Raw genomic sequence first — 71,705 nt, 5'->3', positions numbered from 1 at the left:
TCTCCGGCGAAGGTAGAAGCCATCTCCGCGATGAAGCCCGACTGCAGCTCGGTCACGGAAGTACGGAGATTCCTGGGGGCATGCGCGTTCTACCACATATGGATCCCGCATTACGCACACGTCGCGGAGCCACTGTACGGGTTGCTGAAAAAGGGGCGAAGGTTCGAATGGCTAGACAAGCACGCGGAATCGGTCCGGAAGCTGAAAGAGGCCCTTGCAGCGGCACCGGCACTCCGGAAGGCGGTTTACGGGAAGGGTACCCCGGTATTCATAACGGTGGATACCAGTCCGACCGGGATCGGATGGGTCGTGAACCAGGAAGACGAGGACGGCAATCGGTTTCCGATCCGATTCGGCGCGAAAGTCCTCAGTGAACGGCAGCGAGGGTACGCCCAGGTTAAACGCGAACTCTGGGGTATTGTTTCGGCGGTTAAGGCCGACAAAGACTACCTGATAGGGACGGAAGTGATCATCGAGACGGATTGCCTGCCGATTCTCGGTATGGTTTCCGGATGCGCGACTCCGGACCTGGCGATGCTCAGGTGGATAGCGTACATCAAGTCCCTGGACCCGGAAATACGACACATTTCCGGGAAAGACAACGCCATGGCCGACATGCTTTCGAGGGCGAGGTACGACGACGAGGGCGGCATGGTTTCGGAAGACGAAGAAGTCGGCGTGGATTTCTTCGAGGCGGCATACATAACGACCGACGGGATGAGCACTCCGGCGCTTAACGAGTTCGACGCGAGCAAGTACGACGGGGAATGGCTGCAGATCGGCGGGTTTTTGAAGACGATGACGCCCGATGCGTCATGGACGAAGGACGAGGCCAACCGGATCCGGAAGAAAGCATATCGATTCTTTCTCCGAGATGGGCATCTATGGAAGCACCCGAAGAAGAGGGACGGCGTCCCGCTCCGAGTGGTGGCGATGAAGGAAGAGCAGGAGGAGCTACTGGCGGCCTACCACGACAGCCCTTGGGCTGGACACCGTGGAACGTGGGCGACGTTTGAGAAGCTGAAGGGAAAGTACTGGTGGCCGGGATTGTACCGGGACGTGCATCGGTTCGTGTCAACTTGCGAGAGTTGTCAGATGCACTCGATAGTCCGACACCGGGACGGGCTTCACCCTACGTACCCTCCGACTATCCACTTCAAATGGATGGTAGATCTGGTGACGATGCCGATGGGGGTAGGACAGATGCGGTATCTGGTCCTAGCGCGGGAAGACCTGACGAACCAGGTGGAAGGCCGAGCCCTTCAGAACAAGACGACCGCGGCCGTGTGTCGGTTCCTAGTCGAGGACGTGATATGCCGGTACGGGTGCGTCGGGAAGATCGTGGCTGACCGAGGGGAGTTGGACGCCGAAGAGGCCGCGGAGCTGTTCGACCGGCTTGGAGTCAAGCTCTCGCTCACCACTGCGTACAATCCGGAGGCGAATGGAAAGGTGGAGCGCGGACACGGACCGATCGTCAAGGCGTTGATTCGGGCATGCGGAGGCCAAGTCGGTAACTGGCCGCGGCTGCTACCTTATGCTTTGTGGGCAGACCGGACCACGCACAGTTCGGTAACCGGGTACATGCCGACGGAGCTCATGTTCGGCCAGAAGCCGATCATGCCGGTTGAACGGACGATCTCCTCGTGGGCAGCGGTCGACTGGAGGGACGAGATGAGCCGGGAGGAGTTGTTGGTCGCACGTATACGACAGCTCGAGCGGAGGCCGGAGGACGTGGCACTGGCTACGGAGAAGCTCCGGGTGGCGAGGACAAAGAACAAAGCCCGGTTCGACCGAACGCACCGGCTACGACCGAAGAAAATCGAAGAAGGTGACTGGGTGCTCGTCTACGACAGCAGCCTCGACAACCAGCACCGAGCCACACGGAAGTTCGCACGAAGGTGGTTCGGGCCTTACGTGGTACGGAGTGCCAATGACAACGGGACATATCACCTGGCGGAACTTGACGGCACGAGAATGGCGATACCGGTTGCAGGGAAGCGGATCAAAGCGTTCAAGAAGCGACACGACGACGAGCCAGACCCGGCTCTCCTGGTCGGCAATGACGAACGATCCGAAAATGAAGAAGAACCGACGGGCGAGGAATGAAGACGGGCCGGTTTTCTCCGTCCCAACTCTCTTGGCGCATACCGGAGGATGCGCGGTTAGGTGGGGGCGGATGTCGTGAAGAAAACCGTCTATAGGCGGAATCGGCGCACCAAGGCGTGGGAACCGGTTCTTCACGCGCGCACGCTCCGAGTTGTACATAGAAACGAATTGAGAGGATAATCGGCAGGAACGGGCCCTAACTCAAGTGGAGACAAAGACCGCTCGAACAGTCTTTTCGGTCGCGCGCGCGAACTGTACGAGTCGGCGGCGTAACTACTCGGATCCGTGAAAAACGGAGCGGATCCCTGTCCAAAAGGGACAGGGAATAAAGCTGACACGACGGCCTGTTCGTCGGCCTATATAAGGAGCGGGAAAGAGCTGTTGCAGGGATCTGGCGCGGAGAGGACGAAGTGCTGTCGGACCGTTTCTGGACGCTTCGCTCTCTCTGTTTCCTTCCTTCTTGAGCTCCAAAGCTTTCTGTGCAGGGTTCCGGGGAGGCTCGCGCTGTTTCGAGGAACGCCCGAGTGCTTCCGGCAGCACCTCCGACCTGCTACCCCCCCCCCATTTCCCCGTTTGTGCGTCGAAGCGAACAGGCATCGGCATCTGTTCGCCGGCCTGTTCGGTTGCAACCAACCTGTGCCCCATCGGGGGTTGTAGTCGTGTTAGCCATTTTGTTAATACACATATTTAGTCATTCGCATCCGTCTGTGTCGGTGTCTGTTCGCGTTCTCCGTGCTGAAGGGCCGTGTCCCTGTGTATCCCCGGTCCTGCGTAGCCGGTTCTCTCTCTTTCTCCTCCCTCGCTTGCTCTTTGGTTCGAGACCCCCGCGGTCCCGCCTCTATTCCACACGCACTTGCGTAATATCTCGACACCGTTCGACGATTCTCTCCTCTTGTAGGGCGAAGTAGGAATCAGATAATTCGTCTTTTTGCTCCGAAAGTAGCTTGCATTTGATGAAAAACTCGTTAGCCATTTCTTTAAGGGTCGTATGCGGACTCTGCAGCTCGGCATTCTCCGCGATCATTCTCTCCTCCCGTTGGCAATTTCTTTCCTCTTGCCGGTGGTTCCAGTCTTTCACATTGTCGAGCGCGGCCTGTAGATCTAGGACCTCCTTCTCTTTCTCTTCCACTGTGGCCGCGTATTCCTCCAGCTTGCTTTTGAGTTCTGCTTCTTTGCCCGCGGCTTGCGCTTGTACCCGGCCCAATGCTTCGTTCTGCTCGTGTATCCTTTGGTCGGCCTGGGCTCTAATCTCGGCCATATGTTTGGAAGCTTCTTCTTTTAAGCGAGCCATGGCCTCTTGATGCCGTTGTTCGTGTCTCTCGGCCCGCCGTTGTTCTTCTTTAAGCTCCGCTCGGTAATCCCGGAGTGGGGGTTCTATCTGGGTTGCCACCTCCTTGGTTGGACGAGGGGGTGGTATCTCGGTCTTCTCCATGGGCGTGTCCGCCTCGATTGTTGTGCAGGCATCGACCATGTGTAACGAGTCCGTTAGTGTGCTGGCCTGGATCGTCAAGATTGAATCCGTGATGGCGCTTTCATCTATCAATGTTATGCATGGAGGGGCTGGGAGGGCCTCAGTGGTCGTGGCCGGAAGGCTCAAGAGTTGTTGTTCTGGCCGGTTTTGCTCCCAGGCTACCAGTTTCTGTTTCGCAGCGTGCCATAATTCCGTAGCCACCTGAGCCTGTTTTTGGGCTGTTTTTATCTTTCAGGCCATGTCTTTGGCTGCCCGCGTAGTGCGATCCAGGTCACTATATGCCTCGATAAGGGCCGTGTTCAACTCGGGGACCTCCATGAGGAGAGCGGCCTGTTTTGCTTGCTTCTTCCTCCCTATTTTTTGTAAAGCCCTGTCGTCCTGGGGCTCAATTTCACCTAATAGCGCACGTTGAATCATTTATGTTTCGGCGTGCTCTTCAGCCATTCGAGCGGCTGCCGCGACTTGGGCTCTGGTGAGGAAGTCGACCAACTCGAATGTCGTACCGAGCCATAGGAGCGCACTAAATTCGTAAGCCTCCGTGGGGAGGTCTTTATAACCAAGGACTTCATCCTCCGAGATCTGCGTTGTTTGCCCATGCTCGATCTTTCCTTGGTTCAACGATGCCTCTTCAGGGATGATGGCCAAGTTGCTCTGGTTGACAACTAAGGCTTGCTCCTGTTGTGGGTCTTTCTGTTCTGCCGAGGACTCGCGGTTGAGTCGTCTTCTCTTGCTCGGCTGGGTTTGGGGTTCTGGGGCCGGTGGTGTCGTTTCCTCCGCCTGCTTCCTTTTCTGGGGTCGCGGTGGTGCTGCCTGTTGTGTGTTGGGGCGTGGGCTAGGCCCTGGGGGAGTTACCGAGGGGCGCGGCGTGGGCTGTCGAATGGTGACATCATCTTCCGTGTTGTCCTCCGTGGCTGTCTCCTCCTCCCATTCTTGGTAGGTCTCAGAAACTGCCCTTTTTTGTTAGGAATGGGTTTTGGTCGGCGGCAAGAGGTGAAGGCGATGTGGGCTCCTCCCATGCTTCGTGGCTGATGGCCACCGATTTCTCTCTCTGCCTTCGTGGTGGTGGTGGGGACATGAGTGTCCGAGGGGAAGGAAGAGAAGAGGGTGGGTATAGAACCATCAAAAAGTGGGTAAGAACAGACAACATCTTCTTACCTGACTGGAATGAGGCTAAGGCGGCGCGGAGTCCTTCGCCTGTGATGATTCCCCCATCGACTCTGTTTCCTTCATACGCGCTGATGATGATGGCTGCCTTGTTTTGCGGCATGCTCGTCGGGTTTGTATGCACGAACGCATACTCCATCAATATACGAGCAATCTCCCCGAAAGCTCTGTTGGGACCGGCATACGTGCGATATGCCTTCCCTGAGGCTGAGTACTCACCGAAGTACTCTTTCAGCTTCGATGCCGGGGGTATGTCGACCTCATGGTTCCCTCCCGTTGCAGGTCCAAAGCAGCCCGAAGCACGTTGTTGGTGATGGCTTCGGGACAAATACGTTTAGCCACTCCTTGGGCATCCGAGTGCGCGGGGGCATCGATGATTTTCAGGTAACCGCCCATTCCTCGTTCCTGGAGTCAGGCGTGGGTTTTTGTTGAAACGGTAAGAGGCATGGTGGAGATGGAGACGGGGTTTGACTGTATGGAAGAGTGATGAGGCGAGGGCGAGACAGAGGAGGAACAACAGGAAGGGGAAGCTCGGCAGAGGGGCTATGAGAGCGAAAGAGGGCTTGAGAGCAAGAGCGTTTAGAGCGATGAGAGCGAGAAGGGGCTTCTGAGCTTGAGAGCGATGGAGGTTGGAAGCAATATTGAACTTCTGTGTATGTGCTGCGTTTTGGAAACGGTTTTAGTAACTTACTCCTAGGGTTTTGTGCCCGAAGAGAATCCTGAAGATTCTGAGTCGTGGGTGCCATAATAAGTGACTAGCGCCACGTGTCCTGAAGGTGAGTGGGGTGCTTCGAGTGCTTTGCATGTGCTTAAATAGGTACTAAATGAGAGGTGGCTAGGGGTGCTCCTAAATTGTGGGTGCCTAGGTGGGTGGTGTAGGTGTAGCTAATCGGCGGCTAAACTATGGTTAATCCTACCTACTTTATTAATTTCAAAAAAGAAGAAGGGCGAGTCCTTGTTAAGGGGGACACGTGGCCTCCTCCGTGGGGGTCTCCCGAAACTTGTTTGTGCCGTGTGGCTCGGTAAACGGGTTGGGTGGTGTAGTGCCTCGATATGGTTGAAGTCGGAAACCATTTGCCCAGCTTTTGACAGTGTCACCGGCGAGTGTGCCGAGTTGGAACGTCTCGTTGAACTCGTCGATAATCCAGAATGGACCGGTCCACCGAAATCTTAATTTGCCCGACATTGACCCGAGTCGTGTTTGAAAAAGAAGAACCGGTTTGCCGATGGTGAGCTCCTTCTCCAGCCCGTTTCGATGTCGATCCACGAAAGCCTTGCGTTGTCGTTGGCGTTGTTCGAGTTGGGCCATACTCTCTATCCTGTCTTCGCCGAGTTCGAGGAGTTGTTCCAGCCGGTATTGCTCGAATTGGACCTCGGGGAGCCGTGCTTTGACTTGAACTCGGAGGCTTAGGACTTGGAACTCGACGGGCATTACGGCTTCTAACCCGAACGCCATTCGAAAGGGGGTTGATTGGATGCTTGTTTTGAAAGTCGTATGATACGCCCACAACACGCTCTGGAGTTTGTCATCCCAATCGGTCCTGTTTTCATTGACGATCTTCTTCAGTATGGTTTGGAGGATTTTATTGGTCAATTCCGCCAAGCCGTTCGCCTGCGGGTAGTATTGCACCACCGCGTAGTGGTGTGTAAGCTCACGTATTATATGATTGATGAAGTGCCCACCTTGGTCACTAACGAGCTCGATTGGGCATCCGTAATGGCACCAAAGATGCTTGTACACGAATTTAGCCGTGGATGCCGCCGTGTTGTCTCGGAGAGCTTTAGCCTCGACCCATTTGGTGCAGTAGTCCGTGGCAACGATAATATACCTATTCCTTGTACGGGCCGGGGGTGGTTTGAAAGGGCCTACAAAATCCAAACCCCATTTTTGAAATGGGTCCAACAGAAGAATCGACTGGTGTGGCATGCATGACTGTTCCATTGGTTGCCCCAATCATTGGCACAAATCGCACTGCCGGCAAAACTCGTGAGCGTCTCTCTTCGTTGTCGGCCACCACAATCCGCTTTGCCAAACTTTCCTTGCCGTGGAATCCCCGGCGTAGTGCCCCCCAGCTACTCCCTGGTGGGCCTCCTGAAGAACGACGTTCTTCTCGAATTGCCGAATCGCTCGGCGCCATATGCCGTCCGAGCCTGTGGTAGAGAATGTCCGAGACGAGGCAAAAATTCCGGCTACGCACTGCTAGGCGTTTTCTCGTGTCCAGGGGCATGTGCTCGGGAGGTAAACCTGTAGTGAGAAAATGGGTCATCTCCATGATCCATTCATCTTCGTTAATGTCTGGCATCGTGGTACTAAGGTTAAATAGGCTGGCGTCCGGTAGCTCGTCGTACATTGTGTTCGTCGGTTCCCCTAACTCAAGACGACTCAAATAGTCGGCGACGGCGTGTTGTACCCCGGGTCGATGCTGAATCTGGAAATCAAACTCTTGGAGTAGGAGCATCCACCGAGCCAACCGTCCGGTGAGGGCTTGTTTATTGACCAAATAAAGAAGGGCCGAGTGATCCACGTGAAAGGTAAACTTCCGGCCCAAGAGGTAATGCCGGAATTTATTGATGCTATAAATCATACCGAGGGCCTCCCGCTCCGTGGTGGAGTAATTCTTTTCCGCGGTCGAGAGCCGTCGGCTGGCGTAGTACACGGGCCTATACCAATTCGGGGGTGTGCATTGCATCAGGGCACTTCCGATGGTGATGTCCGAAGCATCTACGAAGACATGAAACGGTTCGGACCAAACTGGAGGTTGGACCACCGGGGCATGGGAGAACATTAGTTTCAGGGTTTGATAGGTCGTGTCCTTGATTGACGTCCATTGGAAGGGGAGGCGATGGATTGCCGCGTGTAAAGGTGTCGCGAAATCGGCCAGGTGTCGTATCATTCGGCTGTGCCACCGGATCTATCCCAAAAATCGGCTTAGTGCCTTAGCGTTTGAGGGTGCGGAGGCAGTCATGATGGCCTTTACTTTATCCGGGTCCATAGCGATGCCTTCTTGACTGACAATGTGGTCGAGAAGGTTGCCGCTAGTGACTAAGAACGCGCATTTCGCCGGGTTTAAGCTCAATCGAGCTTGGCGATATCGGTCCAGGCAGAGTCGTAACTGGGTCATATGTTCCCGTCGATGGCCATACATGGCGAAATCGTCGAGAAATACTTGCATGAACGCCGGGATGTAGTCAGGAAAGATTTCGGTGATGATGCGTTGGAACGTGGCCGACGCCGTTTTTAGACCGAACATCATTACTTCTGCCACAAAAACACCCCATTCCGTGACAAAAGCGATTTTCTCATGATCCTCCGGGTGCATTCTTATCTGGTTATAGCCGCTAAACCCGTCGAGGAAACTGTAGCATTCGTGGCCGGCTACCGTGTCGAGGACGCTGTCCATGAAGGGGAGAGGGAAACCGTCGGTGACTGTTGCCGCGTTAAGCTTCCGATAGTCTACGCAGACGCGGATTTTTCCGTTCTTCTTTGGGACTACTACGATCGTGCTCAACCACGTGGCCCATTTAACAAGACGAATGAAGCCCACTCGGAGTAGTTTGTGGATTTCCTCTTTGACTTTAGCGGCGTAGTTGGGGTTCATCCTGTAGCGCCTCTGCTGAACCGGTCGAGTGTCGGGTAAGAGGTGGATTTGATGTTGGTAGTATTGAGGATCGAGCCCCTTCATATCGGTGTAAGACCAAGCGAAAACATCCTGGTAGTCGGTGAGCAATCGTACGAGGGATGCCCGTTCTCCGGTTGGTAGATTATTGGCAATTTGTAACGTACGAGGATTCTCGTCCGAGCCGAGGTTTATTGTTTCCAGGGTTGATGCTTTGACTCGTTGTGAAATGGCGAGTTCGCGTTCGAAAGCATCCCGAGCATGGCGTAGCTCGGCAACTGTGGTTGGATCTGGTTCATCTTGGGGTGGTGATTCCTCCGTGACCTCCTCGTGTTTAGGTGGCTCGATGGTTGGTATGGCATTGATTTCGAAGAGAGGGATGATCGTGGGATGATCATCTAGGAAGTCATCGACCTCCTCATCGGCCAAACCGTCAAGCATATGGACCCCTTCTGCGTATATCGGCAAAGTGTTGAGGGCGACGGGGACTCGTTCTTCAGTGATGATTCAGACTTTTGTCTTGCCTCTTCGGAATGAGATCATGTTGCGTTGCCAATGTTGCTTGATATTCGTTGTACACAACCATGGTTGACCTAGTAACATTGGGCCTTGTGTCTCCAATCTTAGTACGACGGCCGAGATCGTGAACATGTGGCCTCCGAGTGTGAAATCGAGATGGCGGATTAAACCAATGGGGCGAACGGAGCGGGTGTCGGCCATCCGAAGCCAAAAGGGGCATGGTTCCCATTGACATGTTGACTCGCTAATAACGTTTACGCCGAATCCGCCGTCGATGATGCATCTATGCAGGTCCTGGCCCTTAATGATGTTTCGCACGGCTGGGTTCTGAGAATCCATGAGTGGTGGACCTGTGCCTGCTTCGGTGAGGTGTACCGGTGGTGTCATGGGCTTCGTATTGGCCTGGAGTGCTGCCAGGGTGTCCCGAAATCTCGGCATGAGTGGTAACAGTTTATGTAGGGGCAGCGAGATGCGGGAGTTGGTAAGAACATCCCATAGTTGGTCGTCCTCCGTCAACGTGGATGGTACCGAGGTTTGTGGTGCTTCGCTGGGCATGTCTCTCATGTCAGTTTGCATGCGCACGACATTCTTTTTATTGGTCGTGTCGATCCATTCTTTTGCTGCCTGACGGACTTCGTCTTGGATTTGCCATTGTGTAGTCTGCGCTTTACTCCTGGTAGTGACGGTCACCGCAGGTGCTTTGCCACAGTCGGTTGTTAGACATTGCGTGGCGTAGTGGCCTGGTTGGTTACATTTAAAACACGTAACGTTGGCCGAGCTGCTGGTGTCCGCTCGGTCTGTGTGTGGAAGCTGTTGTTGTTGATTCCCAGTCTCGTTTGGTGGTGGGTTGGTCTGAGGTGCGTTGGAGTTGCGCTGATCATTTTAAGGAGCGTCATGTCGGCAGTTGTTGTGATGTCTTCTATTGTTGCGTGAGTTGGCCGTTTCGCCGATCAATGCGTGAGTTCCGTCGGTCATAGCTGTCATCGCGATCGTCATCATATCGAGCATAATCGTCGTGCCGGTCATCGCGATAGTGATCACGGCGGTCATCACGTCGGTAGCCGTCGTCTTGGCGCCGTCGATTCGGGGATCGCGGTCGGTCGTTATCCTGGTCTCGGTAGGCATATCGCTCGTCCTGCCGAGAGTATGTATTTCTTGGCTCGATCTGACGGACCGGTGCCGCCGTTGTGCGGTTCAACATATTATATTCGCACTGCTCGACAGTGTGAGCTGGAGACTGACAGATCGAACATTGTGGTTGGTGGGGACATTCGAGGGCCAGGTGCCCTGATCCTAAACACGTCGTGCATTGGAGAGCTTGGCGAAAGCGATTGTCCTCTTGGGGAAGAGCGTTTTGTAAGGATGTCATCGAGAAGGCCGCGTCGTGCTGGGTCCGATCGAGGGCGAGAACCCGCACTATGACTTGTTCGATAGTATGGTTGGCGAAATTTGTAAGTGCGAGAGTGGTTCAGAGAGGCTCTCGTAAACTGGACAGGAAAGTGTCCGGTATATGTTGTGCCGAGACATCATCGGCCACTTTTCTGTAGAGATCCTAGAACCGGATCGTGAACTACGCGACCGTTTCGTGCGGTTCTTGGCATATAGAGAAGAATTGCCGGTGTAGTTCCCGTTTAGGCACATCGCGATGAAAAAGTTCAAGGAACTTTGTGCGCACGATTTGGAAAGTGGTGGCCTCTCCTATTTCGAGGCGAGAGTACCATCGTGCGGCCGGTTCATCGAGGGAGAGTGTGAACTCAGCAATCTTTGAGGCATCGATTTCGGCCGGCGTGAGGCGGTGCGTTGAGTGGTTGGCCTGCCACGTGGATATGAAGGCACGGATGTGTGACTCCGCGTCTGGTCCGTCGGTGTATCGTGGTAATGGGTACGGCATGATGTCGTACTCTGGGTCTTCTGGTAGCACCGGGAAAGGGTTTAGTTCCGGTTGATTGACCTCCAGAGGGCTCGAGGGGGTTTTGGTGGGGAATCAACTCGCGATCGAGTGTCCGGTGGCGAGGATTGCACTGGGGAAGCCTCGGATTGCTCGGGAAAGGATTGGTCAGTGACCGCTGAGTCGGAAGTTCCTTCGACTGGCTCAGGGCGTCGAGCAAGTGGCCGAGACCTCGTGGTGCGAGGGGGCGCCGTAACGGCGGCTGGTGGTTACATTCAACGAAGTTCGCTGTGCACCCACAGCTGTAACCGGGCGTGCCAAATTGTGTCACCCGTTCCTTTGGGTGAACACCTTCGATAGACCTACGACTATCAATATCCAAGGGCGTGGTATGTGAAGGCTCGTAACAGAGGCGTCGTGAGGGAGAAAACGATCAGAGATAAAACACTAGCGAGATCTTGTTAAGCGTGGGCGGCGCTGAAATCATAAGTATGAGCCAAAGCACAGATACATGGAGCAAAATGGGCACAAATCAGATATATTACTGCAACACCAAAAGGATTACAGAACACGGCCTACGGCCAGTGCCCTTACAGGATTATCTAGTTACGATCGACTAAGCTAGTGCTTCCGCCTATATTTTTCCTCTCTCTCTCTGAGGTGCTCGACCTTGTTTAAATAACGTTTCCCCTAATACACAGCCGAGCCCGTGATACTCGGACTCGGCGCTCGTTGGCATTCTTTCCTACTCGGTTACACTACCGTCGTTTGCTAATTTCCTAATTTTTACATTTTTGTCCTCTAGACAACACTATCTTGTAAATTGAATCTTATTCCTCATAAATTATATACATATGCAATGTGTTTTTTATTTTTCCAAAAAAACTCCTTCCATTAGTTATAAAATTTTACAAATGAGACTATTATGTATAAATTCCTATAGGGGCGCGATAGTTCCATCTTATGTGGATGCCCACTAACTCAAGAAAGGGAGAGGAAGACCATTGTTGGATGAAGGCGATTCGTTGTCTTTCGACTCCATCAGAGCCGCCCTTAAGGCCATCATATTTGCTCTTTAGAGTGGCTACAATTTCACTCCATATCTCTTGCAGTAACCTTGTTGGATCTGCGGTTTGGTTGGAGAAGACCCGTCTACACCGTTGTTTCCATAAAATCCAAAGAGTTATTGGGCTAACCAATTCCAACACAACTTGAGATTTGTCATTAAGAGGAGTTGAGTGGACATTGTCGCTGGTGGAGAAAGAAACCTCTTGTGCTTTTATCACCAAAGTCATCCCCTCCTCCTAATGTTCATATCTGCCAACTGGGGTTTGCCATGATAGCCAACATATACTTCCCCACTTGATTGACCCTTGCACCTGGCATAATTGCAACAAGTGGCCAACCCCCCGTCATATTCGATGGGACGTTGGGCAGTCCCACAGAGCATGTCGTATTGATTCTACTACATTTGGGCACTCTACACAATTAGGAGAGCTAAGGTTCCCACGTTACCATGCTCCCGCCGGTAGTGACTTATGTTATATAGTCATTGGAACGTGGTAATTCGCCTCGCGTGTTGTTGTTTCCAGATTTTCTGCCAAAACTTGGTGATAATTGTGTGAGGAACTTGAAATGTGTGCCAGACCTTTGCAGCAGCCGGCTCTCAGGCGGTTTGAGCAGCTAGAATGTGACGACCCAATCTAGTTGTGAATTGGAAGAAAGGGATGGGTTTGCTTCCTTGCCCCGCGTAAGGATTACGCCATGTTCATTGCAAAGGGTTCCAACTAACCTTACATAGCCATGTGTTTTCATGAGTACATATGTGCCAATCGGGTTGTACTTTGATCGGATCAGGATCTACAATCCATTGATGACCAGTATACGCGAGTACTCGAATTGCGTTATTCTGTGTTGGTGTCCCAGTGTCTCGCAATTCAGAGCCTTCGATCCTGTCTGGTGTTCCCCTACCTCGCGGGATCAAAGATCCCTCCTCCTCATAGCCTATCCATTTCTCCATTGTCGTCCTTTGAGTAGCAGCTTCCCTAATCAGTAGAGCGTTAGTGATTTCCAATTTCATAGTCCATCCGCCCCTGATTCCATGGAGTATATTGGCTTGATCTTGTGGTGACAGTGACATAAACCGTCTCCAACATTCTATACTTTTTCCTGGACCTGCTACAATGTATCCTAATGACAACCCCTTACGTGATCCCAATAGTTGATTAGATTCATCCTTGATACATGGGTTCCATAGGATACGTTGACTGAGCCAGGCAGGTTCGGATCTCGGTTGATCGCACTTGAGCCCTCGTCTAATGTCACACCATGCCTTCCACATGGATGCACTGAATCTATCCTGCAATTGGCGAGAGAAACTAGGTTTGAGATCCATGTTTAGAATCCATCCCGTTTGGGGGGGGCATTTGACCCCTTTTCGTGGCCTAAAGTAAGCGAAACGTAACCGCAATATCATTTTCGAACAGTCATTTCCTGGTTGGAGTCCTCGCACCACAAATTTGGCAAGTAAGGTTTTTTTGTGCAACAAAAGAATTTTAATATTTAAAATATGCCTAGTTTACTTTGACTTGCGTTTAAGAGAGTGTATTGTGGTTAGGTTTTGGAAAATTTAAGCAAATCATTTTGGGGCAAAAGGGCATTACTATAGTTGTCTTTGTTAGTGAAAATAGGGGAATTCTATTTTTCAGATTTCTTCTTGTTCTTTGGATATCTATGTCATTGTTGTATCATTTATTGATTTGTACTTTACTTTCTGGCCCCTGATCTTTTCATTTGGGTGATGGGGTTCTTTCATGAGAATACTCTCCTAGAGCTTTATGCAATTATTTGAAAATTTTAACCTAACCTCTATCAATTTCTCATTGAATTCTAAACTTTGCTAGACCTTGGGCCCATGTTCTCCGTAGCTATGCCTACAAGGTGGTGGAATAGATAGAATTCTTACTCCAACTTCTTAATAGTGTCGTACATTTGGATTGAAGGCTCCATACTCAATCTTGTGATTGTAATCCTAAGCCTACACATTCAACCATTTAAGCATACATGAGCATTATACAAATTTCTTATTTTGATTGTTGTCCTTGTTACCCTAAACATTGAATTGTTCTTCCACTATTTTCTTATACTGGAGTTCTCTTAGTTGATATTGCTTTTGGTGGCTATTACCAAGAGATCACAAGAAAATTTCCACGTGAATACTATTTTACTAGGCCATTTCTCATAGCAAAGCTCTCATTAGATGTTGCTTACTAGAGGATTGCGATGATCACCTCCACCTTCAAGTAAAATACAAACGAGTTTGACAAATATTAAAATATGCTCAGTATATTAGCAGTCTAGCTTTCAAAGATTATGCAAAAGTTTATACTAAAAACATGACATTTTTTTTTATATGGAGAGTAGCCAACTAGATCACAAAAGTCTCTATTTGTTTTATAGTATTGTATTTTACAAGGCAATGAAAACATTGTTGTAGATCCATTTTTAGGGAACAAAACTACTATGAGCATGAATTCAAACAAACACAATGAAAAGAATTTATAATAAGCATCTAACTCATCCTTATATCTAAAATTGTATTAAAGTAAACCTTTGAATCTAAACTATGATGCATAAAGATGCCACTTCTATATTGTACTTATGCACGTAATATAGTCTTTAGCATGTAATTTCCTTTAGAATGCCAATAAACCAAAATGATGACTTTCACACTCACAACAATGTTTTCGAATCAATACCTCCCGCCATTGGCTAAGGAAGAACACATGTGAGCGTAATGAACAAAACAAAGTAGCAATCATGGGCCATCGGAAAGGCCCATGGAAATAATCACCATAGAACTTTACATCATAGTTAGCCTATCCTCTGAAAATAAACTCATAAACCATCGAGTCATCATTCAAAAACCTAAAATTAAGATCTTTACGTCATCATAATGTGCCTATTCTTTGAGAATAGCTCCACAAACCATTTAATGTAGCTATATGAGGATTCATGGGTATGCATCAACGCACTAGATGAGCTTCAATAACTAGTTTATATTCAGATGTCAATGTCTTTTTGGATAATGATCAAATAACAAACTAAAATTCCCGCAACACAACAAAAATAAATAAATTCATGAGACTAAAAATTAATCGATGTTGGTTCCATATCAATAAGCACCCATCCACATTCCATCAATCTCACAACACTTGCCTCACTATTTTCGTTCGTCAGACCTTATTTGGTTCAAAGACATACTTGATTAAAGATTCTTTGATGGAGAGAAGTTCAGGGAATTCTTTCTTCAGCTTAGTTGTGTCGAGTTCATTGTTGCTTCTAGGTGCCACAATCACCTTAGCCTGTTCCTCAAGTGTAAAATTCTTCCATGTAAATGAGGGATCAATGTAGTCCTTGTACATCTGCAGAATCTCATTGTGGCTTACAACACCAGGGTTGGTGAAGTTATATATCCCTCTCAATCCGCGCTTGGCCATCTCAATGGATATGGGCAACAATTCGTCGAGTATCGTCATTGAATTGGGTATGTCGACAACCTTCTCATAGCGAGTGATCTTTGTAATAAAGTTGCGTGGGTTCTTCAAGTCGGACGAAATGGGCATGCGTACACGGAGTGTGCATACATTCTCATAATTACCTAGGAGATCCTCCACCTACAAAAATGCAACAAAGGAATCTTATAATCAATAAATAAGCATTGTCACTGAAGCCTTTTTACTAGCATCATCATGTTGTAATTGCCCATTTGTTCTTGGCTTCATTCGCATTACCATTGCAATTTTCCAAATAATTTAATGCCAAGCTTGACATCAACATAAATTTGACACCATCATTATATATCATTGACGACATCAACATTGTCAAGAGTTGGAATTCGGGTTACTTTCGTTTCTCCATATCATCGTGTAGATAATGTACCCATTGACATAAGAAAAAAGGAACAAGTTTAACTAACCATAGCTTTTGTTTTGGAGTAGAAAGAGCCGATGAAGTTAGCCTTCTCATCTTCCGTGAAACCGATGCCCGTTCCAAGGGGGTGTTTCTCATCATATTCAAATATGCAACCAGTGGCATAGTTGATAAGAAGCAAACCATGTTCCCGACAAACATCAGCAAGAGTAAGTGTCCCGACAACATTGGCACGGATGGTCTCGACCTTGTGGGTTTCACACCAATCCACATTCGGGCGGCCCGTGACACCGGCTGCATTGAATACATGGGTTGGTTTCACATTGGCAATGTCCGCCTCAAGTTGGGCACGGTTCTCCAGACGTCCATTCCCATACTCAAAGGCGATACCATCCTTTTCACACAGGCTTCCCAAAAGACCTCCGATCCATCCTGTCCGTCCATAGATCAAGAATTTGATGCCTCCATTCTGGACAGCTACCATCTTCCCTGCGCAGATCTGAGTAGTTCGTTTCTGTGATCACAGATCATCGCAAGTAACAATCAGAACTTCGTTTCGTAATTAAGGTTCAAAGTTTAACTTAAGTTCATTATGAAGATATTAAGCTTCCTAATACAGGGATTCAGCTTCGTAATTGATAAGGTGAGCTTCTTTATGGAAAGGTTAAGTTTAAACTCGGCATTAAGAAGCTTCTTTGTGTCCAAAGGAAGCTTAATTTCTGCATTAAGGAGCTTTTTCACGACCAGGTTAAGTTGTATTTCTGTATTATTGATGTCCACATATACGATTATTAACTGCACTAAACGTTCGAAAAACAGACTCGAAAAACCACAGATCTGTGGGATTGCAAAGATTTTAATAGAGACACAAAAGCTAACTAATTCAGACAAGTAAAACAAAGCGAGGGAGTAAATGCAGAAATGCAATCGATCGAAATGGAAAAGAAAATGGATCGAGCAGATCTGTTATAAATAATGATATCATTGAGGAAAGGAGGAACTATAAATGAGAGAATTGGCTGGAGCGTGAAGAATACTGAAATACCTGGCTCGGATCTCTTCAAAAGAGAACCTCTGAGAGCGTACGGCAGAGGAGAAACCCGTTAGAAGAGAGAATTGATAGAAGAAGGAGAAGGAAACGACGAAGAAGAAGAAACTTTTGATCTCTGTATATATGTGTGTGGGTGGATGTGGTTTTTCTTGGCCAGATTTGTAAATATGTTATTCAAGATCTAGAAATGTATTTTGTTTTTGTTTTTTTCTTCCAAAAATGGATCTAGAAATAATTGTTTGTAAAATGATGGATGTATCATGTATGTGTGTGTGTGTGTGTGTGTGTGGTCCCGGTTTAGGCTCGAACCGAACCGGACCGTTAATCTATGGTTTAACGGTTTAGCGGTTCCAATAGTAGTACCATAGATTTACGTATTCACATTTGTAGGGCCTCCCAACAAATGGTCGAGTGGGCGTTGGTCAACGAGCTCGAATCTGATCATTCGCATTTGTAGGGCCTCCCCCCCCCCCCCCCCCCCCCCAACAACGAAACGCATACGAAATATGAATACGAATACTTGTAAAAGTATTCGGTTTTGTTTTTTGAAAAAACAACTATTCATTTTTTTAAAACTTACATCCTCCCTCCCCCCTACATCTTGTTCTCGGCCTGCAAATTAGGGTTTCCGCTAAAATCCCTAATTCCAGTCAAAACCCTAATTTCGACCATATTTCCTCTTCTCGACCTGCATCCTCGACGCGATGCCTACATCTTGTTCTCGGCCTCCAACTCATGGTTTTGCTGAAACCCTAATTAATTAATTTTTAGTGAATTCATTAATTTTTCATTGAATTAAAAAAGTGAGAAAAAAAATTTAAAACGTCAAAAAAAAACATAAGTATGTTTTCATAACATACGCAGTCGTTTGAAAACGAATGTTTGAGCAGAAGAATGTGAATATTAAGTTCTACGTTGCCAACATCCATAATTAGAATTATGTACTTTCCATTCTTGGTCAGCCTTATATGATAGCGAGCAAAAAGACTCAACAAAGTAGAGATTAGTAATCACTTGTAAAAACGATGTTTGACCTGTAAAACGTCCTTTCCCTCTCGCTCACTCTCTATCTATCTATCTATCTTTCTTTCATCACATCCAACTATGCTTTCCATACATCTTCGACCAAAGCCAATCCTTGTTTGAATTACTCTCGCAATCATATCGTGCACTCTTGACAATGACATTCATTAGTAAAGTTCTTGAACATTAAGAGTCGCTACTCACTTTCACATGCATCACATGAAAATGTTATATTTTTTGTCGCATAGGTCACATTTGACCTTCGAATATATGCTTAAGGTTCAAAAAAGTCCCTCATATCGACTTCCTAGAATTGCGTCGGAAGCAACCAAAAAGATCCAAAAGACGAATAAAAGAAAAATTTTGTGTTCCAGTTGGATGCAAGATATAGAAAAATGGTTTGGTAGATGGGATGCGAGACACTTGCTTCATGATGCATCATTAGATTCCTCTGTAAATGAGGCCTTTTTGCAACGCCAATGTATCATGACATGGGACAAATGTGGAGGCTCGCGCTTCACACATTATACTACACATGTTGCACCTAACTACAAAACCATATTCTTTGCGGAATGGGGAAATCGTACACATCGATACATGTTAGAGCCCATACCGTTATCTGCCATTCAAACCATTGCTTCCATGCGACTTAGCTCACATGCATTGCGATGTGAAACAGGGTGTTGGGACACAAGTGATGAGAGTGGTCGGCTATGCACACTTTGCCCTAAACAAGTTCATGAGTCTCAGTATCACACTTTGATACAATGCTCTGCATTTGATCATATTTGACCATGCTTTCCACATCTCTTCGACCGAGCCCAATCTTTGCATGAATTCCTCTCACAACCACAATGTGCACTCTCGATTGCAACATTCATCGGTAAAGTTCTTGAACATTGAGAATCACTACTCACTTTCACACGTATCATGTGAAATGTAATATTTTTGGTCTCATAGGTCATATTTGACCTCCGAAGACGATAATATAATTTCTCTATCTATCTATCTATCTATCTATCTATCTCTCTCATTATCATTCTAATCATAAATTCAAAGCCTAATATTCTATCTTCTTAACTTCTATGTATATTAAGCATAGATTAGTGACAACAAAGTCATGTTGGTGATGGCCCATGTAATTAGTATTCATTTATATCCAAAGTAAATGGAGCCACCTTTGTCTATATAGCTTTGCCGCACTAATTAATCAAAATATATACATACTTTTGACTTATTAATTAATTATTTAAGTAAGATACTTCATTTGTTCCTTATCTAGTAATTATCTGTTTTATTAAGACCAAATTATTTCTTAATTAGTTTAACAATTAGGTGTTCGTAAATTTTATATTAACCTCATAAGCTTTTGAGGACTCCACCGTTGCATGGAGTGAAGCGGTGAACCATGTTGTGATGTGTTAATGTATGATGTGGTCTTTGTCATTGGGGAGTGGCGTTCCCTAATCCCGTGAATAGCCCTTAGACCTTACTATATCATATGGTGTGTTAATTGTTGTTCAAATGGGGTGTCTTACAATATTAAAGAATAAGAAACGCAATGAACATCCTTGTCTCGCCAGCTTTAAACAGGAAATGGGTTGGGTGATTCTTCTATTCAACATGATATGTGAACTTCACTCCTTGTGCAAAGTATATAACAAACTTGACACCAGTTCACCAAACCAATATGACTCATTAACAAACAAACAACTCACATCATCATTCATTTCTCAAGATCTAATTGTATCATGATTAACTCTTCATGGATTCCTTAGAATCATCTATGATCATTTGCACATTTAGAATGTTATGTGCAAAATACCCCTTCTTGTAATAAATGGGTATTCCTCCTTTGGGACAATTGTTGACAAGTATATATATAACCTCTTGGCAATGACCTTAACATGAAAGAAATGTGGTTGCCAATTATTAAAAGTCAAAGGAGATGGAACCTTAATCAATTACCATTTTAAACCCATATACCATGAGAGTGAGGCACAAGACCACTAAAACTCCAAATTTATCTATTGAACATGAAGTTGAAGACTGAAAGAACTTCTCATGGACTTGCTATGATTACATGAGAAGCAAGTAAAGAAGTTAAAATAAGACCATATTTTACCCCAAAGAAGTTAGCAAGTGTTAGCACTCAACTAGAAGGCACCATGTTCAACCACATGCAAGTTGCATCCCCCACATTTTCCACCAACTACCCGTATGCATATTTCTTTCAATCACAATGCACGACCTCAATTGAAAATTTCATAAATAAAGTTCTTGAAGATCAAGCCACATCGCATGAAAACCTTTTATTTTAGTCCCTGGCCATATTTGAACTATAAGCATGATAATAAAATCCATGTGTTTCACTCCCTTTCTCAACGATGTCATATTTTTCGAAACAACCATATTATGATAATGTTCTAGTATACCGAACGTGAAAACACAATGAGGATTAATATCAAATATTTCTGTCGTGTTCACCCATGAGATTAATCATGTGCTACGTCAACAATGTCACACTCACACTCAAACATATTGACCCATTGATAAAAACAATGGTAAACAAAGGTTGGCCAATTCAACTTTTTCAATGTACACGCAAGAGTGGGTATGCGAGTTGGAGCTAATTGTGTTAAAGGAATCACATAACTTCAGGAGCCTAAGTACCACAATCCAATCACATTTGAGCTTATTTAGTCCACAATTTAAATCCTTACCTATTTCTACTCAAATTTCACTATCTCAACTACCATGTAACACACATTAAAAAGAGTCTTGAAAACCAAGAGTCACACTTATGTTGAAACTCCCATAACACTCCATGAAAATATTTCACTGTGGGTCCAAAAAGGCCATAATTAACCTCAAAAACTAAAAATCTATCTCTCCCATTCATCACATTGAGTCAATCGGATGACATCCAAAAATGGGTCTAGAAAAAGGTGGGTGGAGGGGGCATGGATGTTCCGATAGAACTGACTAACAACAAATATTGAGCTATGTCTTGCGAGAAAAGTGCAACAAACTACAACACTAACAAGTTTTCATAAACCCTGGGACCCTTCCAATGTCGGGACACTAAACAAGCCACATGCAGACACACCTACCTACACACACAATGTTGTCAACACAATGGACAGCGTCGTACATTGAGGGACCCATAACCATGACCCAAGCCACTCCAAGAGGCATGACATGACAAGACAACATCTCACATGAAGGAGCCCAGAACCATGAGCCAAGCCGCTCCGAGGGGCATGACATGACGGTCAGCATCTCACACGAAGAAGCCCATAACCATGACCCAAGACACTCCGAGAAGCATCACATGACGGACATCTCACGTGAAGGAGCCCATAACCATGACCCAAGCAACTCCAAGAGGAGTCATGTGACGGACAACCTAGCACATGAAGGAGCATATATAGCCATGACCCGCAGCCCCTCCTAGAGGCATGATATATGATGGACAAACATAGCACATCAATCAAAGAACCCATACCCATTGACCCCGACACTTCGAGACGAGGACCGGCCCGCCCATCCCATCACGAGACTGTCCCAAAACCATGTAATTCCATGTCCATAAAACATGTCTCTATGTTTCATTCACACTACTCTTGACTGAGTTTCTTTCTAGAGACCATATTTTGGTGCCTGTAGGTCTCTGTCTTTCCATAAAAACCTAAACCCAATCACCCGAGGCTTCTTCCTTCACACATGACGAGGAAGGCCACTCCTGGAACCTGCTAAAACGCAACACAGATAGCCCTAGCTGTGTCTCTGTGTCTTTCCATAACCCTAATTTGCCGCCCAAAGCTTTATTTAATACAGAACGAGAAAGGAGAACCCTAGAATCTGCTAAGAAACAACACAGATAAAGCTAATTTCATGGATACATAGAGAGGAAGGACACAGACACAATGAGCGAGAGAGAAAATGCATATATTCATGTAAACCTTACCTTCATTATACTGTTATATGAATGTATTGAGCAATTACAAGGCCCCTCTACACAGAGATCTAACTGTCATCATATTAAGTACAAGTCCAAGAAGAAGGAGGAGGAGGAAATTGGAACCGATCGATTTTCAGCCTTCTGATGAGAGCTCGTGAGCAGAAATAGGAGGAAAGAAAGCTGTGAAATCGGGCACAACAAAAAGGCTCGGAACAGTCTTCTTCCCCGAATTACTAATACGAACCCGAAGTCTGGACATGGAAGGCGATGAGGTTTTACTCTGTTGTCTCTGTCGTTTCCTGGGGGCAGGTGGACAGATTAAACAAAGCTTCGGAATCTGAAACTCCATAGCTCTCGGAGTGGAGCAACCTTCATTGTCTTCGCCTCCACCTTTTACTTCCTCTTCTCCTTCTTCTTCTTCTTCCGACTTCTCTTCACCGCAGCTAGAGCTAGAGGCGCCGCTAAATTCGACAGTGTTAGAACTGGAGGTGCCACTAAAATCCCGGCTAAATTCTTCTTCGCCATAGCCGTTTCCTTGCTTCCGACAATATGGAGGAGGAGGAGGAGGAGGAGGAGAGCTGGACGTTCTAGAATCGCTAGAGTAGACACCGAAAATCTGGCGGCTGAATTCTCCCGTGATTTCATGATTAGAATGAGAAGCAAGACGTATAAATTGGTCCAATTGGTCCGCGGAGTTTCCATGGCTCCTGCTTATGTTGAAGCAGGGCAATTGAGAAGATTCCCAGAGAATTCCCCGAGACACCGGAGCCAGAAATGGTGAAGATTCCAACGGGGTATTCGACGGGGAGGGCATCGAGACTGCCGGGATTCGGGCGGTGAGGCGGGCATGGGGAGAAGATTCCGAAGGGATATTCAGGGGGGAGGGGGAAGATTCGGGCTGGAAGCTGCGGAGGCCACCCGAGGGGATAGAAGCAGTAGGGATTCGGAGACTGAGGCGGGCATGGGTGTCCATGCTATGGCCGCCCAAATAAGGAGGCATAGATGGCGATGGGATTGGGCTGGGGAAGAAGAGCACTGAATAAGAGCAGGAGGAGGAATTGGGAAGGCAGTGAACAAGGAACCCTAACAGGGAACAGAAAAAAGAAGAAGCAAAAGCAGAGGAAAGCCAGGAAATGGAGAAACCCTAATTAATAGCAGGAGGAGGCAAAAGGGGTTTTAACTACTAAATCTCTCTCTCTCTCTCTCTCTCTCTCTCTCTCTCTCTGTTTTCTGAAGAAGAAGAAGAAGAAGGAAGAAAAAAAATGGCGCGTAATCGAATTCTGACGTCCGCTTTCAGACAGGCGGAAGAGAGAGACAGAGACAGAGAGATGTCCGCCGCCCGTGCCACGTCATATCCTCTCTCTTCTCTCCTTTATTTCCTTTATTTTTTATTTTCTCTCTCCTTTTATTTTTTTTATTTCCTCTCTCTTCTCTCCTTTTATTTCCTTTATTTTTTATTTCCTCGCTCGTTCAAATTTTTTACATACATTATGTACCTTCCTGAATCCTCCCTCTCTTTTTTTAAAAATATGCAAAACAAAAAACGGGAGTTTTTTCTCCTTTCTTTTTTTGCTCAATTCATTTTATTTAGCCAATTCTATTTTTCTTGTTTTTATTTTGCTTTATTTTATTTTATTTTATTTTATTTGTTTATTTTCTATTTATCCCTAAGTCTGTAACCTCCTCCCTCGGAAAACATAAACAAAACAAAACAAAAAAAAAGGAATAAAAATCCATTGATGTTAATACATATATGTACATGGCTTATCTATCTATCTATCTATATATATCATTGCACATGCACATGCACATGTGCAAATTGCCCACACTTGGATTAGACTATGTATTTCCAAACCTTCCAACCCATGCTATCAAAATCTTCCCGCGATGAGCCCGCGCATATTGTGTTCCTTACCTTGGCCACCCCCAAACACCCGAAACCCACCCTACTTCTCGAACGTATCCGATACTTTGGAGATAGGTAAAGTCTGCCCTAGGGATAGCTTTCCTCGGCTATGTTGCTTCATCACCGTTAGGTTTTGGAAGAAAACGCGAGCTTTCGATGATGCTCACCCCACCTTGACTAGGAAATTCCTCGTGTGCTTCTATTTTGAGAAATGCTCCACACACGTCTGCTTCCACTACATAACAATTTACTCCTAATCTTGTTGTGTGTTGTTTTATACTTGTAACGTTTGCACATCGTTGTCGTGTATTTTGTAGTTTTAGACTCATCACAAAGCACCCTAAATGATTCAACGGTCAAGGTTTTGGATATGAAGTTCACTAATGCCATGGCCCGTAATTGGCTCACAAAGGGTGCATCAATAATATCACGTTTTCATAACACGAGCATCTTATTCCTTTCGCCAAATGAACATGGGATTTAGTTATAACTTATGCCTTCTATTTTTTCATTTTTTCTTAAGGATAAAAAGTTGCCAAGCCCCCGATACTATGTTAATTGAATCAATAAATTTCAAATCAACCTTTTTGTGAGAAGGTCATTGATTGATCAACTAGAGGGATTTTTGTTTGTGTATTTACCTATGCCTTTGCCCTTAATGTGGTTACTTGTTTGTGATATTTCCGTGGCAACGAGTTTTTGTCATCAATGCAACCTTAACCATAAAGGACACATTTGACATGTATTTTATTGATTATGAGTCAATACTATTCATATGCACAATGGGTACAATTAAAATTTAAGTTATATGGATATGACCGAGGTTTTTCTATTCGAGAAACCCATAATGAAAATCTCGATCTTTCTAACTCACTATCACAAAGTGTTCTCTATGTACAACATTTTGAATTCATTGTAATTTGTGACTCATGTAATTGCAACAATGATTTCATGTTACTAGGCTCATAGTCTTGCCAACAAATGAATTGCCATTTTTCATATTTCAAGGTGGAGGAGATTTGCCTTTGTATATATGCTTCACAACAAGGATTGAAGACAAATTTATCTCGATGGTGAGTGTATTATGCTTCAATTTAGTTGTCAAACAAATCACTAATAAAGTTATTGCTACATAAGGTACTCAAGGGCCTACCAAGTATATTCAAGAGATGCATGAAGTTGTTAAAGTGTAATAACATTCATCAATCACATCAAGTGCTCAAGATAATTATGTGGCAAATCATCTCATAGTTGTGAAATAGTCACAAATCATGATGTAAGGAAGGATGTGTTTGTTTTAGATAATCGAGGCATTAGTGATTAGTTTAGAAACAGAGTGACATTGTGGCCTTTGGGCATATATTTGTTGAAAAGCATGAGAAGTTAGAATATCCACTATCAAAAGCTATATTATAGTACACATCGCACAATGTAACCTCCATCATGTTGCAATGCAAATGGGTATAGACAAGTGTTGTACTAGATAGCATCATATTAGCGATTTAGTCGAGTCTAGGAGTGATATAATGGGTTTGGGTCATGTGTTATTAGACAAGCATGAGAAGTTAGAACATCCACTATCAAAAGTTGTAGTATTGTACATATTTCACAGGGTACCTCCTTCACATTGTGATGTATATGGATGTGTGGACATGTGTTGTACTAGATAGCATCATCTTAGTATGATGTAAGCAAATACAAAACCTTGTTTTACATGTTGGTCATGATGATGCACCATGTGACTGTATAGACACGTCACACACCCACCATATACAAATGCTACTCTTTATTGGGTTAGATGAATATCTACTCCTTATTTTTGTTTATTATTGAAGACATTCAAAGGACAATAGCAATTAGTCGAGATTGTGAATAAATATATTAATTTGTTGGTTATAGGAGAGAAAGACATGTGTATATATGATTATTATTAGAATATAGTGGAACAAGGTCTTGGATGAAAACCTTATGAGGGATTATATACCAACATAACTAGAATTTGTGATCCACAAACCGGATTAAATTACTCATCCCAAGATAAGCAAAAGGAAGTTTGAACACTTGACGTTCAAAATTTCGACGTACATTTCCTTTTCAAAATCAAGGTTACCTCAAGTTACCATTACAATATGGAAATATTTTACATTTATTTTTATCTTAGGTAACATCGGGCGGGAAACCGTAAAGATAATTTGCTCTTCTCAAAAGATTGAGTTTGACTCCCCATTTTTTACCGTTTCAAACGTAAGATCATACAAACTCAAACATATAATATAGTGCGGAAATGAATCTTACCTAAATTACCAAAGTATTGTGACAAACATTACCCGAGGATTGTCACAATCATTTCTTTGTATTTTCTCTTACATACAATTGATATATTTATGCACATTCTCTCTCTGTTACATATATTTATGTACACACACTCTCTCTCTTACATATAAAGATGCATGCACACTCTTACATGTACATATTCTTTGACTTTGTGAGTGGAAGTGCAAACTCATACATTGTCACAAACAATTCTATGTATCACAAACATACACACATGCACACACGTCTTACCCTATGGGGTTATATCTGTTTAGATAGGCACACACACCTATTTATTTATTCCAAAAACCTTGCTATGTAAGAACAACAACCATTTTTTTGGAAAAAAGAAGAAAAGAACAACAACCAAATTTCCAAACAACATGTGATATACATAATATCAAAGAGCATTGTGTTGTGCAAAAGATTGCTTATTTTGATTGACAATGTAGTGGCACATGTTACTAACCTCAATCATTCCATTGTACATGATGGATCAACCTCTACACAAAAGAAAATCGGGATCAATTCCTCAGGCCCTAACCTTTCTGGATGTGAAATTAGAGCTCACGCCAAGATGACTCTATGATTTACAAAAAGAATATGGGAAGGTGAAAGTAGTGCAAATGGTTAGTCGATGTGTACCAAAAGCAACGAACCATCATCTTGGGATTTGAATCCTCTACTTTACCACCTCACAACCAACACTAACACTTGTTCTCTCTTTAGAACTTTGTAATAGAGCTGACTCTCTTATGGAAGGGGAGTCATGAAGTAATAATGCAATGCATACTATCGTCATACTAAAAAAATAAGGAAATTAATAGAATCTATTGATCTATATCATATTTTGGATGGTAACAATAAGCCATGATCAATTCGAGCCTTGAATTTATGGTAGAGAACTTTGAGTTTATGTTGTCATGGGTCATTGTCATATATATTGTCTTAATCTCATCAAGGAATTAAATGCATCTCCCTCTATCACACAATTGTATATTCCCATAACAATTGAAAATTTATCATGTCCGTTTTCTCCATGTGCCCTTGATTGGACATTTTATTTCTTAACTTTACATATCGTTCCTCGATTCCTTTACTTCTCACATTCAAGGAATTTTGGAGGCATTCATTGGCTTTGAGTACTTCAAGAATGAAGTTAGTCCAAATGAAAAAAATAGGGAGTATCTACCAACATTCTACATGGTAAGAAACATTTGGCTCCATGGATTCTTCGATATAGCATCATATTCACCAACTACATTTATGCGCACACGCCCACATTCATCAAAGTGACATTCTTTATCAATGTCAAGATATGTAATTTCCCACCCAAAGTGTTGTAACAAGTTGCAACGAAACTTCTTACTTTCAACACGTTTTAGAAAAGTCAATATCCATTGTTTTCGAGATGTATATGCTCTCAAGTGGTATATGGAACAACCTTTTCTTAATGCATCTCAACTTACATTTCCAAGAACTTTCACGGCTATCAATAAATCATAGTAAAAAGTCATTGATTACGCAATGAAAAGTTTCACTATTTCATGACCTTGCTTGCAAGTGCCAAGCCAAATGTAACTCGCAGATATTTGACCGTCAAGGTTGGATCCCTAGATCATATTTGACCTTTGAATGTGATAATAAAATCGCTTTACATATATCCTAGTCTTGATTACGCAATTATGCAATAACTTTAGATACCTAAACTTCTTAATTAATGTTAATTTGAATCGAGTAGTAATAACCTAAGAGCTTACTTTGTCATAATATGTAAGTTAATTAAGCTAATTTGAATAATGTTATCAACTTATCATCGTATTGGTGTCATTAGATGATTGTCTTGCAAAGATATTTATAGAAAATGTAGCGATTTATCCATTTGTTGATGTAATGCATCTTAGTGGAGATGGGACTCTTAAGATGGTGTATATATAAAGTTCATGTCACTTTTTTTAATTGGTCATTCAATATTTTTATTTTCAAACTTTACTAGTCCACTTTTTCGTTCCTTTTTTAGGAGTAGAACATTACAAAGACAAGTTTAGACCAATAACCCTACAATGCGTTTCACGTTTAATTTGTGGTATTACATTGGAAAGAAAATATGCATGTTTCTTAGTGCTTGGTGTGAATCAAAATTTTAGAAGATTTCCCTCTCTTTGACCATGATAGTACTTTTGATCCTCATGTTTTATTTTTTCAAGATAGTTTGGGCATTTTAATATCATTCTCTAGATTTAACCGAAACAATGGAGATATTGGATGAAGGCATATTCATGATGAATATAATTGTGAAGGTTCATCTTGATGGGTACGGTACGTATACTAAGTCAAAATTGGCCTCCTAGTGGATGGTAAACAACCATTTTATATTCTATTCTACTCCCCTTGAGCCCCATAAGCAACGAGGAACCAAATGTTGCTTATAAGCTTTGCCTGAAATTGAACCACCTACAAAGACAAAACTATATTTAGATGCAAAAATGCATGCATCATCATGTGAGGTTACGTTGTTGAACCCTTCCATACTTATATTCAATCCATATTTCGAGTGTGTTTTAGATAACATAGGCCTTTCTTACATTTGCAAACGTGCATGAATTAAGAAAGTTAGATGATAATGCATGTGACATCATGCTAGATGCAAACAGTTAGGTAGTGGGAACTCATGGGGAGCTATGAATAGAGCAATCTTAGTTGGAAGAGATTTTCCAATATAAAGGTGTTTTTTGAGGAAAGGCATGGGTGCACCTCAATTTGTGATATAGATAGGTAAAATGTCAATGATGTGGCCAACGACCTTATTTATAGTATGCCATTTTGTGTCTCAACTCTTATATGGATGACTCTTCTTGGTGCGAGTAGGAGTTTAGGGGAGTTCTAGTGAGGGGAAATGGCCTTAAATTACGTATCTCTCTTGGCCCAATAATGGAGCTCTGTATATATTGCTCTCAAATATTTATGCCAAATGGGAGGTGGAATGTAAAAATGCTAAGAGAAACAATGGTCAACTGAGGAGTAAAGAAATGACCAGGATGCAACATGATTGAGGTGAATGATGACATTCATAGATTCTTTCCTCGTGAGCAGTGGCATCCCGATTGCAAGCATATATATGCAAGACTAGACACTCTGAATTCTCAGATGAAAGAACAAGGCTATGTTCTTGATACAAGACTAGTGCTCCATGGTGTGGATGAATAAAAGAAGAAATCTAACGTTGTTGTAAAAATTTATAAAAATAAAAATAAAAATAAAAATGTCAATGATATTGTGTTGATAGGTGGTGAATATGCAAGGGGGAGGATAAACCAATGGTTTGTGTAATACCATCTTCAAGAGGTTGTGGAGGTTGGAAATGGAGTCCCCCCCCCCCCCCCCCAAAAAAAAAAAAACACTACTTTGCATTAATTAGCAAATAGAATACAACAGAGTTTACCCGAATCCACAATGGGATCAACATATACAACTTGGAGGAACAACTCCAAAACTATCAAACAAAAACAACAAAAACTCATCCGACCCTTAACTCCAACAAAACTAAAATAAACCCCATTTTACCCCGACTCTACATCTCCCAACTAACTCTTTTCTAGCAACATTATTCGGGTAAAAATGAAGTCTTTTAAATTTAGCATACCACAAATGGATGTAAAAATGATGAAGATCTTAAGTATAGCATATTTTGTTTAAAATTAGTGAAATTTTCCAAATTAGCCTAGGACGTGGAATTTCACCACCAATTCGATATTCGAGGATGGGAGGTGAGATTGAAGTTATTAAATGCTCTAGTGGTCAAGTGTTACTTTATGGAGTGGAAGTGTGGGGTTCTCCTAACTCCTAATGTTCTTACCTAGACAAATATTGGGAGTTAAATCCTCAAATTCCTAATGCTACTAGAAACAAGTGCTCAAGTCATAGAGGTGCTAGCCATGCAAAAAATTTACGAGTATATCAGAGAAGTCAAGAATATGCCTGATCGCAAATTGCAAAAACAAACTTGAAACATAGGATTTAATGTACAAAAAACTAATAAGAGTAAAATCTCCTCGTATCTAGTTGGGTGCTTGACAATATTATTAAAAGACGAGAAGTAGAATATCCTTTCAAGCTCTCATGTGATGCTATGAAGCATGTGGTCAATGACGATAGATTACTAGAGGCACTGAGAATGATGTCACTAGATGCTACAATGTCCAAATCGGAATATTACATTGCAAATGTTACCCCCAATACAAGGTAAAAATGCCAAAACTTATGTAGTTGCATCTTATTGTACCCCAATGAGCCTTGGCTCTCTAGAGGCTTTACACTTCTTTGAACTTGCTCACATAAATTAATTGTTGAGGTTGCATCACATCATCACCGAAGTATGAAGATATGCAAGATATGTAATGAAAACCTAACAGAGGATGAATACCGCATCCTTTAGCATGCATGATCACCATATGTGAGAGTTTTTATTACACAGTAGTAACCCCCCTTCTAAGGAAGGCTCACATAGAAGATGACCTCCTTATGGACAATAAAAAATGTATTCTATTTTATGTGACATGTGTCTAACTATATGCTTTAGTTCTTGTCATTCTTCATGCAATATGTGATACCTTTACATTTGGCACAACCAAATGGTTAAGCTTCCGTGAACTTTAATCAACTGAATGACAAAAACAATTTTTATATTGAGGATAAACGGGGTACCATGGGAAAATTTCCCTTAAATATTTCTAAATAAAAAGGTGTATCTTGGTTAATATGTACAAGAGATACAACATAAACCTTCGCATTGACTTTCTAGAAATGATTGGGAAGCACGAAAAAAAGTTCCAAAGACACAACCCAAGATATTTGAGTTCTAGATGGATGCAAGAATAGTTTGGAAGATGGGATGCACTGCACTTGCTTCATGTTACCTCAATAGATTCCTCCATGAATGAGGGTTTTTTGCGATTCCGAAATATTATGGCTTGAGAGAGATGCGGAAGCTCACATTCCACAAATTATATTACATAACGTTCCGTTGAAACTACACAAACATCTTCTTCTTCAATCAAGCAAAGCACACTCATCCATGTTTGCTACTAGAGCTCGTCTCATTGTCCATCTTTGCTATCAAAGCCCATCTCCTTGTTCACCATATGTACCACAGATCACGCTTGCTTTACCTCATGCTCTCGTTGATGTGAGATAGGATGTTGGGGATTGGCAAGGACCCTCATTGCCTATGCATGTTTTTCTATAGAAAATTTCTCCACGCTAAGTATCACAATCTTCGGTGATGCTCAACCTTTAGGAAAAACCTATAATCACATTTGAATATGCTTTATCTACCTATCTATTGTATTGAGCATTATACATCACTACAAATACATAAAAGCGATATTTTCATGGAAACACGAAAATAAGCATACATTTGAATCTACTTTATCTACCTATCTATTGTACCAAGTATTGCATTATACAACATTGCAAATACATAAAAGAGATAGATCTTTTCACGCAAACATGGAAATAGGCATAAGACATAACAAAATATTATAAGCATTCTCTGTCACTAGAAGTGATAAAGTTGTAGATTTCATGAGACTACACTTCTAGCAATTTGAGTAGTTGGTGCTTACCATGAAAAGGTATATAACTTCTATAACACATCTATCTTGTAAAAATTCTGGCACTTGTAGATTTCAATCAAAGTGAGGATCTTGAACACATCTATCTTGTTAGATGTAGGTATTGAAGAGAATGATCAAAGCACTATACCTCGCCACACCTATCACCTTCCCCAAGCACCGATCCGAAGAGACAAGGCGTCTCATCTTACCATGAAAAGGTATATAACTTCTATAACACATCTATCTTGTAAAAATTCTGGCACTTGTAGATTTCAATCAAAGTGAGGATCTTGAACACATCTATCTTGTTAGATGTAGGTATTGAAGAGAATGATCAAAGCACTATACCTCGCCACACCTATCACCTTCCCCAAGCACCGATCCGAAGAGACAAGGCGTCTCATCTTACCATGAAAAGGTATATAACTTCTATAACACATCTATCTTGTAAAAATTCTGGCACTTGTAGATTTCAATCAAAGTGAGGATCTTGAACACATCTATCTTGTTAGATGTAGGTATTGAAGAGAATGATCAAAGCACTATACCTCGCCACACCTATCACCTTCCCCAAGCACCGATCCGAAGAGACAAGGCGTCTCATCTTGATGGAAAACTTGAAGTAAACTCATGTTTTCTTTGTTCCAAAAGTGCTGCATTTTGATAGATAAAACATGCAATCTCTATGAATATATCATCATCTTGTATATACTTAATCCCAAACCCTGAACGCTTCTTTAGCTACACAAACCACAACATATTGAGTGAAGATAGCTAAGAAACCATAGATGTAGGCTCTACATAAAGGCTCACAAATTTTCATAGGGATATTATTAGGGTCTCATCAATCCAAGAAACTGATATAGGGTCTAATGGTCAATCCAAGAGTCTACTGAGACAGTTAGCCATGGCTTCCATGAGAAACAATCAACCAAACAATCTTATAAAGCTACCCATTCTTCCTCCTTTGTGGTGAATTTAACTCAATTGAGAGCTCATTTTCCTATGGAAGTTCAATAAAATGGGCTGAAACCCTGTTTTCTACCCAGTTGTAGCATTAACTTATTCCAAATAGAAGAGTAAGGGCAGGGAAAACTTACTTGCAAAGGTGCAGACTGAGCCAGCAGCAGAGAAATATCAGTTTTCAACAGGAATGATGATAATATGCCATTATCACTGTTTTAGGGTTTATTGACAACCATTGAAATCCATAAACATGAGAGAAAAAAAACACAAAACAAATTAAAGTAGATCATGGGGAACTGCATACCCTAGTGCATTGAGAAAGATGTATGGAAGAATGTAATAGATGAACAAAGCTTCATTACAAATTGAAGAATGTGTGAGCTCTGCTTATTTGTGGTAAACAGAGTAATACAAACAAAACCCTAGCATGACAGAAAGATTAACAAGGAACCAGAAACCCTAGCACTATTTCTCATAGTTGAGTTAACACAAATATCAACAGGGAATCCATTCGATCAGACTCGACTCTTTGAATCCATCATCATAGAGCAACATGGATAAAAAGATAATTGGATTATCAGAAAGATTAGGATGGGAACTACATGGAAAACCCTATCATTGTTGCTCATGATAGAATGAAAAGAAAGAGCTCAACATTACATCAACAAGCATTATTGTAGACTATATAACCTAATTGAATTAGCCTTTTGGAATCCATCATCATCATTGTACAACATAAATTATCATCGTCTAATACTTATTAAACTCAACATATGACTGATTAGTCAAGCGATTCCGAACTTAGACTCAACATATGACTGATTCAGTAAAGAGATTTCGATCCAGTGATCTAAAACTTCCCTCATTTCTATGTATCTCTACATCAGAAGAACAATCGATCTAATTGAAAGGGCCAAATTAAACCTAATTATCTATCGAACCCGAGACATCCTAACCTTATAATGAATGCATATTTACTTCCATAGACGCTCGATCAATTCCTTCCTTGTATATGTACCTAATGCTAATGTTTGTGATCCCTGTGTTCCGATCCCATTTGATCTGGTTTTTATCTATAGTTTTTTTTTACACTTACCTTATTCACATCCATAATCAAAACTCACGAGGGATTCTAATTTGATTACCTGATCGTCTCTCAAACAATCGATCATATATAGATATATATTCTTTGATTCTTTGTAGAAGCATATAAATATATTGGATACTATATCAATCAATGAGTTGTTTTTGGACAGATCAAACTTTGGTTAGAAACTGTATTAGGATGTGGGCAAAAGCCACATAGAGATATATACATGTAGGACTCCACAACTCAAACACCATACAATCGAATCGAATCGAATCAAAACATGATACAATCGAATTGAATCGTTAAATCTCGACCGATCATTGATCCTTGGGCACGAATGGCACTCGTAAAATGTGTGTTGTCGGAAGGTCTCGAGCACTTTCGAAAAAATGTAAAGGAGAAATTTATTCCATCGATCCTACATTCGGGATCATCTCATACAAGTTTCACAACCATACTTCCACATGTAAAATGGTGGACCACCACACTTTCTCTTGTAACCCCCCCCTCCTTTTGAAGGATGACAACAATCATCATCGGCATTGCATAAAAGAAGATATGGTGTCTTGTCATAAGATGTGTCGTAGAGCCTTGTGATCATGGCGATTCCTAGACCTTTAGTGTTTGTGAGGAAGTGGATTTCGGAATGATGTGATGGGATGGGATGTGGGGATGTATGAAGTTGAACGATATGATATTATTCCTTGTAATGTTCTTCTTCCTAGTTCAACATTGATTGTACCTTTGCATGAACATTGTTATGATATTAATCCAAATACGAGGGACAATTGTAGAAGAATGTGAGAAAGAGGGACACACTTCCTACCCTCCAATAGGCATAACACCATTAGGCATCAATACATATTACATGTAAACATTTGGATATGTATTAGGGTATTACGACACACACACACACACACACACACAGAGTTGATGTGCTTATATGCCTGCATTCTCACTAGTACATATGTGCATGTATGTGGTGGTTGTGTAAGAAGATAACGTTCAAAGTTTGTATTCTCCGATTGTTGGTGTGTCTCACATATTTGACAATTTCAAAGTGAATATATATGTTCTTGCACTATGTAGTTACAATTGATAGATGCATGAATCGGCGATTCTAATATTATTGTTGAAATTTCTCACGAAGCTTTGGTAGGAAAGTGGGAGAGAGTATTTTCGGTATAACGACAAGGGGTCGAGTAGGAAACTAACTAGATCCAATATCACTCTGATATCAATGGAAATTTCCATAATAAAAATTACTTCAATAACATAAGAGTTAATTTAATATAGGGCACTTCAATGATTTGTAGTCTTTGTATTGTGGAACATAGGTGTTGTAGACCCATTTTTAGGAGCAGAATGCCTAGGTGCCTTTCTCTTCTCTCCTCTATTATGCCGTGTTTTTATCATTAATCGATCTCACCTCTTCTTTCTCACCCCTCTTTGACTAATTGTGTCCAAGGCATGGACATGTTCGTATATGAAATCACACACACACACACACACACGCACACACACACACACACGCACGCAAATTCCTCGATTGCATTGAAGAGAGAGCCTGTTAATTCATAGACCACAAAAGATCCTCAAGTGCATTGTTTCATTGGAAACAATTAGTACATAGAACACGAACACATGGATATGTTAGCCACAACATAACATCACACGATAAAGGACACAAAAAAAACACATGGCGCAATATCCTCAACTGTGTGTGTACCAATAAGGAGACCATACATGTGTGCGCACATGCACACACACAGGAAACACAAAAACGTGAAATAATAGCGATTGAACCACGATGGCATAAATGGCCTGAGTCAGTCGAGAAGGAGTTAGTAGTGGTGCCCATGAAAAGGAGGCCAAATGCTTGCTACCTTCTCTTTGGGCAATAGTTAGTTTGTTATATACATATGCCATATACGATATACATACATATATATGTATGTGTGTGTATGTATACATGTATTATGTATATGTATATATATACGTATACATACATACATACATACATACATACATACATACATACATACATACATACATGATTGTATACGTATATATGTATATGTATATATACATACGTATACATGCATACATATACGTATATATATACATAAACTGATGTTATTCCTGCTTCTGGGAAAGGTGCGGCATCACTGTCTGTTAATCGCCATTGAGGTAAGTCGAATCTCTCTCTCTCTCTCTCTCTCTCTCTCTCTCTCGTTATTCTCCTTTATCTTCTGTCTTTTCGCTTCAGCAGACCATTCTGAATGATTTTTTCATGAAGCGTCTGCTTGTGTTTTGCTTTTCCTTTTTTTGTTTGATCTTTTTATGGTTCCGAATAGAATATAATGTATGATGTAGGGTGCTGAATATCTAGAGTGAGAGAGAACAAAAGAATGTGCTTTTTTCATTATTAAAGCCCTTGGAATTTATATGAGCATTTTATTGTACTGAGCCATCTGCCTAGTTCCTGGTGTGGTTCCTATCAGGGTATTGAATTCTTTCTGGTTTATGGTCTCAGTTTCTCACTTTAAAACAGGGGAAATAATTATAAAAGCACACCCGTCTGATTTTCAAATTATGAACAAAGTATGCTTGATCTTTCTCAAAATTATATATGTGTATTCTTGGTCAGAAAAGAGATTAGATGACTCTCTCTCTCTCTCTCTCTCTCATTCTCTTTAACATTCGCTTTCACTTAATCCTGGAATTTTTTTATTCACTCAAGTAATACTTTGCTTATTTTGAGAGACATGTTTCCAAATGATTTATTCACTAGATAGATAGATAGAGAGAGATCACCTTTTGGCCAAGCATGTTGCTGTAATTTTTAGAAAGACCAATTATACTTATTTAGAATGACAGAATCAGAAGCATGGTTTTGTATGTTCTCCTTTTAAATTATTATGATTCCATATCAACAGCCCTTATCTCAACCAGCAATGAAAGGAATAAACTATGGATTATGAACGTTGAGCCCCTTCTCTTGATTAAATTTTGCGTTGTGTAAAATTGTATTCGCTTAATCCTTAAAATGCCCCTACCAAGTCATAGGCATCTCATTATTTATTAACCACATTACTCACCTTTTACTGTATTGGTTTCTTGAGAATCCCTATCACTATTATTCCAACCCCCATGTGATCGTATATTTGATTCAAGCCATGCAAATTCTCTTTGTCATATCACCTTTTAACACACACTGAACAATGGGCCAATTTTAGCCTGTAGTTTTACGATGCTACTTTATTTTTAGCATTCAATTTCTTATAAGATCATCGTCCTAGATCATGTTATATACCATAGAAATACAATTTCCAGAGAGGGAGGAAAATGGCAAGTTGGGAAAAATGGCAATATTGACGTTTGATGTGTTTTTAGAAAATCTTTTGTTCTGGGAAAGCAGTGACTCTAGTCAGACACAAAACATAGATAAATTCTTAATACAAGGCTCCATTGTCACACTTGTCATTCATTCAGTTTCTGTGAGTTTTTAGCTTTGTTTCTGATGGATAGCATACTTTTAATGAAATTCCTATTGACATATCACATGTGATGTATTCTGAAAACCTTCTCTTTGGAGGAAAATATGACTCTAGTACAATACAGTAATGCATTGACAAGCTCCTTAACATGGGGAGCTATATTGCTCATATTTCTTATTCATTCAGTTCCCATTAATTTAGTGTTGTCTTCGGATGTCACACATTTAATAAGATTCCGGAGTGTTTTGCAAGACCAAATGAATCATCTCGAGAGCTGGAATGCATCAGATACATCACCATGCAAATGGAGGGGCATCAGCTGCATTAATGGCAGAGTTATTGCTCTTGATCTTACAGGAATGAACCTTACTGGGTATGTTTCAGGAGCTCTTTGCATGTTATCAGAGTTAAGGTCGATTAATCTCACAGACAACAAATTTTATGGTCCTATTCCGCAAGAGCTTAGCCTTTGTTCTTCTCTTGAAGTTATCAGCCTTGGAAAGAATGACTTGTCAGGCACCCTTCCATCAAGTGTTGCGAACTTATCCCGTCTTCAAGTGCTTGACCTAACTAACAATGGGTTGACTGGATGTATCTCAAGCAGTCTGGGAAATCTCGTTCATTTGAGGGAGCTTCTCTTGAGTGAGAATTTGTTTGGTTGCAGCATGCCAACTGAACTAGGAAATCTTAACTCCCTTGAGCAACTGATACTCTATAGCAATAAAATCACGGGTTCGATCCCTTCATCTCTTGGGAATCTTTCGAGGCTCTCTGTTCTTCGTGCTGGTGGCAACTTGCTATCGGGTTCAGTTCCACCTGAACTAAGCAAATGTTTGGGTTTGAATGTATTGGGCCTTGCTGAGAATAAGATTGAAGGGGAGATCCCTGCAGTATTTGGAGGGATGCATAATCTCACTATATTGACCCTTAGGCTGAATAACATGATAGGAATTATTCCACCCGAGCTTGGCAATCTCTCCAACTTGCTCATGCTCTCTTTATCTGATAACCAACTAACCGGTCCAATTCCACGAGAATTTGGGAAGCTTACCTCAGTAACACGCCTATTCTTGTATAGAAATGCTCTTGTTGGCAGTATAATAGAAGAGATTGGAAATTGCACATCAATCAAAGAACTGGATTTATCAGAGAATCATCTTCAAGGTAGTATTACAGAGGCCATTACTTTCTTGCCTAGTTTAGAGGTACTTTACTTACATCAGAATAATCTGTCTGGACAGATTCCACTTGGTCTTATTGAGCTATCAAGCCTCCGAAAACTTGACTTTTCAATCAATGGGCTTACTGGTACAATACCGATAGGACTACAGCACTTAAAAAATCTTACTTCGTTACAAGTCTCTGAGAATCATCTGACGGGAATCATACCACCTCTAATTGGGAGCTATAGTAATTTGACGGTGCTTGACATTTCTTTCAACTGTTTAACTGGAATTATCCCACAAGATATTTGTAAGTATGGGCAGCTCCTTTACCTACTAGCCTCAAACAATCAGCTCACAGGTGAAATTCCGCTTGGTGTTAGTCAATGTCATTCATTGCTGAGCTTGTACTTGAATGGAAATCAATTATCTGGAAAAATCCCATTGCAACTAGGTATGCTACTAAATCTTAACCAGCTCGATGTCTCTCATAACATGTTTTCTGGGAGCATCCCGACCAATTTAGAGAATTGTATTAACCTCCAGGTGTTAGACCTTTCCAAAAATCTCTTCACAGGGATGATACCTAGAGGTATTGGTAAACTAGAAGGTCTGGTAGTCTTGAATCTATCTTTCAACTTTATCAGTGGTAGCATTCATCCAGATTTAGCAAAATGCTCGCAACTTTTGCACTTAGATTTGAGCCATAATGTCCTCACTGGGTCGATACCGCTGGAGTTGGGATCACTATCTAAGCTGGAAATGCTTGTCCTTTCAGACAACCAACTGGTAGGTTTTATCCCCAGTACTATTGGAAACCTTTCTTGCTTAAAAGAGCTTCAATTGGGTGGAAACAAGCTTTTTGGTGAAATTCCTTTGGAGCTATCCAAGGACATTTATCTACAAATATCATTAAATCTTAGTCATAATAAGCTTACTGGCAGCATACCAGCTGAGTTTGGATATCTTACAAAGTTGGAAAACTTGCATTTAGAGGGTAATGAACTGTCAGGGTGTATCCCTCAAACATTCACAAGTCTTACTAGCCTTATTGTCTTCAACATCTCATATAATCATTTGATGGGGCCCATACCTGATGCATTGGTCTTCAAGAAAATGGCACCTTCAAACTTTATAGGTAACAGAGGTCTTTGTGGTGTACCACTTTCGGATACATGCAAACATAACCATTGCTTTATTTCATATGAGAGCATGATCACACAAAAGAGAGGCAATATATGCATTTATCAAGTTGTCGGAATAGTTGCAGCTGTTTTATGTATCATGATAGTCCTAGTTGCAGCTGGGGCTTGGTTTCTATACAGAAAAGCATCATCAAATTTAAAACATGCTCCATCTGGGGAAGAAAAAGTACAAAACAGTACTATTGCTTCTGGAAATTTCTTTTCTTCTGCTTTGGGCTTTAGATTTCAAGATATTCTAACTGCAACCCACAATTTTTCAGATGAGTTTGTGCTGGGTTCTGGTTCTTGTGGTACGGTCTACAAGGCAAAATTTGCTGATAATCTTGTTGCCATAAAAAAGTTGTCGAAGGACAAGAATAGCTGCACCTTAGGGAACAGCTTTTATACGGAGATTTTGACATTAGGAAAGATTCAGCACCGTAACATTGTCAAACTGTATGGCTACTATGTTCATCCAGAGGGAAATCTGCTCTTGTATGAATACATGCCAAAAGGGAGCCTTGGGGATCTTTTACATGGACATTTCTCAGATACTTTATTAGGCTGGGAAATAAGGTACCAGATAGCTCTTGGTGCTGCTGAGGGTCTTTCCTATTTGCATCATGATTGCAAACCTGGAATTGTGCACAGGGACATAAAATCCACCAATATTTTACTTGATGATAATTATGAAGCTCATGTGGGCGACTTTGGGCTAGCAAAGCTAATTAACCTCTCCAATTGCTCGAAGTCCTGGTCTGCTGTGGCTGGGTCTTATGGCTACATTGCTCCAGGTACGTAATGATCACTAATATCTCATTGTTTTGTTCCGCTGAATCATATCTTACTGTTGCTCTAATACTTTTTTAGCTGTCCAACATACATGCATGAATCTAAGCTGCAATTTTCTTGTTTTGTTGTAGCATCCATCATGTAATATGTATGAACGAACATGAACAAAAGTTTCTATGACGTCCCTAAACCCCTTCCATATTATTTATAATCATTAACTATTCTGACAAATGGCAGAATATGCATACACGATGAAAGTTACAGAGAAATGTGATGTCTATAGCTTTGGGGTGGTGTTACTTGAACTCTTGACAAGAAAAAAGCCGGTGCGACACTTGGATGAGGGTGGGGATTTGGTAACTTGGGTAAGACAATCCATACGTGCCGGAACTGAACCCAAAGATATATTTGACTCTGGCCTAAGCTCCGAAAAGACATCTCTTTTAATGGAAGAGATGGAGCTAGTATTCAAGATTGCTTTGTTTTGCACCACTACCTCACCTGTGGATAGGCCTTCAATGCGTGATGTAGTCTCCATGCTTCTTGAAGTGAAAAAGAACCCCAGAGATGAAAGGTTCACAGTTTTTTCCCTCAACAAGTGTGCGCTGCCAATGGGGTCATTTGAACCACATAAGATATGATGTTCTCTCATGTTGGAGCTCACTGAATTGATAAACTACGAGGTATAATTGTGTCATTTGAATAATGTAAGATATGATGTTCTCTCATGTTGGGACATGCTCAGTTCATAAAGTATGAGGTGCACGTTTTTGTGTAAGCAAAGGAAGATACATTTTATGATCACCAACACTTATGATCACATGGGGGCACCAGTGTGTGCTGCCGTCCATTTGTACACGCATGCTTTATGTAAGGTTTTGGTCCCATGGCTGCTTAATTGGATATTCCTTGGATGTGAGTGTACCCAGAGAAAATACATCTTAATTACAATCAAACTTGATTATGCATGTGTCCTGGTTTATCATTGATGTAGGGCATGTGTTTGGATCACATACACTAGGAGGTGTCCATCCTTTAGACGTTCTCAAGGTGCTAACTTCGAAATACTTGAAGAGCACCATACATTGGGAGATGTTTGCAATCCGTTATCTTCTTAAAACTCTTCATTCAAGAAGTTAGGAACCATGGGCCTTGTACTGTGGATTCTAGAAAAAGTATAAGAGGGATTTGGGTGTATAAACTGGATTTTAAGAATATAGAAAAAAGTACAAGAGGGATTTTTGGGATTTGAAAAATGGATAAAAGAAGTTGATTCAATTGCTTTTCAAACTGTCATTCAAGGCTAGATGAACAGGAAATATAAATTGCAAATGGAAATTGTATATAACTTCTATACATTACCTTGTTGTAAAGACATATATTACTCTCTATACATGTGAAATATTAGGATGTTCTCTCATCTAAGAAACAATTGTTAAAAACTTGTAGTTAGCATATAATCTCTTGCTTTATATCAAGATTGTATAATCTTCAACGAACCAAAGAGACTGGCCCATAGGTTGTAGGTACCAAGGTGTTGGGTATGTAACAATACTGGGCATGTATTCATTCTTCTACTTTATTCTTTCACAAATAATCTCAGTCCTAGCAAGTGCCATATCTTACATTACATTCCATATTGCAGTGACGCCACACATGAACCAAACCTTACATTACATTTCCATGCTATCTTATCATGGATTTGTATCACAGGTTTTGAGCTATTTCAGTCTATTTACAAACTGAATTGAATCTTATTATTCTTAAGCTCACAAATATGATCCTGCAAACGAATTCATACATAACTGATGATAGAAAGTTTCACATCAAAATTAAAAAGAACTATGATTATAGAGGATTGGAATGCATTTGTTATAACACCATCATGGTATTTTAAAGAAAACAATGCCATTATTCCTCACATAATATCCAACAAGCCGAATAGATCAGAATTCATTTAGTAATTAAAGTGGTCAGTCATGTACCCATCAAACATTTATGCCAATCTCTATCTTAGACAATGAAGCCTGCCAAAACGTCAGTGTTCCTTTTAACTACTTCCAAAACATCCTCTGTAACATAAATCAACCATCAGGGAGCTTCAATTCCTCCACTTGTTTGGAATGCCTTACCAAGTTAATTGTCTAATGCAAAATATTATACAAACAATTTAGTCATTACGCATTCTATAGTTATTATCAAAATCCTCAAACATCGATTTTGTGATGAATGCAAGAGTGCGCATTTGATCTAATTATGAATTAAAGAGGAGTACCCAATGCTGGCCAGTAATCTACAAGCATTCATCTCACCGTGAATGCACATAAATCTAGCTATGATGAATCCAAAGAATTTTAAAAGATTGCAAAAAGTGACATAGTAATGATGTATCCAGAAAACAGATCAAAAGAAGAAAAACAAAACACGGAGCTGAGGGATATGGGCTAAATTTTGACTGGTACCCAGGTCTTCGGGGCTGGTGAGGAAGGTTTCCTTCCCAAGTAAGATACCTTCACAAGCTTGCAGAGGATCTTCACAACCACTTCTTCTCCATAGCCAGCCAGGCATTGGAAAATCCTTCTTTCCAAACCAGCATGGAGCATGGGGATCCTTTCTTAATGCACTCTATAACAAGAATGATCTTCCGTTCCTCTTCACCCTCTCAAAAAACAAAGGAAACAAAATGCTAACATAGTGGAGATCAGTAATTGTTCACCCTTTCCATTCATACTCAATTGTAACCCTTGGGTGAATCGAGCGCACCATGGCATAGGGATTGCTCCTTCTAGTCTTGATGTTGCATGTCACAACTTCCGATTCAATGGCAAAACCAAAACCGTTCCTTCGAATTCTAATTTCGCCTTTGAATGCTAATTTCGTTGTATTTCTTTCACGTTTGTGTTGTAAACGTCTTTGATCTCGCAAAAGCTCATGCATATACAATGGAGTGGCATGGTGGAGATTTTAAGGATATATAACCTTTGCCTTCTTTGTCCGAGACCTCGCCATTGTGGCTTGCCGTGTGGATCGGTGAGGGCCCTCGCCATGTCACAAATTTTCACTCACAAGCATTTAAATGGGGCCGAGAAAGTAGATGGTTTAAGAGAACCTAAACACAACTCATTAAAATTGGTGGAATTGTTTGGGTTTGATCACATGTGTGACCCATGTTGGAACAATGTATTGACACTCCATGCACATGGTAATGTCGAATTTGTGTCATATAATGCTTTCCTGTTTCAAGAAAAGAAATGCCTTTGGGGGAAGAAACATGGTTGTTTCGCATTGTCTTTTCTCCCTCATCCAACTTCCACACAACAAAAAGAAAACAACCTAGGTATGGGATGGCTTTTTTCACCCTTTCTCCTTGTATTCCTTGACATGAATGATGGTTCACCCCTTCCGTTACTTGTATACACATTTAATTACATGAAGACATGGTATATACTATAGAAATAAATGTGAGCCACTTCCCATTGTATGGGTATTTATGAATTAATAAGCTAGAGCATGGCATGACTCGATATTTTACAAGGTATCTACTTTTAGAAGATAAAGATGAGGAGTCCTATTCAATCAATGGTTATTTGCCATTTTCTAGATGGAAAAGAATAAAATCCGTAAGACTAATTTAATATCATCCTACTCATGCACTTGAACAACACACACGTACACGCATAGGAAAATATATGTGACAATCATAATTAGTGTAATTTGTAACTAGGCAAAAAAAAGAGATTAATGTTACACATGTCATCCATAGTTAATATTGGTTGTCATTGATTCGCCGATTGCAATAATGTTTTAATTGTTTTTTACAATTATCTCAATAAGGTTAATGTTTGTGGATGAGCGAACAATCCCATCATGAATCGAATGTGCCAAAGATTATTGCTTTGAGAATTGATTATATAGAAAATTGCATAGTTCCTATTGTGTAGTAACAATAGTTGGGCAAGAGACAAACATTTGATGAAACTATATATAGCTCCTAAGTATGAATAGCAAGGGGGTCACGTTTGGGTATTGAGCATAAATGCAATTTACAATCATGACATTACATGTCAAAGTAGAATGTGAAAGGTCTTTACACTATATGTTTTCACTTTACTAGGGTATCTTATTGAAGATCTACAATTATAGTGTAACATTAGGATTGTGGGTTTTTGAATATTGAGCTATGGGTGGTGTTGTTGTCTTCACTATAAAGTGTCTTCATATTTTTGCTTTGAGTTCATTTACATTAATAGCTTGCTCCAGAATAAGTGGCTTTACAACATTGGCACCCTCATTTACCCTACAATACACAAGAGCACCGAGGTGAACGATAGCAACGTTGTAACAAAGAGAAAGGTGAGTCTCATTACCGATGCAAACTTTGAAAACACATGTAGCCTATAGGCAATCGTTCATAATGAAGACACATGTTTCATTCCATAAAGGTGATGCTATTGAAGAAAGTTACTAACATCATTCCCTAGGCTACTCATTAGAGGAGGGAAGGGATGATGGTCAATTGTGAAGGATTTCCTATTTGTGATTAAAAGATACGAAAAAAGTAAATGGCAACAATGCTACACACGCTCATTTTTGTAAGTGGTTACAATGATGACTATATCACTTGTACGGGATATAGAAATGCAGGTGTCTCAATACACACAAACATACAACAACAAAAAAGAAATTTTGTTATTATCCTCTTTCAAGGTGGACATATGACATATGGGACCAAAAAGTGAAACGTATAAATTTAGTAGGTGCACTAGAGTTTATGGACTCTTGATGTTAATATTGCAATTAAGAAGTCACATTGTGATCATTGATGTGAGAGAAATAAATGTAGAGATTGGATCATGTAGGTTCACAATATGTGGAAAGAAAGCTTGAACATAATCAACATGTATGGGGTTTGTATCTCAAATTGAAAAAGCTTCATATGAAATTGTTTTTGAGGCATTTTCAAACTCTTTTCAAGTGGCCTTCAAGATGCTTCCACTCCCATACTTCAACCCCATGGAGAATCCCTAGGTTAGCCAATTGTCAAAGAGGAATTTGTTGAGAACTCAGCATTTGATTTCATCTCCATTAAGTATGTTTACAAATGCATAATAAGCCATCAATAAATTTCCCTTTCCAAAGGGCAAATACCACATTCATTCAATTGATTCATGGAGGGGAACCTCAATCCACAAGCATTCAAAGCTTTCTAGCGTTTCAAGTGGCTCTGCATAGTTTGTTTGTATTTTTAAGTTTTCACAAGCATAACCTTTGTTTTTGAGCGAATCCGTGTTTGGTCAACCAAGCGGATAATTGACCTTGCATCGTCTTGGTGTCAAACATTTTTGTCTCGATACTACTCATATAAATTAAAACCTCTCTTTTGTTTCTATACCCCAAAAAACTATTAACTCATTAGCTTTCAATATTGATTATTCTGAAAGCTGACCTTTTACTATTATTGAATCTAATGAGACCAAAAAGCATCTAACAAGGACTCTCTAACCCGATCATCTAGCTATTGGTTGTATTCGCCAGTGTGAATGCTGGGTACTAAATGGAGGCGACGATTCATACCAAAGTACTTTTTTCAAGTAGAACTAGAAGCTCGATCCTTCTTCCTATAGTTAATCTCTCGAGCCACTTTTTTGCGAAGTTTGGTCACAACATCAATAACAGCTTCGGGTCTAGGTGGACAATCGTTGCTCTATTGTATGCACAAAAGAAGTTTTCCACTACATTTAAAGGCTTTTAGGCATTTCTTAAAATATTTGCTAAAAACAAATCATCATACAAGTATAACACAAGCACAATAACTTCAAAGTTTGTTAAGGGAAATCCCGTATTTTTTTCTTCGACTTTTTTCTTAGGATGTGTGCTAGGAATACTATAAAACGAAACCACCAAACATTAAGTCAACAATGGTATTGGATGCTGGGCCAAGAATGGAGATGGAACTACATCTTAAATTTGTGCGATGGGAATTGATGTCACGGAGATGTCGTATTGACTCTAGAAAAAAAGAGAAGGTACATGGAGATTGGAGAGAGAGAAGCAATGGTACCAAGCAAGAGTGGGCTTCCTCAAAAGCATTTCTACAAAAAGCTCGAGTTCATAGTTACCCTCTCAGTGACTTGTAGTTTCCTTTATCCATCAGCCCTGACCACATGGATTGGTTGCAGAATTTTGGATACTTTTTTACCATAGAAGAAGATGATGAAAAGGCAGCCAAGAACAATGATGCATCTGATCTAAAACAGGTAAGGTTTGCTGATATAGGATGTGGATTTGGCAGTCTCTTGGTAAAGTTGTCGCCCATTTTCCCAAACACATTAATGGTAGGCATGGAGCTCAGATACATGAAAGATCAAAATCTCATGCTGTCTATGGAGTATGCAGGGGAGTTTTAGAACATCTCCATTGTCTGTACCAATGCAATGAAATATCTGCACAACTATTTCTGGAAAGGCCAACTCGAGGAAATGAAGAATAAAAAGTCAAAAGCAGATGGCATCAACAATAGTGTCAATGAAGTTGCAATTGTTGATATATATTGTTGGCATCAACAAATGGAGAAACTTTGCCAAATTCATGAAATACTTATTCGAGATGCACACACCCACATGTGGCCAAAACATATCCCAATCATAAGCCTAAAACAATGCTTCAACATCTGTATTGTGGTTCACTTCCTTCAACATTGTTATTTGGATGTGCTAGGAGGTGCATATCTCTCACTTTGACACATCCCAAGCATAAGCCAAAACAATAAGGGATTCAATTTACGTTACCATCACAATAAATTGGGCGGTGATTAATGCATCAGGTGTATGTTCGTTCATCTGTCTCAAGTATTTATATGGTTTCAGTACTTGGAGCAAAATAATCTTCTAGAGAGGTGTCAAGGTCAACATCAGAAATCCCGTTGAGCATGGTGATAATTTCTACATGTGAGGGAGAGAAGGTGGAATGGCACATCCCATGGAAGATCGATACCCTAAGTCATTGATGGTCACAAATCTACAAAGAACAGATAGAACAGATGACAAGGAGAGGATTAGACTTCATGCCACACAAATTGTTGGTTATGTGGTAGAACACTCTAATTAGTACTTAATTCAAAACACTTAGAAGGGAAATAAGACACATCATTTAGAGAAAACCAAAGTATATTAATAAGGAAACGATGTCACAATAGAGTGAAACTTTGATACCTCATAAAAAGAAGTTACCACCATGTACTTCAAAAAGTATAATTGATTTACACATCCACAAATGTCATTGAATTATTGCATATGTAATTCACAAGAAGAAAACTACCATACCAAAATATGCTATTTAACATCAGATGCAAAACTGTTATTTAGTTTTGTTTCAATGAAATGTCTATGCATATGCATTGCAATTAGACCGGATGCAAACATGAAAAGACTCCAAAACATAGGTCACATAGCAAGAAGTTAATATCCTCAAAATTGATGTTATTTACTCCACCTATCCACATTGCAATGACACTATTATATATCTATATCTACATCTACATCTATCTATCTATATATGTAGGACTCCCATAACAAGAACATTACCGCAAAAAGTGTTAATAGTTATTTAACTTTGTTTCCATTTTATCACTCATATAGCATAAAGCTATAACTACTAGATGCAATAATAAGGATTCAAAATTATATGACTCACATATCAAGAAGCCGAATCTCTGAAAGAGTGATATATTCTTAATGTCAATTACTTTTCTCTACTCCTTGGATCGGATTACCGACACACGACGATACACAGATTGATATGTGTCTCCGCTGTTCCTCTCCACTTTTTGTCCTTCTTCTGTGGCCGTTTTCAAAAGCTTTACAACAGGGTCAGCTTCTTGTTCTTTCAAAGAAACCTCCTCAAACAAAGGATGACTATCTAAGCACGACTTCATCCATTCACCGAGCTCTTCGACGTCAGTAATAGTATATAGAATGCCACCCACCGACATGACATGTGCATATTCCGCGAGCAAAGAAATGCTAATAACTCTTCTTCTATGATTCCTCTCCTTGAAGTGCGGGTCCGGAAACAGAAAGAACATCTTCTCGAGTTGGCCTTTCCGGAAATAGTTGTGCAGATATTTCATTGCATTGGTGCGGACAATCGAGATGTTCCGAAACTCTCCAGGATGCTCCATTCGGAGCGCGAGAATTCGATCTTTCACATATTCACTAACCTTGTCTCTGAGCTCCATGCCTACCATTAATGTGTCTGGGAAAATGGGCGACAACTTTACCAGGAGGCCGCCAAATCCACATCCTATATCAGCAAACCTTACCTGTTTTGGATCAGACAAATCGCTGTTCTTGGCTGCCTTTTCACCATCATCATCATCATCATCATCCTCTGCAGGGGTAAAGAAGTGTGGGAAATTCTGCGACCAATCCACGAGGTCGGGGCTGATGGGTACAGGAAACTGCGAGTCGCTGAGTGGGTTACTGTGAGCTCGGGCTCTGTAGAATCGCTTCCGAGGAAGCCCACTCTTCCTTGGTGCCATTTTGCACCCCTCCCCACACACTCTGTTTCTGTCTCTGTCTCTTGTCTCTGTTTCTCTTAGCTCTAAGAAAAACCCTCTGAAGTGAGTCTTTGGTTTCACACTAGGACATTAAGGTCTAAAAACAGCACAACGCTTTATACATGGACTCCCAATCTCCATGTCCCTTCTCTTTTAGTCGATTAGACGTATCATGTATGTATCAGTATGTATGTATGTATGTATAAGTATGTATCAGTATGTATGTATGTATGTACGTGGTGTCTAACTACTACCAAATATTAAAGAGGGCAAGTGAGGGAATCGCGGAGAGGGACGGTGCAGGTCGCTAGATGAGGGCGCGTGCGATCTGCACCGTCCAATGTGGTTGTGGAAAAGGTGCGAAAAAGCGTGCCAATTAAAGAGGGAGCCCGTCTCATTAAAAACGGAGCCCGTCTCATTAAAGAAGGGCTCCACTTTGTGAAAGGGAACCCTTTTCATTAGTTTGAGGGAAGTATAAAAACCCTTTTTTTGTCATTTTTTTCCTGTTCGCAAACAAGAAGCGTGAGGTTGAGGGTTTAGGGTTTTTGAGCGAGGCGCACCACCTGCTGTTTGTGAGCACCTGTTGCAGACATCTTCAGTGAGGCACAACACCTGTTGTCCGCGAGCACCTGCAATAGTTAGTCGGTAGGTATCATATTCCTTCTATTAGATTTAGGTTTTATTCCATGTCATAAAAACCATCAACCTAATATGGATGATTGCTTGAACCTAATATGGTTTTATTCCTTCTATTGTGTCTTCAAGCAATCAGCCATGCTTTTGAGTAGACATGGAATAAAAATAATACTTGTCTATGTGTATTCAAGAAATCATCATCCATATTAGGTTTTTATTCCGTCTATTAGGTTTAGGTTTTATTCCATGTCATAAAAACCATCAACCTAATATGGATGATTGCTTGAACCTAATATGGTTTTATTCCTTCTATTGTGACTACAAGCAATCAACCATGATTTTGAGTAGACATGGAATAAAAATAATACTTGTCTATGTGTATTCAAGCAATCATCATCCATATTAGGTTTTTATTCCTTCTATTAGGTTTAGGTTTTATTCCATGTCATAAAAACTATCAACCTAATATGGATGATTGCTTGAACCTAATATGGTTTTATTCCTTCTATTGCGACTACAAGCAATCAGCCATGATTTTGAGTAGACATGGAATAAAAATAATACTTGTCTATGTGTATTCAAGCAATCATCATCCATATTAGGTTTTTATTCCTTCTATTAGGTTTAGGTTTTATTCCATGTCATAAAAACTATCAACCTAATATGGATGATTGCTTGAACCTAATATGGTTTTATTCCTTCTATTGTGACTACAAGCAATCAGCCATGATTTTGAGTAGACATGGAATAAAAATAATACTTGTCTATGTGTATTCAAGCAATCATCATCCATATTAGGTTTTTATTCCTTCTATTAGGTTTAGGTTTTATTCCATGGACCTTCATAGACTTTGATGCGGATTGGGGTGAAACAATACCCTATGAAGGGAGGTATGGCATGAATCATTTCTCAACTTTATATTGTGTATAAATAGTGATGTTTGTGTGCTAACTTGAATGATGGTTTAGGGTTTTTGTAAGAAAGGGTGCTAGGTGCCCCAAATCCAACAATATGGATGCTGAAAACACCATTACTGAAGACTCGAACATGGATACGAACCCCATACATGACGTGGGGCCAGGTGTTGAAGATATCAGTGTAAATGGTGAGTTGATGTACATTCTTATAATCATTATTGAAGTAAGTATTTATTGGGGTTTTCTAATGCAAATGTCACACCATTGTTGTAGTGAACCCCATGTCCCTCTTCAAGGCGGGAAGAGACTCGACAGGTATCAAATGTCGCACATGTATCGTTGGAGATTCATGTAGAAAAGAGGTACGATGGTTTCGCAAAAAAGCTGACATGGAGGCTCACTTACAGAAGGCACATGGCATTCTTGTAGTACTGCCTCGGGGGCTAAAGATAGAAGAAGAAGAAGAGCAATCGACCTCCATGAGGAGTACAACCACGTCATTCCTCAGCCACTACCAAAGACAACGATCAATAAAGCGTTTTTTGGATCCGGAGCTAAAGTACAACAAATCACGCCAATCACACATGAGGAAGTTGAGGACAAGAGCGATTAAGATCTTCAAAGACACTCCGGACACACTTCGAACATGTGGAAAATCATGTTGTACTTTGTAACATCAAACATGTGGATTGGTTCAAACTTTTTTGTAATATCAAATCAATATTTGAATCTCATTTTGGTTGTATATGACTCAATGTGGACTCTATCTGAAAATCATTTTGTAATATCAAATCAATATTTGAATCTCATTATGAATCTCATTTTGGTTGTATATTTGAATTGTATTTCTCTCCTAGGAATTGTTTTAGGTGTCAAAAGAATAAAACTAATAGCTTATTGACAAGTAGTCAAATCAATGGTTTTTGAGAAAGGCCAAGAAAGAGTAAGTATATAGAAAGAGTGTTGTAAACAAAGAATGTTGTTGTAGAAAGAGTAAGTATATAGAAAGAGTGCTTCGGTCCTTGTTGTAAACAATACAAAAGACATAACAAGACTCAATGTAAATCTTATTCAAAAGGGAGCCTAATTGATTAATGTGGAGCCCGACTCATTCATGTTCATTAAAAAAGGGAGCCTGACTCATTAATGTGGAGCCCGACTGATTAATAGTCATTAAAAAGGGAGCCCGACACAGTAATAGGGAAGTGCCCAACTACGTGTAATGATGGCGTCTCAACAGTCATATTAACGACTACAGTAAATTAATTCACCAAATTCAGTAGCATGCACTAAGAGTCTTCCCATCATTCCCAATTAACCCATTCCCTTCCTTAACAGTCTATTAATAACTCGCACTCATATCATTCACTCTCATTCTCGATCGTTAATCTACTCCATTCATGTGAATTATTTGAATTCATTCACTTCAATTCATTTGATTTCATTCACCTCAATCACTGGCATTCTTGATCATATTGTATTTGCTATGGAGAGCACAATGCATCATGGTGTCTTTGCCATGTCGGAAGATGAATTGGAGGATACGTCATGGTCATCCAATGCATCCGAATTGGAGGATCCTTTTGAGTCATCAAATTCCGATCGTGAGGATGAGGCGGTCGATCCCTTCATGTATTGTTCCCCCAGGTATTTTGCATTTTCAAGAGGTGCGTATAATTTGATGATTAAAGATTTATTGGGACAAGTTAAGGTAACATTGGAAGCATTACGTGATGTCGCGAGGGGAGCACCTCTTTCACTTCATGCATGGAGGCGCATGAAGAGTCGTCTCATACTCGGGAATGAGAGTGCAATTTACCTTAAAGCATCACCTAATCTTCAAGTCTTATACATCAAGAAATGGAGGGAAGTAGTATTAGCGTCACATGGTGACACATCCCATCACACGTTTTCAAAGACTCTTAAAGAGTTAAAGCTAGTTTATGCGACTGATGTACATGATTATGGCATCCCACCGGAGTACGTGAAAGAACTCATTACAAGTTGTGGTTGCCAAACGGTATCGAAGGTCAAGTCAATAGAAGGTTTGGGATCAAGCATGGTCAAATATAACAAGACCCTACCCATAGAAGTGATCAAGGTAGAAACCCACCAATTAGATGACGCGCTCACGGATTTGCAAACCAAGTACCACACACGTTTAAGGAAAGGAGTCAAGAAGGGTATGTGTGTGACTAGGTATAGTTGCCATCGTGCTGGGACATCTCGACTTGCGTCTAATTCCACTCGACGACGCAGGTGCACATTCCATGTGGACGTTAGAATCAATCCAATGACGATGTTGACATTGAGACACTTACCATTTCAATATATGGACCTCATAATGGTCATGTACCATGGAGTAGGTCGGATGTGTACTATTTGCCAGTACAGCCCAATGTCATAAGTTGTTGCAAAGATGACCTATTTGATGTTGGGTGTGCAAGGCATGTGGCACGAATGAGCATGCGTAAGGAAGCATATCATAAGTCCAAGGCTAGTCCATAAGAGCTTGTTACCTATCGGTTCTTTATGATACCAAAGGAGGTCCATAACATGGCAAATAGGTTAAAAATCGGGAGTGCCATGACTAAGGTTGATTGGGCTTTGATGATGCAAGATGTCTATGCACTCCGAGATCTTTGGAAAGTGGCTCATGTTCAACCCTACCTGCCTGGTGAACCAAGATCTCCCGCCATACAACCATTTATCTTGATACTTCAAGATCAATGGATGTTAGAAATGTGTGAGCAGTTGACCCTAAACAACTCTTGGGCAATCGACTCGACATTTAAAACAAACCAATTCGGGCTACCATTATATACAACAGTTGCCCCCAACGCCATGGGAATTGGGATCCCATTATGGTACATGCTTTGTAGTTTTGATAAGGGGTCAAACCATGAGCAAGTGGCATTAGAAACTTGTTTGAGAGTCATATTCGCAAGGATGCCCATGCTGAGGCCAAATGTGATAGTGATCGATAAATGTTGGACATCATATAATGCCATCATAACTAATGTGGTTGCAGCAGACTATCAATCTTGGATTGTTGTAAATGGGCAATGGTCCCAAACACATTGTCGACTTTTGTTGTGTCAGTTTCACGCCAAAAAGTCATGGGTGGACAACTTGTTGCCAAAAGTAAGTGCAAATGAGAGAAGCCATCAACGAATGTGCCAACTGATGCAATGCATTACTGAATCATCATTCAATGCAATGTGTGAGGAGTTAAAGGTAGAATATGTGGACAAGCCCGGTGTTTGGCAATATATAGAAGGAGGATGGTGTGGTTTGACATGTGTGTGGACGAAAATCTGGCCCAAGTTTGAACACGTTCACGTTCACAAGTGGAAGGATCGCGCATAAATGGAAGGACCAGGAATATTTTGGTTGATTTTAGTACTTTTTCAATGATTTTACAAAATACATTGATACCAGTATCATACATGTTCAAATATACTATGAAAAAGGTTAAAAATCCACTATTTTTGTGATTTAGAAGTAACTAAAAAATGAGGAATTGCAAAAAGTTACATTCGCAATTTATATCACAAACTTTACAACTAATGTTATTTTATAAGAAACAATTTTTTAGAAATCATAAGAATTCAAAACACATGCTTTTATATTACTCGATTTGTTACAAGCGGAATGTAGTTACACTTAATAACCAAAAATACATTCATGATCACTCCGTTACAGAGAATCACTACTATAACTAATATACAATGACGATTCCTCCTCGTCATCCTCGGATGTACCAATTAGTGCATTATCTTCGTCATAAACCATTGATGGTTTGACTCTAGACTATATGTAGCAGATCTCGTTTGCCTTTGAGTCGAGCCACCTTGTAGACTTGGTAATTTTTCTTTTATTATATCTATTGTTGACTTCCTTAATCGTCCGACTTTTGTAAGTGTGAAGTCGTACACGATGATATCCACATCAGAGATATCAAGGGTCGAGGTGTTACGAATGTTTCGCATCCTCTTCCTACCTCCCCTTCTTGTTGGGCATTCAATCATCTCAAATGTATACTTACCTGTAAAAGCATTTGCACTTCTAGTGTTGTACCAATGAACGTTTATAGACTTGATCGTGTTTTCTATTTCATGCATTAGCACTTCTAGAATTTTACCCACCCAAAATTGGTGGCCATGTGAGTTCTCATCAGCCAGCGTTGCAATCAACATCCCCGCCGTGAGCTCTTGCAAATTGCTTTGCCATCTAGCTTCGGCTACTTTGGTCATCCTTGTTCCCACATAAATGTCTCTTTGTTGTGGATGGACCAAGTTGTCATTAATCGCATTTGGTGGTTGCTCCGGAGTTCTATTTACACGATCATGTTGCAGCGACCATGTGAATGGCGTTTCCAAATTCCAATTATCACCAAATACACAATTGTCTATAATTCCTTTCTGATCACTATAAAATACATCCCACCATGACATGTCTTGTTGTGCGGCATATTTCTTGGCGGCCTCAATATGCTTTCTTTTTTCTTCTAAGGCTTGGAGCCATGACCGTTTTTGTTCCGATATCAAGACACTTTGCAACTGTCCTTTCTTCTCAATTGGCATTTGCTTAGCTCCATGGACAATTGTACTCGGCATACAAAGTAATAACTGGAAACCACCTTCAGGTTCCCAAGTTGTAGAAGATGAATATTGTTTAGCATACAAAAGTGTAGAACCACTTATTTCATTTTTCTTTATCATAAAAATGTGATTGAAACTTATATTGTTTAACTGGGCAAGCACTTTAACATTCCCACCACCCCCATTTGATATATATCTCTTAAAGTCATATACCTCCTTCAAGTGTAACACTTTTGGGCGTGGTGTATATGCATCACAAATGACATCAAATAGTTTAGGTAAAGTGAAAGCATCATGCCGAGACAACTGTCTGGAGAATGTGCTAAACATCTGATCTATATGGTCATGTGTGTGGCCAACCAAAAGAAAATTGACTTTCACTTTCCTAAACAATCCTTGGTTGACCAACATACTTAGATAGCCAAACATAGTTGAATTTTTGTTCTCTCTAGCAGTATTGTCCAATTGAATGTATAGAACAGGGGGGAAAGGTTGGCCCCAAGACATGAAAACTCGGTGAGCCACTGTAATTGTTAGGTTAGGGTCATTGTGAACATTGGGGTATGTAATGAAAACGTGAGGTCCAACAGACCTATTATAAGCCAAGCATCCCACCAAGTGCATTTGAACAAGGCACTCATCATTGACATCTTTGGGGAGCCTCCGCATATGTGGTGAACACGTCTTCTTCTGGTCCATGCCATCTATCATTAAGCACATGTATTGTTCGGGCCTCTTCAAACACTTCTCTCTATGATGCATCACCTTCTTTCGTTCTATGAGTCTTGGTTTCAACTGGCCTTCAGAGATGGAGAAGTATGGGACCTACAGGATCAAATCTTCTCAATGTGGGAGAATAAGGAGGTAAAGGGTCAACGACAAAAGAAATGTAAGGTTGACCCTCAATTAGAGTTAAAGTCACAAGCGGCCAAGAAAATTGACTTGACAATTGAAGAAGCGGCTGACGACATGAAGCTGTCTCTATGGAGAGCTATGCAAGGTATTATGGACAAGCAACTTCTTGTGTCTGTTTTGTCAAGGGTTGTGGCCAAAGATTTAAGCCTTGAAGAAATGGTCACTGAGTTCAATAAGTAAGTCTTTCAAATACTAATATTGAAGTCTATATGGTGTAATTCAAAGTTCTAATATTGATTTCTAATTTCACAGTCATAAGGTGTACATGAAGATCCAAGAAGTTATGATGAAACAACTTGGATGTATAACTTGGGAACAAGTGACCGAGGATTATCCTTTAACGTCTTCATATAAGGCGTTATCGGAGTATTTTATTGCATTCAAGGATTGGGTTAGTATTTGTGGTTTTTCATTAAGCTTTCATCATATGTAGAGCTTGTATAATAATACTTGATGTCCTATTGCTTCTATTAGAAACTGTGTTGTGGTAAGAAACAAGGAGAAGTTAAGGATATACATGATTTCCCGACATCCTTCCTTGCACATCTCGAGCGAGCCAGAAAAGAAAAGGACCGTTGCTTAGTCAAGGCGTACGAAATGGATGAAGATGGCTCCTTTAAAAAATTTAGCCACAAAAAAGATATGTGGTTTGCGGCGATGTCGTCGACTTGATCCAAAAAGTGCCAAAGAAGGAATATACACTAATGATTGCGGATATTCCTTACGGATTTCGAATGACTGGGTCATCATACGACAATGAACCGTTTAGGTTTAAACAGTTGGAGAAGATGGTCAAGGATTTCGCTGAGCTAACAACTGCATCCTTGTGGCGAATAGTTGTCTTTCATAGTATGGACCAAGGGTACTGGGTAGCTCAAGCTTTGAGATCTCGTTGCCATGGCATCGAGAACCTTGCATGGTAAGGATTATTTATAGGTGTCATTCACTATATTGCATTTCTTAAGGTTGTTCAATCTATTCTTAACTCGATGTATTATTTTTTATAGGATAAAAACCAATGTAAATAGAGGGCCAACTTTTCGGTTCGTTAATGCCATTGAATACATCATGGTTGGCTAACTTTGATGAAATTAAGAAACAAAGAATCAAGGAGCATTCTAATGAAGTGGGAGGTTCAAATCTGCTGGTATATCCAACAGTGACATGGAAATTGCGACATGTCACCACGATAGAACGAGGACTTGTCAACCCATATCAAAAACCTCAACAACTTATGATGCGCTTGATCGAGATGTTTTCTATCGAAGGAGAGTGGATATTAGATCTCTTTTTTGGCACAGGTATTCCTCGAACTAGGGTAACGAACTTGAGATAACCAATACCGAATCTTTTTTGTTTGATAACGAATTATTCTTGTTACTTTCTTCACAGGAACGACATCTGCATGTGCATTGAAGCTCTTTAGAAATACAATTGCATTGGAGAAGGACGAGGGGCGGGTTATATTTATAAATATGAGGATTAAGGCTTTGTGGGAGTGCCCAGACCAGGATGAGGAGGTCGGTGCAAAGAACCTCACTAATACAGAAAGGTTTCAACCTGCTTCGCGAGAGCCTATTCCTTCATTAGCCGGTGAACCGAGGGAGCTAATCGAGCTTGATGATGAGCTTATAGAAGATATTTCGTTGGCTCGGCTAACAGGGGAAGCCAATGCACGTATAGCCGAAGAGAGTTCTACACAAGATGATGAAGAAAATGACATTGATGAATTGATTGCTATGTAATAGACTCTATGAAGAAAATGACACTGCCGATTTGTTTGGATTTCACATTATTAATACAAAATTTGGGTTTTACTTGGTGGATTCTATTCTTTATAATCTTCTATATGTTTCAATTTTATTTTTATATACTTGGCTAGTAGACTTATGACATTGGTTTCACCGCGTGCATAGCTAACTACCAAATTTATGGAGAAACATGAATTAGTTTAAATTGAGGCTGATTTTGGTCCAAGCTAACCTTAACATAACATGGTTGTACAATTGTTGCCATGACTGTCAATGTTGTTATTATGGATCTTTGTCTTCTATTGTTAAAACTATTATGTTTCTATTCCATTGCTGCTTAGATTGTGTAGTGTGTCGATAATGGTTCCACTAGCGTTATCCGCATGTTTTTATATGCTTGTAGTTCCACTTGTGTTATCGTTCGGAGTTTGATCCTGTGTGAATCACCTAAGCAATAGAGTAGATCATTTTTAAATACAGGTATGAAAGCCTTAATAGGTTTGTTATTTCCACGACATTATCCTAAAGTTCACTACCTTACATTGTCCACAATTATATACATATGGTTTGATCCCATACAAACAAACTGAGGAATAGATTAGATCAGCTTTAAATACAAGTATTGAATACGTTAATAAGTTAGTTATTCCAATCACATTATCCTAAAGTGCACTATCCTACATTGTCCACAATTATATACATGCACGTATGGGTCAAAGTATAAATTATAACTCATTTTATTAGTATGGATACAAGTACACCTCATATTTTTGTAAAACTTACCAAATTAATATAAGTCTTTAACTTAGTGTTTCCCTTGTCGCACATTAGTGACATATTGAGCCATTGTTGAACTTTATTATGCCTACATTAACTTATCAACACGTCCAAACTTGCATGATTTCTAATGATCTCTACTCGTAGACGTATCATGTATTTTTATATCTGCAAATTCTAATCAAGTTGAGGAACATGTGATACTAGTGCATCCAATTTTTGTAGAGAGGGTGTATTTGCTGCGTTTCAAGAAGATTCTACAAGTGGAATGTGCAATCCTTCCACTTGTGAACACGAACGTGTTTTTGGTAGAATGTTCAACTATGGACACGTTGACACTACCAATATTGTGGAAAGACATTGGCAGTTTATCAAGTATACTGCCTTGAGGGGAAGAATAAACCGATCAATTACCGACCTTTTGCATGTCTTAATCGAGGACACTGAAACTGGCACTTGCATAGGAGGAACGGTAATGGAGTGGTACAAGCAATGACAAGAAATATGTGAGAGTGGTCGGTTTGCACCCCGTGCGAATTGTAGGGATCAAAGGTCCCGACTTAAAGAAGCGGAGAGAATATTGGAAAGGTATGTCGACAATACTTCCACAATTGAAATTGTCGACAAGGCCCGATATTGGTTTAGAATCTTGAGCATGACGACTCCCACTCTATGGTATAATGTCTCACTCCAATGCTCATATTGTGATTGCCAAGACATTGTGAGTAAATGTAAGCATTTACTCGGTATCCGAATGATTATTGAGAGGCATATGCCACATTTATGTGGCTCATTGCCTTTTATAGATCACGCGACCCAATTGCGAATGGACCATAATACAAAAATAGAAGTGGAGGCAGAGGTAGAGCAAGTAGAGGAGACAAACCCCACAACATCCGAGATTGAATCATTCAAGTCCAAAATACAAATGGTCGTGAAAGCACTTCAATGTCTTGAGCAAGGGTTAGGAACCTTCGACCGTGCAACTATTGTCGAAGGTATACAAACATTGGAAGATGTGGCTGAGAAGGTGTATTGCGTTGGTGCACCAAAATCAACCAATGAAGAAGATGGTAGATCAATAAGTTGCAACCAACAAGTCGGTGCCAAAAGAAGTGCAACAATAGACATCTCGCAAGAACTTATTGGCAGCTCCCCAAACACTTCTAAATCCCACTCCGGAAAACTACAAAGAGGTGCTAGTCAGGCTAGGAGGAGATTGCCATTGGTTGACCATGAGAAGGTTCGTTGTTTGCGTTGCGATGGCTTGACCTTGGCTTCAAGGGACTCAAATGTTACATGTTGTAAAAATTGTGGTTACATCTTGCAATCATCCCGACATGAGCCATAATCTTAATATGTAACGTGTATATTCATATTTCATTTTAGGGTTGTCAACATTTGACATTTTAATATTTTATGTAAGACTTGTTATTTGAATCTTTAGGTTTTTTTGAGAAATTTTATGATCAGTTTCATGGCAAATATTTGTTGTACACTTACAATTTTGTGGAGTTTTTGATGTTTGTTGCTACTGAGTCGGGCTCCTTTTGATAGAGTTGGGCTCCCTTTCGTAGAGTCGGGCTCCTTGTGACATACGTTGTCAGCTTTTTATCCATCTTGGACGGTGGAGATCGAACGTGCCATCAACGGTGCGACTTGCACCGTCCCTCTCCGCGATTCCCTCACTTGCCCTCTTTAATATTTGGTAGGAGTTAGTCACGAGCATGTATGTATCAGTATGTATGTATGTATGTATGTATGCGACGTGTCTATTATGACACAAATCATAAAGAGGCCTGGTGAGGGAATCGCGGCCACAGACGGTGCAGGTCGCTCAGAGAAGGCGCGTGTGATCTGCACCGTCCGATTTGGATGAGGAAGAAGGCGCCAAAAAAAAAGCTGCGCAGGCGGTCGCCCAACCCTGTTAGAGGTCTCCCAACCGTTTTTTTTTTAAATTTTTGGTTGATTTGGTCACCCAACCAACTCAAAAAAAAAAGCAGGTCACCCTACTGTTTATTTTTAAATAGGTTGGGTGACCTGTTTAACCAGGTTGGGAGACTCCTTTAGAGTTTATATTGAGTTGGTCACCCAACCAACTCAATAAAAGAAGCAGGTCACCCAACTGTTGATTTTTAAAACAGTTGGGAGACCTGTTTATCCAGGTTGGGAGACTCCTTTAGAGTTTATATTGAGTTGGTCACCCAACCAACTCAATAAAAGAAGCAGGTCACCCAACTGTTGATTTTTAAAACAGTTGGGAGACCTGTTTATCCAGGTTGGGAGACTCCTTTAGGGATGTCTATAAAAGCCCTAAACCTGTCATAATCTGTCATTTTTTCAAACGAGATTGACAGGTTGGGTTTGCCGGGAAAGAGGTGGGAGCTCCTCCATCACAAATCGTCTGTGGCTGCACAAATCGATCTCCTCCATCACTATTCCCAGGTATGCTCCTTGTTATTATATCTTCCACAATGTTATATTCATCGCTTCTTAATAATAATGAAAACAAGCAAGATTGTATGGACCATATTGATGCATAGACATGTTTAAGCTTTAGGGTTTAGAGTCACTATAGACAAGAAGATTGTATGGAAAATGTTGATGCATAGACATGTTTAAGCTTTAGGGTTTAGAGTCACTATAGACAAGAAGATTGTATGGACCATATTGATGCATAGACATGTTTAAGCTTTAGGGTTTAGAGTCACTATAGACAAGAAGATTGTATGGACCATATTGATGCATAGACATGTTTAAGCTTTAGGGTTTAGAGTCCCTATAGACAAGAAGATTGTATGGACCATATTGATGCATAGACATGTTTAAGCTTTAGGGTTTAGAGTCACTATAGACAAGAAGATAAGCGAACCATAAGTGAAGTATAATAGGATCTAATAGGCAAGGCTTTGTTGATTTCCAGCCACTCTAATCCCAGCCAGTATCTTGAAGGCATAATCTAGAAGAGGATGTAACCACTCTTATCCACACTATAGGTGAGGCCTATCAAACTTATTATGATCTTGCGTTCACTAGATTTGCTTGCTTAAACTTGATTTAATCATCTATATTTTGATTGTTGGTTTTAATGATTTGCTTGCTTAAACTTGATATTTTGTGTGTTTGAGTACTAAAATCAAAAAATGTTTGATTACTTGAATGGTGGTAGATGACTTCCAACTCCAAGTACAAAGATTGGTGGGATTTCGATAACAGTGATATATATCCAACTCAAGAGAGGTATGTCACGAACCAATCTCCCCCAAGAATGGTTTAGGGTTTGATGCATGTATGTTGACTCGTGATTTGTTAAAGGGTCTTCGTTAGAAGACATTGGCGAAGTCGAGGAGCCGACATGTGTACGAGTGGGGACAAAATGGACCAAGATGCTCCTCCAAATGGTATGTGGATTTGGTGTCGTTGCAATATCTCAATCTTTATGCCAATCTTTATGTCAATCTTAAATATGTAACACAGGTGCAGAAGGAACAGTTGCTCCTCGTCCCGACTTGTTGTATAAGGTTGGAAGAGATGCAAATGGGAACAAGGCTCGTGCATGTATCTACACTGAGTTTTGCCGCCTCTCGCCAAGGTGGTATCGGGCTGTTTCGAAATACAACTCTATTCCTGTTGAACTCCGTCTTGACACACAGGCAGAGTTCGTGGCACGATTTATGGACAAAGAGATGACTATATACGACTCCAATAAGGATGAGCATTTGGAGATGTTGACGAAGAAGATAGCAGCTGGTTTGGATTCTTATGTAAGTATGAGTGAGGATTTCATTTCAGATTGTTGGAGGGTTTATTGGCAAAATTCAGATAATAAGATGTGTCTTATTGTGGTGAAACAGTGTAAAAAGGCGGGGATATCCACCCAACCGCAGGGTGTGTCCACGGATGTGGATGAGAGTCAAAACCCATCTGAGGGTGGTGTGTCCACTCCACCGAGACGGAGACGACCGAAAATGCCAATCCGACGGAAGGAGGTCGAGTCAAACTCTGATGTTGTTTCCCTAACATCAGATTCAGATGACGTTGCATCGGATGTGGCCATAGTTCAAATTCAACATGGCAAGGGCATAAGGTTATGGATTCAAACCCCAAATAAACACTTTTCCAGGTAGGGTTTAAGTGAAATATAAACTAGTATCTTACTAATTGACATGGAGTGTGATTTACCTACTCAAAACTACATATTTCCATGCATTCAGGTACCAACTAACTTGCCCACGTCTCGATATGGCCCTTGATGTTACCGAGTCAGATCTTGAGACCATATGCAAGAGCCGTGAAATGGCATCGACATGGACTATGACCTTATTCACGTTGTGGATGGAATACTCATTGCCACTCGAGGTGACAGAACGCTTCACCATCATCGACCCACTATGGGTGCAGCTACACCAGCAGGCAATGAAGGAGCAAGACATCCTTAAGAAAGTTGCGCAATGTGAGATTACGTTCATTCCGATCGTGCTTGATGGGCATTGGAACTTGTGGTTCACCATGCGACAACAAGCTTCTAAGCTAACTAGCAAAGTAGTCTTCTGCGATCCATTGAACAGACCAGCAACAGACAACATGCGGAGAATGGCAGAGTTGGCGATTCGGACAATTTCATCTAAACCGTCAGACCACACCATTGTGCCCAATGGTCGACATCAGGTACTGCACATCCCAACACAGCCAAATTGTTGGGATTGTGGCTTTTATGTGATGAAGACTATCCAAATGTTGGTGAGGGAGTTCTTACAAGGATGGATATCTTCGACTTTTGTAAGTGTAATTGCAATTCCTTGTTCATGTGGATTGTGTATAGATGTGTTCTTATACATATTTGGTTACAGGGCACAGAGATGTGGTTCACCAAACGCGAAGTGGATTCACTTCGGATTCATGTGGACGAGTGGGCACGATCGGTATTAGGATTTGCACCTGCGACCGGTGGCTCCATATTGTAAATTTTGGGAATGTTGTTTTCAGCACAGATTTGGCTATAGAGCTGATGTTGTAACTATATTTTGGAATCCCCAAAAATTTTGTATAGTGAGAATCGACTCATTGTATATCGCGATTACTTATTAATGGAAATGTTGTTTACAACAATTATTTATCTCAATCTGAATGTATTTATCTCAATCTGAATATTGTGGATGATCTGAATGTATGGTTTTAAACCAATCGCAAGTTGTGGTATTGTAAACGCGATTACTTGTTAATGGAAATGTTGTTCCCAACAATTATTGTGGATGTTCTGAATGTATGGTTTTAAACCAATCGCAAGTTGTGGTATTGTAAACGCGATTACTTGTTAATGGAAATGTTGTTCCCAACAATTATTGTGGATGTTCTGAATGTATGGTTTTAAACCAATCGCAAGTTGTGGTATTGTAAACGCGATTACTTGTTAATGGAAATGTTGTTCCCAACAATTATTGTGGATGTTCTGAATGTATGGTTTTAAACCAATCGCAAGTTGTGGTATTGTAAACGCGATTACTTGTTAATGGAAATGTTGTTCCCAACAATTATTGTGGATGTTCTGAATGTATGGTTTTAAACCAATCGCAAGTTGTGGTATTGTAAACGCGATTACTTGTTAATGGAAATGTTGTTCCCAACAATTATTGTTCCCAACAATTATTCCCAACAATTAGGGGGATTCTTAATCAGTTATAATCAGATTAGTTAGATTCTTATAACCAGATTAGTTAGATTCTTAATCAGATTAGTTAGATTCATTCGAGATGAATCCCAACGAAATAGATTTAATCACGTCCTTGTATGATTCTGAGGATGGTTATGCATCACCATACTCCGCAACCATGCATCGGCCATGTCAGGGGTTGATTGGTCTTTGATGATGCAAGATGCCTATGCCCTCCGAGATCTTGGGAAGGTGGCTCATGTCCAACCCTACTTGCCTGGTGAATATGGATCTCCCGCAAGGCAACCGTTCATCTTGGTGCTCCAAGATGAATGGATGTTAGAGATGTGTGAGCGACTGTCGATAAACAACTCTTGGGCAATCGACTCCACGTTTAAAACAAACCAATTTGGCTTGCCATTATATGCAGTTGTGGCTCCAAATGCCATGGGAGTTGGTATCCCATTATGGTACATGATATGTAGTTCTGATAAGGGGTCTAACCATGAGCAAGTAGCTTTAGAAACTTGCTTGAGAGTCATATTTGCACGGATGCCCAATGTGAGGCCAAATGCCATAGTCATCGATAAAAGTTGGACATCGTATAATGCCATAAGTAATGTGGTTGCAACAGACCGATTATCTTGGATAGTTACAAATGGGCAAAGGTCGCAAACACATTGTCGACTTTTGTTGTGTCACTTCCATGCAAAAAAAGCATGGTTGGACAACTTGTTGCCAAAGGTAAGTGCAAGTGAGAGAAACCACCTTTATAATCGGATGTGCCAACTCATGCAATGCATTACGGAATCCACATTCAATGCCCAATGTGAGGACTTAAAGGTAGAATATGCAAACAAGCCAGGTGTTTGGCAATATATAGAAGGAGGATGGTGTGGCTTGACATGTGTGTGGAGGAAACTGTGGCCCAAATTTGGTAGAATGTTCAACTACGGACATGTTGACACTACCAATCTTGTGGAGAGACATTGGCAGTTTATCAAATACCGATCAATTACCGATCTTGTGCATGTTTTAATCGGGGACAGTCAAACTGGCACTTGCATCGGGGGTACTGTTATTGAATGGTACAAGCAACGACAAGAAATATGTGAGAGTGGTAGATTTGCACCACGTGCAAATTGTAGGGATCAAACAACTAGACTTAAAGAGGCCGAAAGGCTACTAGAGAGGTATGAAACTAATAATGCGACAATGCATATTGTGGACGAGCCTCGATATTGGTTTAAAATATTGAGCTTGACAAAACTGGATGTATGGTATAATGTATCGCTCCAATGTTCATATTGTGATTGCCACGACCCTGCGAGTAAATGTAAGCATATACTTGGCATCAGGATGATTATTGAGAGGCACATGCCACATCTATGTGGGTCATTGCCTTTTATAGATCATGCAACCTATATGCGCAATGACCATTTCACAGAGACGGAAATGGAGACAGAGGTAGAACCAGTCGAGGAGACAAACCCTATAACATCACGAGTGGAGGAATGTTTTAAGCAAGGGTTACAATCCCTCGACTGTGCAGCAATTTTGGCATGTATGGAGTCCATTCAAGAAACAAGTGAGACATTGGTGTATCACACAGGTGCACCGAAACCAACTAACGAAGAAGACCGTGGATCCATAGGGCGTAAGCAAGCAATTGGTGCAAAAAGGGGAGCATCAATCAACATTTCACAAGATCTTATTGGCAGCTCCCCAAACACTTCCAAGGCACACACAGGAAAAATGCAAAGAGGCGCAAGTCGAGCTAGGAGGCGGTTGCCAATATGTGCGACAGATAAAATGCGATGCTTGCATTGCGATGCCTTGACCTTTAGATCAAGGGACTCAAATGTTGATTGTTGCAAGAATTGTGGTCGCATCTTGCCATCATCTCCGGATGAGCCATAAATGTTTGGTAACTTTCAACTTTTATGTTTTGCCAGGATTATTTGTTTTAACAGAAGTATGGTAAAGATCGTCGGTTTTAAGTAATTTAAGGTTGAATTTTGTGACTATTTGATATGTTATTGTAAGTTTACATTCTTCGTTTTATGTTTTAAATGTTTTTTAACTTTCAACTTTTATGTTTTAATATGATTATTTGTTTTAACATAAGTATGGTAAAAATCGTCGGTTTTAAGTATTTTAAGGTTGAATTTTGTGACTATTTGATATGTTATTGTAAGTTTTAAGGGTAATTAACAAGCTTATTTGAAGATTTTGGTTGGAATGATACATTTGGTTGGGCGACCTGCAACGGTTGGGAGACCAATCGGTTGGGCAACCTGTAACTGTCAGGGTTGGGTGACCTAAAACGGTTGGGCAACTTGCAACAGTCATAGTTGGGTGACCAATTTCGGTTGGGCGACCAACGACTCAGAGTTGGGTGACCTCTGACAGGGTTGGGTGACCATCGACTCAGAGTTGGGTGACCTCTGACAGGGTTGGGTGACCATCGACTCAGAGTTGGGCGACCTCTGACAACTTTTTTTTTCGCGCGCTCTTCCTTATCGAAATCTGACGGTGCAGATCGCACGCACCTTCCTCTAGGCGACCTGCACCGTCTGTGGCCGCGATTCCCTCACCAGCCCTCTTTATGATTTGGTGCAGGATAGCAACGAGCGTATGTATGTATGCATGCATGTTGTATGTATCAATATGTATATCATGTATGTATGTTATATGTATCATATATATGTACATCAATTATGTGGTCTTGAATAAAGGCTCTGTTTCTTCTGGTAAAAAAAATCTTGTGATATTTTATTTGGCTTTCCATTGTTTGTGTTATTATGATATAACAATCAGAGGAGGAAGAAGAAGAAGAAGATGATGAGAGGCTAAGAAAGAAATAACCCACCCTCCATTACAAGAAAGAAGAAGGAAGGAAGAAAGAAAGAAAGAAAGAACTAAGGAAGAGCAATGGCTTCTGCCATATCTCATGGCGCGATGCTTCGAACAGGAAGCTTGCCTAGCTCCTCCATATCCTGCTTCAGAACAGCGAAAAACCATCCAGGTAATTGATCTCCCTCCCTCTCTCACCCTCGTTTTTCTTCTCATTTTGCGATCCCTTTCCTTCCTTGAGGAACAGAGGAGGTCTTTGACAGGTAGAGAAACAGTGTGTTGACAGGGATAGATAGATAGATAGATAAAGTTTGTGTGTGCATGTATGTATGTGTTCATAAGTTCTCAGAAAAAGGCTTCCAGGTATATGCAGTCTGGGAAGACGAGGGTCATGGATACCAACAAGAATATATGCAACCTTGGCAGTCGAATCTGAATCTGTCACTTCGTGAGTATTCCCAATCTCTCTCATTATGAACTAAAGTAATGCAAACATTCATAAATCTTCAGCGAGAGCTTGTTATATAGAGGGTAGTATGTTAAGAAAACCGTGAGTTTGGAGAAATAGAAAGATAGAACATTTACAAAACCCCAATTGTATTGAATTAGCACAATCGATAATTTTTATATAGAGCAACAAGGATGATTTTGTTATGTAGAGGGCAGTATGTTAAGGAAAGCGTGAGTTTGGAGAAATAGAAAGATAGAACATTTACAAAACGCCAATTGTATTGAATTAGCACAATCGATAATTTTTATATAGAGCACCAAGGATGCTTTTTGTATTGAGAGGAAAGATAATAGAATTATTTCCTATATAGTGAACATAGCACAGGTTTCTATTGAGAGTCGAGGCAACTTATTTCTCACTCTTCGCAAAACTCTGTGCTGCTTATGCATATAGTTTGCCTCTTTGGGCTGAGTTTGAGATGGGCAACAGATCAGTCTTCTGGGAAACTTCTAATGGACGGCCACCTGCATCGGTATAATATTGTATCTATTGTTTCTTTCCTTCCAATTGGCTTAACAACCTTTCCTTCCAATTATTGATATGGAAGATGGTTAAGTTAGTGGATCTGATCAGATTTAAGAACTTACCCCTCATACGATTTTTCATTCAGGGAGAGTCCCTCACCATATTCTTCAACCCAAGTGCGAGCAAACTCGTTCCATCTGCAGAATATGGGATTGCATTCAATGGTATGATGACTCATTTTAAACATTCAACCTCTAGTTTCGTTTTTTCCCTGTCAAAGTTTTAGAGAATGAGTTCAAATAAATAATGGCATGTTCTTCCTAGGTGGCTTCAATCAACCCATCATGTGTGGTGGAGAGCCAAGAGTGATGACAAGAAGAGACAGGGGTTCAGATTGTGCACCCTTTTATACAATTAAGATCAATGTTCCGCTACATGGTTAGTATCTTTTGGCACCAGTAATGTTGTGTCAGTCAGTGTGTTTATTATAGTTTTTATTTAGCATATTAATATACTTCAAAGTAGCGAATATTTGTAAAATTTCATGTTTCATTTTTGGTGGGGACATTGAAATTCTTGACATTTGTACAAATGTTTAGCTCTCTATACATGATGTATAATCTATGTCAGTTAAGGTTTATGGTATATAATCTTTTACTCGTTTATTTTTTCATGGTCACTCATCTATTGGACTGCTACACAAAAAAATATGGTTCAAAGATTCCGGAATTTATGACTCAATTAAATAGAGATGGAAAAATCACATAAAATATTATCTAACTCAAGTTATTTGGAATGACCATCGGGGGATGCTTTGAATTGATTTCATTAGAGAGAGAGAGAGAGAGAGAGAGAGAGAATTTATACATGCGCATCATTCCTCTATTACATGCTATTTTGAAAGACCAATCATGATCATGGCACTGTAAACGGGCACATTTCCCTAACTTTCTATTTAAGTCTGTATGTTTCTCATTAACATTGTGTTGATATTTTGGATGCTTTATGTAATAAGCTTATGCCTAAATAACAATCACTTCACCATTTGCATTTTATCTGCAGCATTGACACTAGAGTTTTCGTTTACGGATGGGAAGGCCTGGGATGGCCCCTACAAACTGAAGTTCGAAATTCCGAAGAAATGGAGGAATCAACCAAATATTTTTTTCAATGAGGTTCAGTTCTTGTGTGCTATTCTGAGTAAACCATATGTTTTTAAAAAACTTTGCACATTAGCTCGCTCAACTGCCTTCTGGAAAAAACATTCTTTTTGAAACCATTGGCAAAGTCAATGATTGCTGATGTTACTTCTAACATATGATAATGTGTAGTTCCTATATTTGCTGATGCATCTTATAAGTTCTGTAATAACAGGGTCTAGCAAAAGAATTATCTCAAGTTGGAGCCTGTGAAAATGCAATCTTTCCTGATTCAGCTTTTGTTCAAGACCGTTGTGTATTTCCTGCCAGCTTAATTCATGAAGGGGTAGGATTTAGAAGTCGTATTGTTTGAATTTAATGCTTTCTTTTTGACCATGTGGTAACCTTTGGAAGTTCCGTCTGTCTATAATAATACTAATATAAAACAGGGCAAGCGGTGTGATCTTGACCTTGTGCCCGGATGTACAGACCCAGAGAATCCTTTCTTCAACCCTTTAGCCAATGTTGAGGATGGTTCTTGTCCATATATATCTGATGGGGAATGAAATTGTATTCCATATTGCCAGTCATGTACAATCTCTCATGCAATTGTTGTAATATATTTATGTGGATTAATTTATCTAGCTACGTAAACGGATCATTGATTGGATACTGTTCTTGTAATAGTCTAAGTCTTGGTAACATTGTTTTATTCCAAAAATTATATAGCTATCATTGTAAGGACTAAAACTTGTGGATTAATGTAAATTAGGTCTTTTATATTGTCTTAGTAACCTATTTGGTTAATCATCTTGTGAATGATCGTTCATGAACTTGGAGATAATAGTGCTTGATTATTAAATTTCCCTTCCTTGTATGTATGCATCGCTTGATCCTATCATCATTGAAAAGTGATATTTGCCTTACACCAATTTCATACCATTTCAAGCTACGTTTGTTTAGGTTCTTTACACTGATATACTCAAATTTTACTCAATAATTTTATTCGCGGTTTTGGTTCATAAGAAAAAGTGATTGTGAAGTGGTGGAGTTGGAAGGACATTATGCTAGAATTTGAGTGTTTGTGATGGAACATCAATCACATATATCCATGATTCAAAAGCATGAAAAATGCACCTCTCACAAGACAACACAAAGGACTCCTTTAAGGAAATGTGCTATGCACGAATGTGTAGGATTAATGCTACTTTGATAATATGAAAGGGCAAATTTTAAAGTTTTTGACTTTTATGAGCACAACATCAATCACACATGCTTGTGATTTGAAAACATGGGAAAGGCACCTCCTATGGGATAAAAGTGAATAATGCACCTCCCAAGACAAACAAATTGTAGTGAAGTTGGGTATACGAAAACATGTTTTGATGTATCTTGACCAATAATGAGTAACATCCGTATGAAAGATAAAAATTGGTTGGAGTCACCATTCCATGGGTAAGATTCATTGTAGAAAACACTAAGGTTTTTTTCTCTATTCACTTTCTCTACCAAATTTAAGTTTTTTCAGATATTTGCTTACAATCATCAATCCAACTCGTTAGAAGCAAAATTAGAGCTACGTTATCTTGCTACCTTTGAAGTTGGGTGCCTTTAATTTTTCTTTGGATAAATATTGCACTTGTACTCCTAACTTACTACCGATTCGTTTTCATGAATTACATTATGGATCCTTCATATCTTTAGCGGTTGGCTTTCATGATTTCTCCTCTGCTACACTAGGACACCAAATCTAGCCAATTATAAAACGTAATGTCAAGGTTTAGGGTGGATATTCTTACAACACATCTTCCCTTCTTACTAAGAAAACCTATTGAATGTTGTCCCAACTTGTAAAGCACGATGTCAAGTGCAAATTTTCCCAATCAATATTGGTAACAACAATATGATTTATATAAATGTCAATATTGGATAAATCAATATTGACTCCTATAAAGGTCAATATGATTTGTTACTAATATTGAATATTGGTAATGCCAATGTGGTTTATATAGGTCGAAGGATAAGTTTGGCAAGTGTAGCTTAGTTACTTCGGCCATCCAACAATTACCTCCTTTGATTGAGAAAATAGAGAATCTTTTACAAGTCTATTATGAAACCGTAAGTTTCAACTTTTCATGTACATGCTCTTTGTCCAAACAATTTCTCATTTGTTGCAATTTACCTACTCCAGTAAAAAGTGAACTCATAAAGCTATCTTGAAATATAATGTCTAGTTGTGTTGAGCAATGTGTGGTAGATCATCATAAAAAAACGTAGTAGAACTCCATATTTCAAGCAAGACTTGCTCATTTACAATGAAACATTTTGTATGATGCCTCAATGATGATAATCGTGATGTTTGGGAAGGTTAGGTGCAGGTGTGTCATAATAAGGAAACTTGTTTTAAGTGTGTTTTCTAGGTCTAAAAAAGTCAATGTGATGGTATCACATCAATTTTGAAGTCCATTTTGGGTTCCAATTAGAAAAAATTATGGATGCTATAATCTTCAATGCATCAAAAATCCTTTTGACATTGGTATTATGTATTTGGATCCATGGCACATAGCGGATAGTTACTGACGATTTGTAGATTTAATAAAACTTGATGGAAACATGTAGTGTCCTCTTCAACACCGCAGGCAAGGAAAACACGATGAATATA

At 40.7% G+C, this 71,705-nt stretch overlaps 6 protein-coding genes and 2 long non-coding RNA genes across 8 annotated transcripts; 4 read left to right on the top strand and 4 right to left on the bottom strand.

Moving 5' to 3' along the window:
* Positions 1-14,808: 14,808 nt before the first annotated feature.
* Positions 14,809-16,888, bottom strand: NRS/ER (nucleotide-rhamnose synthase/epimerase-reductase). Its single transcript, XM_087318965.1, has 3 exons — positions 16,743-16,888; positions 15,744-16,211; positions 14,809-15,441 (listed from the first exon to the last, which is right to left on the bottom strand). The coding sequence occupies exons 2-3, from the start codon at positions 16,179-16,181 to the stop codon at positions 15,001-15,003; spliced, it is 879 nt and encodes a 292-aa protein (XP_087175091.1). The 5' UTR covers positions 16,182-16,211; positions 16,743-16,888; the 3' UTR covers positions 14,809-15,000.
* A 4,837-nt stretch (positions 16,889-21,725) lies between these two features.
* LOC147864801 (cyclin-dependent kinase inhibitor) lies at positions 21,726-22,878 on the bottom strand. The gene has a single exon (XM_087318612.1). The coding sequence runs from the start codon at positions 22,733-22,735 to the stop codon at positions 21,869-21,871; it is 867 nt and encodes a 288-aa protein (XP_087174738.1). The 5' UTR covers positions 22,736-22,878; the 3' UTR covers positions 21,726-21,868.
* Positions 22,879-30,651: 7,773 nt separating this feature from the next.
* On the bottom strand, positions 30,652-31,770 carry LOC147864800 (uncharacterized). The gene is made up of 2 exons (XR_015529728.1): positions 31,579-31,770; positions 30,652-31,257 (listed from the first exon to the last, which is right to left on the bottom strand). It is a non-coding gene; the product is annotated as an uncharacterized LOC147864800 (long non-coding RNA).
* A 4,653-nt stretch (positions 31,771-36,423) lies between these two features.
* Positions 36,424-41,228, top strand: LOC147864799 (uncharacterized). The gene is made up of 2 exons (XM_087318952.1): positions 36,424-40,266; positions 40,502-41,228. Exons 1-2 carry the CDS (start codon positions 37,230-37,232, stop codon positions 40,903-40,905), a joined length of 3,441 nt encoding a protein of 1,146 aa, XP_087175078.1. The 5' UTR covers positions 36,424-37,229; the 3' UTR covers positions 40,906-41,228.
* A 6,615-nt stretch (positions 41,229-47,843) lies between these two features.
* LOC147864798 (tRNA (guanine-N-7) methyltransferase) lies at positions 47,844-48,833 on the bottom strand. Its single transcript, XM_087318962.1, has one exon. The coding sequence runs from the start codon at positions 48,801-48,803 to the stop codon at positions 48,015-48,017; it is 789 nt and encodes a 262-aa protein (XP_087175088.1). The 5' UTR covers positions 48,804-48,833; the 3' UTR covers positions 47,844-48,014.
* Positions 48,834-60,467: 11,634 nt separating this feature from the next.
* On the top strand, positions 60,468-62,281 carry LOC147864797 (uncharacterized). The gene is made up of 6 exons (XM_087318578.1): positions 60,468-60,867; positions 61,346-61,418; positions 61,592-61,662; positions 61,738-61,823; positions 61,900-62,190; positions 62,277-62,281. The coding sequence occupies exons 3-6, from the start codon at positions 61,592-61,594 to the stop codon at positions 62,279-62,281; spliced, it is 453 nt and encodes a 150-aa protein (XP_087174704.1). The 5' UTR covers positions 60,468-60,867; positions 61,346-61,418.
* Positions 62,282-63,059: 778 nt separating this feature from the next.
* Positions 63,060-63,544, top strand: LOC147864796 (uncharacterized). Its single transcript, XR_015529729.1, has 2 exons — positions 63,060-63,201; positions 63,273-63,544. It is a non-coding gene; the product is annotated as an uncharacterized LOC147864796 (long non-coding RNA).
* Positions 63,545-66,924: 3,380 nt separating this feature from the next.
* PIFI (post-illumination chlorophyll fluorescence increase) lies at positions 66,925-69,823 on the top strand. The gene is made up of 8 exons (XM_087318961.1): positions 66,925-67,100; positions 67,292-67,376; positions 67,833-67,911; positions 68,050-68,128; positions 68,229-68,342; positions 68,967-69,079; positions 69,279-69,389; positions 69,493-69,823. Exons 1-8 carry the CDS (start codon positions 67,007-67,009, stop codon positions 69,607-69,609), a joined length of 792 nt encoding a protein of 263 aa, XP_087175087.1. The 5' UTR covers positions 66,925-67,006; the 3' UTR covers positions 69,610-69,823.
* The last annotated feature ends 1,882 nt before the right edge of the window (positions 69,824-71,705 follow it).

The sequence above is a fragment of the Azolla caroliniana genome, unplaced genomic scaffold, assembly GCF_043228905.1.
Source record: "Azolla caroliniana isolate FFs.n. ecotype wild unplaced genomic scaffold, voAzoCaro1.0.p SCAF_4, whole genome shotgun sequence".
NCBI lineage: Eukaryota > Viridiplantae > Streptophyta > Polypodiopsida > Salviniales > Salviniaceae > Azolla > Azolla caroliniana.
The sequence above is the reverse complement of the archived record's forward strand: the minus strand, read 5'-3'. Positions and strand labels throughout refer to the sequence as shown.

Bases quoted from the DNA above. Each gene is read 5' to 3' on its own strand.
- NRS/ER (XM_087318965.1), bottom strand. From the start codon at position 16,181: ATGGTAGCTGTCCAGAATGGAGGCATCAAATTCTTGATCTATGGACGG. The intron at 15,442-15,743 runs GTTAGTTAAACT...GCATTTTTGTAG, and splicing joins ACTCCAAAACAAAAGCTATG to GTGGAGGATCTCCTAGGTAA.
- LOC147864801 (XM_087318612.1), bottom strand. From the start codon at position 22,735: ATGCCTCCTTATTTGGGCGGCCATAGCATGGACACCCATGCCCGCCTC.
- LOC147864799 (XM_087318952.1), top strand. From the start codon at position 37,230: ATGACTCTAGTACAATACAGTAATGCATTGACAAGCTCCTTAACATGG. The intron at 40,267-40,501 runs GTACGTAATGAT...GACAAATGGCAG, and splicing joins TTATGGCTACATTGCTCCAG to AATATGCATACACGATGAAA.
- LOC147864798 (XM_087318962.1), bottom strand. From the start codon at position 48,803: ATGGCACCAAGGAAGAGTGGGCTTCCTCGGAAGCGATTCTACAGAGCC.
- LOC147864797 (XM_087318578.1), top strand. From the start codon at position 61,592: ATGACTTCCAACTCCAAGTACAAAGATTGGTGGGATTTCGATAACAGT. The intron at 61,663-61,737 runs GTATGTCACGAA...GATTTGTTAAAG, and splicing joins ATATATCCAACTCAAGAGAG to GGTCTTCGTTAGAAGACATT. The intron at 61,824-61,899 runs GTATGTGGATTT...TATGTAACACAG, and splicing joins CCAAGATGCTCCTCCAAATG to GTGCAGAAGGAACAGTTGCT.
- PIFI (XM_087318961.1), top strand. From the start codon at position 67,007: ATGGCTTCTGCCATATCTCATGGCGCGATGCTTCGAACAGGAAGCTTG. The intron at 67,101-67,291 runs GTAATTGATCTC...AAAGGCTTCCAG, and splicing joins AACAGCGAAAAACCATCCAG to GTATATGCAGTCTGGGAAGA. The intron at 68,129-68,228 runs GTATGATGACTC...TGTTCTTCCTAG, and splicing joins ATATGGGATTGCATTCAATG to GTGGCTTCAATCAACCCATC.